Source organism: Eubalaena glacialis, chromosome 3 (genome assembly GCF_028564815.1).
Source record: "Eubalaena glacialis isolate mEubGla1 chromosome 3, mEubGla1.1.hap2.+ XY, whole genome shotgun sequence".
NCBI classification, from domain to species: domain Eukaryota; kingdom Metazoa; phylum Chordata; class Mammalia; order Artiodactyla; family Balaenidae; genus Eubalaena; species Eubalaena glacialis.
The window spans coordinates 182,081,767-182,136,707 of record NC_083718.1 but is presented as its reverse complement, the minus strand read 5'-3'; the positions used below and the strand labels follow the sequence as shown (position 1 = coordinate 182,136,707).

At 53.7% G+C, this 54,941-nt stretch overlaps 2 protein-coding genes across 3 annotated transcripts; one reads left to right on the top strand and one right to left on the bottom strand.

The window, feature by feature from the left end:
* Positions 1-5,329: 5,329 nt before the first annotated feature.
* Positions 5,330-27,296, top strand: PADI6 (peptidyl arginine deiminase 6). The gene is made up of 16 exons (XM_061187060.1): positions 5,330-5,421; positions 6,140-6,323; positions 8,032-8,104; positions 10,769-10,833; positions 11,324-11,435; positions 12,250-12,375; positions 15,857-16,035; positions 16,289-16,392; positions 20,363-20,474; positions 21,920-22,027; positions 22,230-22,384; positions 23,098-23,254; positions 23,359-23,482; positions 24,576-24,646; positions 25,758-25,919; positions 27,063-27,296. The coding sequence occupies exons 1-16, from the start codon at positions 5,330-5,332 to the stop codon at positions 27,294-27,296; spliced, it is 2,058 nt and encodes a 685-aa protein (XP_061043043.1).
* A 3,637-nt stretch (positions 27,297-30,933) lies between these two features.
* RCC2 (regulator of chromosome condensation 2) lies at positions 30,934-54,617 on the bottom strand. Of its 2 annotated transcripts, XM_061184862.1 has the most exons (13): positions 54,422-54,617; positions 53,105-53,390; positions 47,444-47,537; positions 44,279-44,422; positions 41,569-41,700; positions 41,112-41,200; positions 39,657-39,771; positions 37,567-37,733; positions 35,511-35,691; positions 35,110-35,215; positions 34,146-34,218; positions 32,053-32,130; positions 30,934-31,276 (listed from the first exon to the last, which is right to left on the bottom strand). In XM_061184862.1, exons 2-13 carry the CDS (start codon positions 53,381-53,383, stop codon positions 31,172-31,174), a joined length of 1,563 nt encoding a protein of 520 aa, XP_061040845.1. In that variant the 5' UTR covers positions 53,384-53,390; positions 54,422-54,617; the 3' UTR covers positions 30,934-31,171. The 2 variants fall into 2 exon arrangements, with proteins under 2 accessions (XP_061040845.1, XP_061040846.1); XM_061184863.1 differs by lacking the exon at positions 54,422-54,617 and having other exon boundaries at positions 53,105-53,460.
* Between the last annotated feature and the right edge of the window lie 324 nt (positions 54,618-54,941).

Here is a 54,941-nt window from a genome sequence, read left to right as displayed (position 1 = left end):
CTTCTGCTGTGAGAAGCTGCAATGATGTTTTACAGTCACTTTGTATGTGAGGTCAAGCTAATGCTCCTGGCATTCATTCATTTATTCATTCACTCATTCACTCACTGTCATGGTCGAATTGAATATTACAAACTTGAAGTTTCGACCAGGATACACTGAAAGCCAACATTCCTGCGTATGTCTTTCTTTCCCGGGCATACGTTTGGTCTATAAAATTTTCTATGATCTGAGCCTAGTTGATTCTAAGCTTCCCAAGGAGTCTCTGAGGGAGAGTGAAGGGGGAGGGGGAGGGCTGGGCCCCCCAGGGGTGCAGCACATCCCCAAAGCTGCACTGAAGTCAGTTTCCAAACAGCCAGCCAGGTGAACCGCCTGAGGTGTATGGATGCTCATTTGATTATTTGCTTTAATGTGTGTGTATGTTAAATGCACTCCTCTGTATTTCATGATTAAAAAAATAAAGTTATAAAAAGTTGACCGGATCACAGAGACACTCGGCAGGAAAGAGCAGCAGAGATGAAGTCATGTCAGCCTCAGGCTTCTCCGTATACCACAGAGCGATATTTATCAGGTTCAAGGGCAAAGGTGCAGCCTGATTCCTGGTCACACTGTCCTTTGAAAAAAAGGCAACAGACATGGAATGCAAGAACCCAAGGGGGACATGAGAACTGACTGTCGTTTCAAACACGCAAACGTTTCAGACATCAGCAAATTCTCATTGTCTCTCCCATTTGTCATTTCCGTTCCACCAGCTAGAAAGCCCCATAAAGCGGAGTCTTGTCCCTCTTGTTTTCTGCTGTGCCACACGCTGCCTAGCTGGACGTGGCACAGAATAGGAGCCATGGGTTTCGCGGAATGAGGTTGTTAGTCCCCATTGTGTCCTTTTCATATGTTTTCTTTTATGGCCCTGACATTAGGACTTAAGATTCCCCTGAAGAAAATAAAACTTGGTGACTTGAGGTCTTGAAGACTGAGGCCAGATTTTGGTTCCATAGAGCCTGAGATGCTCAGAAGACACCCAGAGATGCTGTTTTCAGGTGAGTTGTGGAGAACATCATGGTGGAAAAAGATGGTCATCCAGAGTGTCTGCCCTCACACAGACTAAGGAGAAAGGGATCCATAAACCCGGTCACCATGTGCTTCTCTGAAGAGAATCAGCTCCCCCACCCCCCGCTTGGAATTTGCTGAGGCAGAAGATGCACAAGTGTTTCTTGTGGACAGAAGGGGGCCATGCACAAGGGGAAGCTGGTGTGAAGTTGTCCCCACAAACCTGACCAATAGGACAGCCTGGAGCAGTGAATGAGCTCAGTAGACAAAAGCTGAAGCCCTTGCCAGATTTCTGGGGCTGCAGAAGGCTGGAGAGATGAGCTGACAGCTAAAGCAGCCCTCGCATCAGCTAAATGCAAGTGATCCTCCTCCAACCGTTCATGGGGGTTGTGGGGCATCAGTAAAGGAGCCAGGGGAGCCCGAGTGCGAGAAAGCACCAGTTTAAGTCCTACCAGCCCCGTAGAGCATCTTGTGATGGCACCCTGGAGCAAGAACTTTCCTGCTGCCTCCCCTCCCTAACACCCATCTCCCCTCCCTTCTCCTGGATTCACATGTTAGTTTTCTGCAGCTGCTCTAACAAATTACCACAAACTTCATGGCTTAAAACAACAGAAATTTATCCTCTCACCGTTCTAGAGGCCAGAAGTCCAGAACCAGTTTCACTGGGCTGAAATCAAGATGTCTGCAAGGCCGGGTCCCTTCCGGAGCCCTAGGGGAGAATCCGCTCTTTGCCTCTTCCAGCTTCTGGTGGCTGTCGGCATGCCTCGGCTGGTGGCTGCATCACTCCAATCTCTGCCTGTGTGGTCACGTTGCCTTCTCCTCTGTGTATGTCACTCCCTCTGCTTCTCTTATAAAGACACTTGTGATGGCATTTAGGGCCCACCCAGATAATCCAGGATAATCTTAGCTCAAAAACTCTTAGTCACATCTGCAAATTTAGTCACAACTGCAAGGACTCTTTCTATATGAGATAACACAGGTTCCAGGGATTAGGGCCTTGATATCTTTTGGGGGCTATTATTCAACCTACTACAGGTTGGGAACCACCATTTGCCAGCTGGACAGATAGAAGGGGAAGAAAGAAGCCAAGCATCCCCTTTCCAGAGTTCTAAGTTTTACAGCTGCATTAAATCCTAACGGGAAAGACAACTTTTTTTAAATTGAGATATAATTGACATATACGTTGTGTAAGTTTAAGGTGTGCAAATGTGTTGATTTGATACATTTATATATTGCAATACGATGACCACTGTAGTGTTAGCTGATACCTCTATCCCATCACATAATTATCACCTTTTTGCGGGGTGGGGGGTAGATTTAATTTCATAAAAGCAAATTAAGGGGTTTTATTTTGTGTGGGGTTCAACTTTCAAACCTCTGAATTGAGATTGTTTGGTGACTGTTTTTGTTTTTGGTTTTTTTTGTTGTTGTTTTTTAAAATTTATTTTATTTATCTTTGGCTTCGTTGGGTCTTTGTTGTTGTGCGCGGGCTTTCTCTAGTTGCGGCGAGCAGGGGCTACTCTTCATTGCAGCGCGCGGGCTTCTCATTGTGGTGGCTTCTCATTGCGGAGCACGGGCTCTAGGTGCACGGGCTTCGGTAGGTGTGCCATGCAGGCTCAGTAGTTGTGGCTCGCAGGCTCTAGAGCGCAGGCTTAGTAATTGTGGTGCCCAGGCTTAGTTGCTCCGCGGCATGTGGGATCTTCCCGGACCAGGGCTCGAACCCGTGTCCCCTTTGGCAGGTGGGTTCTTAACCACTGCACCACCAGGGAAGCCCTTGGTGACTGTTTTATGTCTGGTTCCCGGAAACAGATTCTTCCCACAGGAGGTTTCTGGGCCGGGGGAGCGGGATGGGGGGAACGGTGGGAGGGTGCTCTTAGGAACCATACCTGGGAGGGAGTCTGGGGGGCAGTGGGAGACGATGAACTGGGATGTAGTGACCACAGAGGTTTTGGGTAATCCCCTGGGATGCTCTGGTGCTGGGCCCTCAGAGTTGTCCTGAATTAAGACAAACAGCCTGCCTTTTGTCTCCCCACATTGGATGTAGCTGCCCCCAAGGAGGGACCGTAACCTTGGGAATTGGCAGTAGACGATTTCCGGAAAGGGACTTGCTGTGAGCAGCCGGAAGCCAACACTCATAGCAGCTGGGGAATTAATGCCTCCGTCCTGAAGAGGGCGTCAGGTGCATACCATAATGTCCACCAGCGACCCAAAGTGACCATGGGAGTTGATTATCTCAGGAAACATCACGGAGGAGCTGAGGGAGGACTTCCTACACTGAATCAGCATGTGAGGAAGCATGGGAATCCACGTAAAAGTTGCCGTATGGTTACAAACCCCTCGCTTCATTGGAGAAAACTGGGGAAGCCCACTGGGTTATCTTTTGCGGGGATTGGGGGTCATTTAGTCATTTGGGCCCCAAAAACTTATTGAGTACCTACTATGTCCAGGACTCTTGTGGATGCTGGGGAGTCAGTGGTGAAGAGGAATCCCCCTAGAGGGGGTGCAGGACCTGCTCTAGATCCCTCCAAGCCCCTCTCATGCCCTGAAGGTTCTCCATGCACCAGGCCGAGGGTGCCCCTCCCCAGCACACTCAGAGGCCCGCACAAGGCAGGGCTGCCCGAAGGTGGGAGGGACAGAACTCCCATGCTGTTCTGCTCCAGAACCCCGAGCCCAGCCCTCTCGACCCCTCCCAAGTCAGACCATGCCTTCCCTCCAGCCGGGCTCTGGCTGGCTTGTGTGTGAGCAGATGGGGGGACGGGTGTGGGTGAGCCATTTGGGGTGAGAGCATACACATGATGGGCTCCTCCTACCAGAGGGGTATCTAGAGTCTTCCTGGCCACCCCCTGCCTCCAAGAGCCCCCAAACAAAGCCACTCCTGCAGTTATGCTGCATGCTTAAAGCCTCCAAGGAGGGCTAGTTTTCTTTTTAATCTCGAATTCACCAAGCCTGACTCACCGGGCAGCCTTCACACGGTACCCAACTTATGTCCCCCAGGCGGTTACACACAGGTTACTCATCACAGCATCGTGTGCCAGGGCAAAAGACTGAAAACAAACGCTTCTATATGATTGTACAGCCTTCCTCAGAATACTACACAGCCATAAAAAAGGATCAGGATGCTTTTTTACCTACTGATACGAAGAACTTCTCTCTGAGTTATAAATACGATGAAGTGAACAAAGCGAGGTACGGAATACTATGCAGCATATATATTACCATTTACGTAAATGTAAGAAAGAGGGGAGGATATAGGTTCATGTTGGCTTGGTGACGCGTAACATTTATTTGGAAAGACTTAGAAGAACCTGATGCCTCTGGCTGCCTGCACGTAAGGGAACTGAGTGGGTGAGAGACAGGAGGAGGGAAACTGTTGCTAAGCCCCTTTTGAACTTGGACCCATGAATGTCATAGCTATTCATGAATAACTATAACCCACACTGAAAACATAAAATGAACAGTTTTAAAGTTAGCTGGTGAGCCTCGTGGGCTGGAACAGGTGTTCTCATTTCTTTGCTCAGTGAACTCAGCAGAGATGGGGAGCAGCTGGTGACCGCGCTCAGTGGGGCTCTTTCATCCATTCATTCCACCAATACCTACCGGGCCCCTGCTGGGAGCTGGTGACACAGCTATGGTCAAGGATCCCCCTAATCACCTGGGGAGAGGGGGCAGCTTCCTGGACCACACCCCAGGAATTTGCAACTTTAAGAAACCCCCATCCCCTGATCATTTTTGCAACCACCAGAGTGCTGAGGACCACTGGTCCTGCACTTTGTGCCTTACCTCATCAATTTCCAAGAAACACACACCTTAGAATCCAGGCCCCAGAGCCTAGAGGTGCTGTCACGTGCCCCCCTCCTGACCACTGCCCCATGCACCCCCTACAGATATTTGCTCCTGACAGCTTCCAGCTGAGTTAAGCCTCCAGCACCATGGCCAGGTTGACCAGTCCCAGACACCAGCTTCCCAGAGCCCCTCTTGCTCCCCGCTGGAAGCCAGAGACGTAGGCAGCCAGCCTCAGCCTCCAAAGGTCTGCAGGCACTAGGTGCTTCATAAATTAGTGATGCATGGGCTCTGATCCCAGCTGCTCCTGGGCACCTCCCTTCTTCCCGGCAAACCTCCATGGAGAAAATCAGTTACACTTGGGTAGCTGCTTAACAAGGGGGCGGGCTGGAGAGGCCATGAGCCCATAAGAGGGCAGGGCGATGGGGAGCCCTAGGGTCATCCGAGGTCACTGTGTGAGGGTTGCTGAGCAGGTCTGGGGGCGGTCAGCTTGGAGAGCCGTGCCATGTCCTTCCAGAGCATTGTCCATCTGTCCTTGGACAGCCCTGCCCATGCCATTTGTGTGCAGGACATGGAAATCTACTTAGATGTCAATGGGTGAGGAGCTGGGGGCGGGGCCGGGCTGGTGCCTCGTTCCCCTCCTGAGGCTGCCCTTGGATTACGCGGGAGTTGGGGGTTACCTCCATTCTCCGTATATTACCCTGTTGTCCTGCCTCATCTCAGGGGGCCTAGTTTGGGTCTTTAAGGGCCTCCCTGTCCTGCTTCTGCCCCTCATGGGCTGTGGGGCCTTAGAAGCAAGAGCCTTGCCCCTTCTTGGTCCCCTTACATGTGAAATGGGGGTGAGGTTGGCTCCCAAGGCAGCCGTGAGGATTGAGTGAGGGAGGCTCCTGTGAGCTGGAGCCTCGGTGGGGAGGTGACTCACAAGGCCATGTCTTCCCCAGGTCGCGGCACAGACCTCCCAATGTTTTTGCCCTATAGGGATCCCTTGTGGCTGAGACAAGTAGCTCTCCCCTCCTTGGAAGTCAGGAGTTTATAAATAAGATGTATCAATAGCTTGGTAACTTCTAGAGTGTCGGTGGGAGGATGGGGTCTGGGCTGGAGCTTGTCGGAGGGAGGACATGGGGGTCCTTGGAGCAGGGCATGGTAAGAGTAAGGCTGAAGTTGTGTTAGGACTCCAAAACTTCCCTGACCATAAGTTAGGGTGTCTCAGCACCTGAGAGGCTGGGGGGCCATCCCCGTCCATGCCAGCTGCACTCTAGGCCAAGAAGGTGAGGCTCTTGTGCCCCAGCTTCTATCTCCTTGCCGGGCTACCTAGGTGTGCTCCGCAGCAGTGCAAGTCCTTCACCGTAGATAGCTCTCCAGGAGTCGTGGTCCAAATCTACGGCACAGACCCAGTAAAGATCGGGGAGGAGGCTGCCATGAACAGGTGGCCCCTGTCACATCCCACGAACGTGCTGGTGGGGATGGCATCCCCCAGCTCTGCCAACGACAAGGGCAAGGTAGGTCTTGGGGGGAAGGTGAGGGGGACTCCCCCAGGAGATGGAGCTAACACAACCCCTGGGGTCTCCCTTCTAACAGCTGATGTTTCCTGAGCTCTGAGTCTATGAGAAATTCAGTGCCAAATGTTTTGCACATCTGACCTTACTCAGTGCTTGCAACAAACCTGTGAGGTGGGCACTCCGTGACCCCATTTTACAGACGACGAGACTGAGGCACTGAGTGAGGGAAGTGCTCTGCCCAAGCCAGTAATCAGCTGAACAGGGATTCAAGCTCAAGCATGTCTGTCTCCTCCGTGTGTGCTTCTGACCAGGACACCAGCTTCCAAATTAGCTGCTTTTGAAGTCTGGCTTAAAAGGTTTCAGCAGCAGAACTCAAATGGGCTTTTTGGCTAAGACTGATCTCCCAGATGTGGAGCCTCTTAATGAACCTTAAGAGCTACGCTGAGTTCAACGCTGAGTACTAGGTATCATGAGTTGAATTTCCAGAGGCTGGCATTACCTCCTTTTACATAATGAGGAAACAGAGCTAGAGAGACCCCTGTAAACCTAAATAGCGTAACCACCGTGGGGCAGATCCAGGATCTGAGCCCAAGTCCGTGCCCTTTCCCCTGGGCAGGCTGTCACCCTAACGGAGCCCCTGTGAGGGAGAGGTGCCCTTCCACCTCGTAGAACAGGCTTATCAGAGTCCGAAGGGTTAGTGGTGGTTCTGAGTGATTAGAACCACTTGATGCCCAGGCCACACCCCCTGCCAATCAAATCAACCTCTGGGGCTTCACAGCTCCCAGGTGACTCCAATGTGAAGCTGAGGGTGAGAAGAGCTGAGGAAGCACATTCGGGACCAGGGGACTCGTGTTGGCAGAACTTTCTGGAGGGTAGTTAGCAGAGGACTAAGCGGGGCTGACTGAGGGCAGTACACCCCCCCCTACACTCTGTGCGCAGGGCAGGCAACCCCCTAACAGGCAGGTAGTACACTTAGGCAAGACTGAGCATCTCACAGGTAAGGGTTGAGGCTGTGATGTGGCCCAGCTGAGCCTAGAGGATCTGAGACATGTTCTCTGCCCAGGGCTCAGCCTCCAGCACCATCAGGAGTGAGATGCTTACTCCTGGCCCCAGCTAATGGCTAGTTCCGTGGTTCGTGATGGCCTGCGGTCAAGGCCAGTGGCTGAAAGGCAGGTCTTTGTCTGAAGACTCCTCTGGAAGCAGAGGTTGGTGTGGGACACAGGAAAGACTAACCCGCCCCAGTGTCCTGCTTCCTTTTGGGCAGCTTAACCCATTGGAGGCCCCACATCCTCATGACCCATCTCATGGGGCAACAGGTGGGGTCCCAGGAGGGGCAGGTAGAGTGGGGAGGATGTTAGTGTAACTTAAAGCTTGACCTCTAGAGCTGGACAGCCAAGATTGTAAATTCTATGCCACCCCTTTTTCTGGCTGAATGATTTAGTCCCTCGATCTCTCTGCCCTTGTGGGTAGAGCCCACCTGGATGGGTTGTTGTGAGGCCTCGGTGTGGAAGGGCCTGGAGGGTCACAGCATGTTATACACGGGGGTTATTACAGTTATGATGACTCTGTTCACAGCAAGGCACCGGAAACTCAGAAACTGTAACTCAAGACCAAGGTCAAACGGCCAGACTCAGGTACATGGCTCAGGGTCCTGCTCTGGCCCCCCGCCCTCTAATGCTCCCATGGGTGCTGGGTGCTGTCTCCACAGGTTTCGGTCTCCTACTACGAGCACAGTGAGGATGTCCCTATGGCCACAGCTGTGCTCTACCTCACGAGCATTGGTGAGTGTCCTCCCAGCCCTGGAGAGGAGGGGTGGGCTTTGCAGAGGCGAGAGGAGCTGAAGGGGGCTCTCCCTGTAACGAGATGTCTCCCCTGGGTCACAGATGGATTCACACAGTACCCGTTCCCGTGGTCCCTCAAAGCTCACTGCTGACCTCATTCTCTGACCAGAACAGAGGCCATCGGGACCCCACGTGTTCACGTCATCCACCTACCTGTGTCAGGGTCCTACATTCCGCTTCCTCTGTTGCAATGGATGACGTGTCTGGTCCCAAGTTAATCCTAACCATACCAAACTCTTTCCCCTCTCATTCAATAACATTCCTTCAGCAGTTCTTACTGATGTAGGAAGCCACTACCCCTCCTGCCCTCCTCTTTAGATTGTTCCAGAACAAACTATATCCATTCCTTTAATAGGAACAAGTTATTATGCCTATTCTCTTAAGGAACCAGCTATAATGTCTGTTCTTAGACCTGATTCTATGTTATCTTCAAACTCCACTCCCCCACCTCTCTGCATCCTTAGTTTTTCCCCACTTTCCCTTGAACCTGCTCAGACCAGACCCCTACCACCAATGCTGCCCTCATCGAGCCCCTGAACACCCTCTACTGCACTCAGTTCAGTGGTCTATTCTCTTCCTCTTCCTGGACCTGTCCTCAGTGTTCACGACACTGGTGGTCCTTTCTTGAGCCATTTAGGGACCCTGTACTCGGCTTTGCCCCTCTGCAGCTGGCCTTTCCTTCTCAGATCCCTGTGCTAGATCCTTTGGCCACACCCCCCGACCCCGCCTGTCAGTGCAGTGCTGCAGGGCTCAGGCAGCCGGTCACGTGGCTCTACACACAGCCCACAGGTGACTCGCAAAACTCTCTAGCCCAGCATCACCCATAAACTTGGGGGTCTACTCACCAACAGAGCTTCCTGAGTGTCTGACCAATGTCTCAAACTTTTTTTTATAATAACAGGTAACATTTGTTGAATACTGAGCGTGATAGGCAGTTTTCCTATATGTTAAACCAGATCAAATTACTCACCCTACGAGAGTGTTTCAGAGAAAGCGATATGCAATTTTCAGATCAACATTTCTCCTTTTTATTTTATTTATCTATTTTTTTGGCCCTACCCTGCTGGCATGTGGGATCTCAGTTCCCTGACCAGGGATCAAACCGGCGCCCCTGCATGGGAAGCGTGGAGTCTGAACCAAACTTAATACACACCAAATTGAACTGATTCCCTCTACCCCCAAGTCCCTCTTTCCTAGTAGTCTTCCGCATCGTGCTAGAATCTCCATCCTTCCAGCTGGTCAGGCCCAAGCCCTTGGTGTCGCCCTTACTTTTCTCTTAGCCCGTGTTGATCATGAATCTTGTCGGTGTTGCCTTAAGTCTAGCTCGAATCCAGCCACCAGCCACTACCAAAGCTCTCAGCCTGGTCCGAGGCATGGTCATCTCTGCCTGGGTCACCGACAGGTCCCCAGTGCGGTTCCCTGCTCCATCCTTGATCTTCTACAGGTCCAGTCTCAATTTGGCCCGCAGAGAGGCACCTCTCTAAAAGGCTATCAGATAACATCTCTTCCAATCAAAGCCTCCTACCGCTTGCCCACCCTCAGATTAAAGCTGGCATCACCGTTACCTACACAACCTACCCGAGCTGGCCTCACGCTACCTCTAACCCACGGCCTCTTTCCCTTCCTTTGTTCATCCTGTTCTAGGCACACTGGCCTCTCTGACCCTTGAACTTCCCACCATGCACTTCCTATTCTAATTGCTTTTACCCCAGATACTAATACAGGTCACTTTCTTGCCTCCTGCAGGTCTCTGTTCACACTTAGAAGACTTCTCTGATCTAAAACTGAGACACCCCCTCCATCCCCTTGTTCCCTGCGGCACTTTACCATTGGACATAATATGTATTTTACTTATTTCTTCACCCCTTGCCACTGCCGCATGTGTGCATGAGTACGCACACATACCTCCTAAGATCAAAGAAGATAGGGCCTGTCCTGTGTGCTGCTGTATCCCTAGGACCTAGAACAGTACCTGGTTAGTGACGGGCATCCTTGAGCATCCATGCCAGGTGCTGAGTGGACAGCAGTAAACGAGGTCTGTTCCCTTGGCCCTGACATTCCAGTTGAGAAATAGCACGCTGAATGTCAAGAGTTATGAACAAAAATACAACCAGGGTAAAGCCATGCAGTGGTCAGCAGGGTGGGGAGGGGTGGAAGGTGGGATGTAAAGACCCAGGAGGAGCCTCTGTGGTGATACTTGGGCAGAAGCCTAGATCCTTAAGCTCTAAAGGGGCTTGGAATTGCCGTGTATTGAGCCCTGGCTGTGTCCTAGAGGGCCAAGAGCTTTCCCAAAGGCTGGGGAGGAGGGCCTTCCAAGTAGGAATCACCTGGGAAGAAGCCAAGAGGCACAAATGGCCTCATGACCACAGTGGACTTGTTTTGTGGCCTCCCAGGAGGTTGGGGGAGATACATGAATACCTGGGCCTCTCCAGGCTTGCTTACGAGACACTGTCTGCCTCTGAGGAACTTTCTTCCAAGCCGGCAGCATGCCCCAAATGCTGGAGGACCCTGATACCAGCCTTAGGCAGCCCTGGGGCCTTACCTACAGCTCCAAGGCTGCATCCAGCTGGCCTAGGTGGCTGAGACCTTTCCCTCCTGTTGCAGAGCTCTCCCTGGACGTGGATGTCTACCGCAGTGGGCACTTCGAGACAAATGACAAACAGGCTAAGGTGAGGCTGCCAGGGGCAGGAAGCAGGCCAGGGGCCCAGGAGCCAGATCTGGCCCACAGACTCAATTTGGCCTTCATAGTGTCAAATTGCTACAACACAAATCAGAACTGATGCTCTTTCAAAATATTAGAGTGTCTGGTGGCACTAGTCTCCCATCTTAGCCTGGTGGTGTAACCAACTAGGCCGGAGGGTCAGCTGCCCCCTTCAGATGGGGCATGTCTCCTCCAGTTTGCCCCAGACCCCTCTTCCCCTGACACTGAGCAAAGGTAGGAAACTGGTAACCCACATCTAGATCTCCGCCTTCCTCTCAGCCCGCTTACCTGATGTTACTGTCCTGTCCCTGTAGGTACTTGAGTGGGCAAACTCTGATCTAGAGGTCCCCGTCGCCCTGGAGAAAGGCTTGGCTCTGCCCCTGAGGTGGAATAGCATCTGCAAAGCCAAGGACTTAACCTGGCTTCTGCCTGAACCAACGTTCCTGTCTCCTTTACAGAAAAACTGGGTCTGGGGCCCCAAGGGCTGGGGTGCCATCCTTCTTGTGAACTGCAGCCCTGCTGACGTGCACCAGCTCGTGGGCAGGAAGAGCAAGGTGTTCTCTACAGAGGGTGAGAACTGGCCGCTGACCAAGGACCATCACCCACTTTCCTCCCTGGGCTCTGCCTCCCCTGGGGCTTCACGGCTCCACCCCTCAGCAAACCCAGATTCCAGGCTGATGTCCCTGCTCTGGGCCCATCAAGTCTCTTTTCAATGGCTTAATGGCTTGAAGCGTGTAACTGGGCAGAAAGGGGCCCCTTGGCAAGAACACAGGCTCTGATGTCAGATAACAAACAGTTACTTCCTGGCCATTAACTTGAGTATGTTAACTTCCCTGGTCTTGTTTTGCCATCTGTAAAATGGGGATGATACAATGGACATCCCAGGTGGTTGAGAAGACTAAATGAAGACACACAAGGGGTAGGCGAGACCCTTCCTAAAAACCCTCTTGTAGCCTGGGGCAGGACCCTGGGTGTCCTAGCAAAAGCCCTCTTGGATCTGGTCCTGACTTGTGGTCTGGACGTAGATTCCAGGTCCCAGCAGTAGAATGGGATGTCCTGGTTCACACCAAGGCTGGAGGGGAACGCACGCTGAACTGACCATGCCAGGCCCTGTTCCAGGTGTTTGTGGGGACCATCTACCCCTTACAACTGATGGGGTAGATGCCACCCTCACTCAGAGTGGGCCCCAGCCGTGGCAAGTTGCCTGTAGCCATATGTGCAGCAAGTAGCAGAGACAATGACGCAGGCCTAGGCCAGAGCGGGAGGCACAGGGTCCTCGGTGCTCCAGGATACAAGCCCCTCCACCCCCGACCCTACTGCTCCCTCCACGCCTGGAGCGCTGGCCTCCAGAAGCCGCTGAACCTTTGCCTTGTCTTTTGCTCAGAAACAAAGAGTCTGTCCCAGATGATACTGAGAGTTCAGGGACCCAGCTGCATTTTAAAGAAATGCCGGGTGGTTCTCCATACCTCCAAGGAAGAGTCGGAGAAGGCAAGAGTCTACCGGCCACAAAGTGAGTGTTTCTCAACATGCCAGGGCCGGTGTGGCCACACCTGCTCCCGGCAGGGTCCCCATCAGAAGCCAGCTGGGGACCGAGAGCAGCAGGTCAGGGTCTATTACAGCCGGACTTGTGTCCCTGGGATCCTCTGGCTGCCACCTTCACCATGGAGTAAGTCTGTACACGTGGGTGAGTCATTGTACCTCCAAGCCACTTTCCCCAGTGGGGGCGATGATCGTGCCTCTCCTACAGGACTTTCATAGCTGGATGAAGAGAGGTGGGTATTAGATGAAATAGTGGCTATAGCCTTGTATAGATTAATGTCTTCTCGCGAGTATTCCTGCCAGGCGAATCCATCTATTTCTTAACCGAGACTTGGCTGTATTAGGTTTTGAGAATTCAGAGGCTGGGAAGCCAGAGTGGCAGCTATGCTAGCACATCCAGCCCAGGTACCATACAGCCCAGGTACCGTGTGGCAGGCAGGTGGCATGTCCCTATTCTACAGATGAAAGCGTGGAGGGCTGCTGGCTTAGACAGTGGATGTGCCCAACTCCAGCAAAATACCCTTCAACAAACAAGTCTTTGGATTTCCCTAAACGGGTTTAGTATTCAGTGCCTCTAAATTGAGATTTAACTCTTTGCTACTTTCTTTAAAAGCCAAGTCTAGCTTCAGCTGGGCAACTGGGGAGCGTGCCGCAGCTCCCTCCTTACCCAGCACAGGGGCCTCAGCTCCGAGTCGGCGGCTCCATCTCTTCTGCAGACCTAGGTCACAGCTGGACTTGGACGTGACCTGGGACTAGCAGAGAAGGCAGCCCAGGTTGTATGTGGTCCTTTGACATGTGGGCTAGAAATGAGCCTTAGAAACTGTGGCTCTAGGCCTGGTTCAGGCCATGAGGGCTGTTCTGGTCCTATGAAGCCCACTATGTCCAGGCAACTCTGAGGTGGGCTGGGCTGGATGGGCCTCGGAGCCTGCTCAGGAGGCCAGGGATGTGTGTACCCGCCCAAGATGCCATACTTCAAGCTACCTACCTGCCTTTTAAAGTATTCAAAAATTTAGGGCAGGGCAACACAGCACACTGTGTTAACATACCCTCCAGGTGAAGCTGAGTTGAGCTGAAGTTGGAGAGCCATAGTCTAAAAGATAGAGCAAAGGAATTTAAGAAATTTCCAGAGAAATTGAAAGCCAGAGCATAAGGTTTGAGAAAAGGGAAACACTTGAATGAAAGCAGTGATCAACTATGACCAGTGCTGTTGAGTGACTAAGATGTCCAAGTCAGTGGGAAAGTTGGTTTTCAAAGCTGGTCATTAGTGACCTTGATAAGAACAGTGGGGATAAAAAAGAGTAGGGAGTTCCCTGGAGGTCCAGTGGCTAGGACTCAGCACTTTCATTGCGGTGGCCCAGCTTCAATCCCTGACTGGGGAACTAAGATCCCACAAGTTGCCAGTGCAGCCAAAAAAAAGAGTAAAATGGGCAGGCACAGCAAACATAGATCATGGAAGGAGTCTGCCATAAAGGGAAGTATGTGGCGGTAATAACTGGGTGGGGCCTGGCATGGGGTGGGGGTGGGGAACAGTATCTGAAGATGGTAGAACACAGCATATCCATGTGCAGATGGGACCCATCCAACAGAGGTGGTGAAATAGACTCAGGAGAAAATTATAGGAATGAATACACAGTACTCAGAGTATGGGAAGAGGGAGAGTTAATGGCCACAAAATAGTGTTTCCAAATACTGCTGAGGCCCCCTCTGAGGTTTGATCATATCCTTAAAGATCTTTCAGTGTGGCTTTCTCCGGCTGCTTGAATGCCAGGGTTGAGGTCTTGGTGTGGGAGCTGACGGCGTGTGCAGGGTAGTGGGTCAGGTAATGGGTCTTGGAACGTGAGGAGGATGCAAAGGGGAGTGAGGGTGGAGGGTGGGAATCAGCCGTGTAGAAAGGTTTGGGGCTGGGATGAGACTGTAGATGAGCTGGAAAGACTGAAAGAAGATGCCAGATCTGTTTTGGAGGTGGTATCCGAGCCAAGAGCCTTGACATTGGCGTCTAAGATGATGCAGAACTCAAGTTCATTGAAGTAAGGTCGCAGAAGCAGACTGGATGTTCTGGTCTATGGTGTAAATGGTACCCAGCACCGTAGTGGTGGAGACAAGCCAGTGCTAGAACAATCCACGGAGGATGGTAAGGGTGGTAGTCAGGTACAGCGAGGAAGGGGACAGGTGGCATTATCTGATAGCATGTCCTTCAAAGGGATAGGATTCTTGAGGAATGAAGAGATGGTCTAGAAGTGCCATCAAAGAGCAAAGGGCACCTGCCCTACTTCTAAGCCCAGTGGTACACAGAAGGTAGAAAAAAGGAGCACAGTTCAAGGGAGTGTTTACTCTGTGCCCTGGGGCTCCTGCTCTAGAAGGATAAGGATATTACTTGCCCTCAAAGCCTAGGGCAGATGGACAGACAGCCAAGTACCAAGCAGGGGCTTGGGGAGTGGAGGTGGTGAGAGCTCAGGTTAAGCCAAGCTGAGCGAAGACAGAAAGGGCCTTCTAGGTAAAGGTAACTGTGTTGTGGCTGGTCCTTCTGGCCTCCTTTTCTGTATAATGAGGGTGATCGTTACAGCACCTGCCCCAAAGGATGGTGAGGATGCAAATGAGTCCGAGCCCCGACCCCAGTTGCCGGCATGTAGTAAGTCCACAAGAAACGTTAACTGTGCTTAAGAGCAAGCGACTAGATACGAGAGAAGGCCCCCAGCAGCTGGAGAGAGACCGGATGGTGGGCAGTCACTATCCAGCCCCGCAGCACGCCAAGCATGCCTGTTGCGAACCCTGGGCGGGGGCCCTGCGGGGATGCAAGGGGTGGTCATCTGGTCTTGCCCCCTCAAGGTCTGGCTCAAGGCAAGCGAGGAAGCCTCTGAAGCAGGAAGCCACATAGGTACATCCCCAGCGCTGGGGCTGTCCAGCTGGCCCTGCCACACACTAAGGCTAAGCCTGCAGCCAGCACACCTAGCCCTTGTGACGAGGTTCTTCTGCAGAGCCGCCTGGAGCCCATCTGCGAGGCGAGCCACAGCCCCACTCGGGTGATCACTGTGTTGCAACCCAGAGCAAGAGGCCGGTGAAGCAGGCCATGGCCCCAGCTTGTGTCGGACTTTTTGGGTGAGGCTTCCAAGCCTATCTCTGTATAGTTTCTCATCTTGAAGACTTATGATCTCCCCAAAGTTGGCCAAAGCGTAGACCCACCATGAGCCTTCATCTCTTGAAGGCAGGTGTTTTTATCTGAGTCCCAGCTCCCGACAGGTCTTTGAAGAGTGAGTAACTGGCCCCCGTTTGTGAACAAACACCTGGCTGTCCACTAAGCCCTAAACACCAGGAACCTAGGGGCCGAAAAGCCATCTTGGCCCCTGCTCTCCTGGGACTCCCGGCCTGACTTCCGACCTGAGGAACATGCCATTGGGTGTGGTGATGGGCACCAGGCTCCTTCAGCAGCCGGCCTATCCTTCTCTCCTTCCTAGAAGACAGCTCTAGCACCTTCGAATTGGTGCTGGGGCCTGACCAGCACACCTACAACTTGGCCCCCGTCGAGGATGACTTGGAGGAAACCTTATACGTTGAAGCCTTAGAGTTCCCATCCGCCAGCTTCTCGGGCTTGATTTCCTACTCGGCCTCCCTGGTGGAAGAGTCTCCAGACCCGGTACGTCCCCGGGTAGAAAAGCGGCCCTCAGAGCAGGGACTGTGGGGGAAGGGGGACCTGTCACAGCTGGGCAGAAAATGGGAGCATGGTGGGTGGAGCTAGGGTGTCATGTCACCTTCGGGTAAGAGCCCTGTAGAGGACAGGTAAGGGCCCGGAGGTGGGCTGGGCTCAGCAGCTGGAGGCCCGGTGGGGGGGAGGGGGAGAAGGTGGACGGGGAACCAGGTCACCAGCAGGACCTCGTCTTACATCGCAGTCGATTCCAGAGACCGTGGTGTACAAAGACACCGTGGTGTTCCGGGTAGCTCCTTGCGTCTTTGTCCCCAGCACCCAGATGCCTCTAGAGGTATACCTGTGCAGGTAAGAAGCCCTCAGGCTGCCTGGGCCGGGTCGTTTCTATAACTGGCATGCTCTCCTGTCTGTTGGCGGGGTGGGTAAAGATGATTAGACTTCTCACCAGGAAAGTGAAATCCTTCCACCTGAGGCAGCCATCCAATGCTTGTTTGGATACTTACAAGGCTAGGGCTGGAGCCGTGACCACGGCGGTCCCCTTCTGGTCTTAAGGGGAGACAGACAAACAGCATAGTTTCAGGTAGGATCCAGGGCTATAAAGCCAGGTAAAACGATGGAGGGGTAAGGACGAGATTGTTATAGGGACAGCAGTGAAGCCTGCAGAACCAGGAGGGAGCAGGCAAGAGGAGGGAGAGGGGCGACAGGGCAAGGTGAGCAGGGCCTCAGCGTATTAGGGCATAGCCTCTGGGACTGTAACGGACCCCCAGACAGTGGTTTAAAGTCAACTTTCTCCCACCTAGATGCCCCCAGTGGCAGTCAGGGGCCCTGGTTCCTTTCAGGCTGTGGTAATGCTTTCCCCTGGGGCGGCAGCTTCATCTTTATGATGCAGGCTAAGCACAGGCACTTCTGAGGCCCGGCCCCTAGGAAAGGGGAAGAGCCAAAGTCCGGGCAAAGCCAGCCATTTGTCGCTACTGGAGTCTGGAAAGCTCCTGAATTGCTCTGCTCACGTTGCAATGGCCTGAAGAGGCGCAGGCCACACCTAACGGCAGGAAGGCCAGGAACGATCTCTAGCTATGCGGCTGGAGGAGGGCAGAAAAGACTCTGGCAGGTAAAACCCGTGGGAAACCATCCAGGGTTCTGCACAACCACTCCAGCCACGTGGAAAACCAGAGGTACAAATAAAAGGAACCAGTTCAGCCACTGCAATCACGTGGGCCAGATGCAGCCATGGCTCGGGCCGGGGCGGTGGGAGCGCAGTGGTTAGATTCAGGATTGCTTGGAAGGTAGGCTTCCCGGCCCCCAAGTTAGCTGAGGGATGGGATGCAAAGAAACAGGAGTGTTCCCTGGGTTTGGGGTATGCAACAAGATGAATGGTGGTGCCCCTGCCTGGGGTGGGGTAAATTGGTGCTTTGGCTCTGGAGACATAAAGCTAGAGACACCCATTAAGTTTCTAAGTGTCTGGAGCTCAAGGGAAAGTCTGGCAGCTGGAGATGGGAGGCCCTGGCACGTTGCGGGTATTCAGAGCCACAGGCCTAGCTGAGCTCAGAGGAGGAGGGAAGTATATTGGGAAGATGCCTGAGAAGTGAGCTCTAGAGCCATCGAACCCTTGGCTCCAGACAAGAACCTAGCAAAGGAGCCTGAGAAGGAAGAGGAAGTGCAAATAAAAACCAGGAGAGCAGAGACCCAGAGGTTAGGGGAGGGTGATACCAGGTAAGGGGCCAACCATGGGAAATTCCGAGAGGAGAATAAAGTGCCCATTGGGTTTGGCAAGATGGAGGCCACCATGCAGAGCTTGATCCTGAGTGGTGGGTTTGAAAGTGCGGTGGGGTCACAGTTGCGTCGAAGGAAGAATGGGAGGGGAGTACTCTGCAAAACTCCAGAGAAATGGTCTGAAGGGGATTTGGGAAAGGGAAGGCTGTTTCTTAAGGGAAGCAAAGAATAATGCTAATGGATGTGATCCAGCAGAGAAGGGGAAAACTTGGTGGGGAAAAAGTGAACAGGTCACATTGGCCTTAATAGGTAGGACAGCTCACCCACTTTCTAGGAGCAAACTGACTAGAGCAACTGTTAGTGGTAGGATGCTGTCTGGTGCTAAGGACCTGTTGAAGTTGCCAACTTAGAGAACCGTCACTGTGGTTTTTCTCCAACTATTTTTGGTAACGAGCTCTAGGGAAGAAGAAATGTAGAACTGAATCTAACCAGGGTTGTAGTTTTGTCAGGCAGATAAGCCCAAGGGGAAGGATAAGGGTATAATTTTTATGATGCATCACATACTCAAAGTTGGATAAGGAGAAAAGCAAAGACACGGGGGAATGGGAATAAAAGCAGTTGAGGTCCAGGCATCACAGTGATATCAAGCTGCTGGCCCAGGGACCAAAGTGAGCAGAGAAGATGGAGGTGCTGGAACTGGACAGTTGATCTTGGAGGTGGTGAGACCATTAGGATGGGAGGGTAGAAATAAGACCTTGTCAAGTCAAGGATCTGAAGAGGTCATGGTGGCCTGGCTGTAGCACCTCATGGCAAGGAGTACGTCCATCCCTCCTCCAGACTCAGTGGAGGGAAAGAAGAAAAATAGCTCTTCCACGGGAGGGCTGCTAGGGAGTAGGGTCCACAGAGGAACGCCAGGCTTCAGAATGAGAAGGTAAAAGGGAAGAGCTCGAGAGATTTTGCTGACAACTGATATTCAGGTATAAGATCTTTCTTGTCTTTTGTATCTGAAGACAGAAGTTCACTCACAGGAGGCATCTACTGAGACTCTGATCTTCTAAGACTCTCCCATAAGGGTGGTATTCAGGCATGGCTTGCCCCAGTCTTGCCACAGATGGTGTACAAGACTGGGGCTACACTTCTCCCCCAGCACACATCTCAGACTGTTTCAGACCTTGTCAGGCTGGCCAGTTCCCTGCAGTCTTGTCTGTGTAGAATCAAAAAATTGGTTCTTTGGAACAGTAGCATGGAATAGCAATTCAAGTTTTGGAGCTGGATCAGAATCCAAATTTTTTACACTTCCCAATGGTGACCTTGCTGGCATTCAACTCATGAGGACCTGTTGGTAAAATGGGTGGTCTCAACGTCAGCCCCAAACATCACTGTTTCTCTCCAACAAGGAATGGATGTACACTGTGGACCTGTAAGCCTGGTGCTGTACATGATGGCACTAAGACCACAGGGCTCAAGACCCACCCCTGCCAACCATATGAATATGACAACCTTGTTGGCCATCTCAAGGGGGGTACTAGGCTTCTTGGCTTCTCGGGAGAAAAGTACAGCCCCCTTGCGGTGAGAAGAGTCAGCCCTCTGGGTAGATGAAGGCAGGAGAGCCTGGGGCATTTCCTAGATCACTGGGGCAGGGGGTGCAATGTGACTGCACAGTAGGGACAAGCAGGGTCTTAGGACACGAGAGCGGAGACTGACACTAGCAATTAAAAAAAAAATTTTTATTGGAGTATAGTTGATCTACAATTTTGTGTTAGTTTTAGGTGTACAGCAAAGTGATTCAGTTATACATATATCCATTCTTTCCTAGATTCGTTTCCCATATAGGTTATTACAGAATGTTGAGTAGAGTTCTCTGTGCTATACAGTAGGTCTTCATTAGTTATCTATTTTATTTATAGTAGCATGTATATGTCAATCCCAATTTATCCCTCCTCCCCTTTCCCCCCTGGTAACCATAAGTTTGTTTTCTACAACTGTTGACTCTACTTCTGTTTTGTAAATAAGCTCATTTGTACCCTTTTTTTTAGATTCCACATATAAGCGATATCACATGATATTTGTCTTTCTGTGTCTGACTTACTTCACTCAGTATGACAATCTCTAGGTCCATCCATGTTGCTGCAAATGGCATTATTTCATTCTTTTTATGGCTGAGTTAATATTCCATTGCATATATGTACCACATCTTCTTTATCCATTCCTCTGTTGATGGACACTTAGGTTTCTTCCATGTCCTGGCTATTGTAAATAGTGCTGCAATGAACATTGGGGTGTATGTATCTTTTTGAATTATGATCATAATTATGACCCATAATCATGGGTCATATGGTAGTTCTATTTTTAGTTTTTTAAGGAGACACTAGCAATTCTTGACCTGACTTTGCCATGAGCTAAACCAAGTGATTCCGGGCAAGGCACGCCCTGAGCTTAGCAGCTGGTGCTCCATGAAGTGGGGGTACAGCAGCTCTGCTTACCTCACGGGCAGGGGCATCATCTCTCCTGACCAGAAGGAGGTTCCCCCTCCCCCTGGGACAGAGAGGTCATGACCAGTCGGGGAGCCTTGGAGGCCTTCCTAGAGCCGGCTTATCTCCCGTGGCAGAGAGCTGCAGGTCCAGGGCTTCGTGAACACAGTGATGGAGCTAAGCGAGAGAAGTAACATCCAGGTGGCATCTGTCTACGAGGACCCCAACCGCCTGGGCAGGTGGCTCCAGGTAACCCCCCACCTGTGGGGGAGGGGCGGGGGAGACACCATGTGCGGCACATACAACAAACTTCACCAGCTTCTGTTCAGCCTTCCAGCAGAGCTAAGACTAAGCAGGGGCGTCTTTGTTCTTAGGAGGTCAGTGGTGGCTGAGATGAAATGACTTGCCCAAGTCCTAGCCACTAAGGGGTAACGCTTAGGGTCCAACCTCCTCCCATTCCAGAACGTACGCGTTCGAGACCACAGAACACCTAACCCTGAGGCCCAGGTGTCTGAGGGGCTGATGCCTCCAGCTACAGGCTGGCCGGCCCGGGGCACTGCCCCAGGGTCCAGCTCGACCCTGGCTGAGCAGGAAGTGTCGAGCCCAGTCTTTTGAGGTCTGGTCTGTAGTCACAAATGACGAGGACCTGTCTAAGTAGTAGCGCTGAAGGAGAAAGGGGCCGACTTCTGCCCCTGATCCTGCCGTGATAGAACTCTAAGTACCATGAAAGCAAGAAAATGATATGAGCTAGTGAGTTACTAGATTAACCTCGGCGCTTTGGGTGGTCAGGAACGTCTTCAAACACGGGAAGCAAGGAGCTGGCCATGCAAAGATTGGGGTTGGGGGTGGATTAGAAGTAGGAGCCCTTCAGGCACAGAAACAGGCGACTGAAGATAGATCCACCATGTGAGGAACAGAAAAGCTGGTGTGGGGAGATCAGAGTGAACTACCGTCAGAGGTAGGTAAGAGCTAAATTATATATCGGGGACCTTTTACACAAAGGTAAGGAAGAGAAGAAACCAATCCCAAGCAAGATGAGGGGAATTCCCTGGCAGTCCAGTGGTTAAGACTCTGTGCTCTCACCACCAAGGGCCCAGGTTCGATCCCTGATTGGGGAACTAAAAGCCCACGAGCCGCGCCGGTGCAGCAAAAACAAAACCAAGCAAGATGACATTGAATGGTATGAATCAGGGGAGTTGAACGTTCTGACTTAGGTTTTAAGAAGACCCTCTGGCTGAGAAATAGAGAGCCAGCCTTAGGAAGGGGCAGGAATAGAAGAGATGCTGATTGGAGGGCCTGACAGTCACATGGGGAAGAGGTGGTCTTCCCCAGGTGGCTTCCCCTGAATAGTACCAGAGAGGAGTCCACTTGGAACATATTTTGGAAATAAGGCCAACAAGGCTTGTTCATGGATTTGGTGCAGGAGACGAGAGGAGGAAGAATCTTAGGTGACTCATCAGGTTTTAAACCTGATGAACAGAAGGACAGGCCAGGGAAAATCCCCAAGAAGGGGGGGATGCCTATGCAGGGTTTTGAGGGCTGAGCAGGAGGTGGCAGGAAGAAGGGGGTTCTCCCTGTACCTGCTCTCTGGAGGTGGCCCGTGTACAGGGAGCACTTGGGGCTGGAACACTGGACACGGGAAAGCAGCTGATGGAGCGAGAGAAACTCACAACTTGTTTCCCTGTGTCCTCCAGGATGAGATGGCCTTCTGCTATACCCAGGCTCCCCACAAGACTATTTCCTTGGTCCTCGACACCCCTCGGCTCCCCAAGCTCGACGATTTCCCCATGAAATACTCACTGGTGGGGGCTCGGTTTGACTGATCTGAACTTGGTCCAACCTCTCAGGCCTGGTGCCTGCTGGAAGTGATGGGTGCCAGGGGAGAGGGCCCAGGTGGCCTCTGGGGGAAGGGGGTGTGGGAATCTACTGAGTCTGGAATGGGGTAAGACTGAGGCTTGACGCCTGTCCCTCCTAACACCCTGCCCCTGCTGGCTGTCCTTCCAGAGCCCTGGGGTTGGCTACATGACCCAACGCACCCAGGACCATACGGTGGCCAGCATAGATTCCATTGGGAACCTGATGGTGTCCCCACCTGTCAAGGCCCAAGGGAAAGAATACCCTCTAGGCAGGATCCTCATTGGCAGCAGCTTTTACCCCAGGTGAGGCAAGAGGCCAGGTGGTGGCCAGATGCCTTAAAACCAAAGGGAGGGACTCTTGTAGTTCACCTGGACCCACCTGATTCCCAGAGGACTCAGCAGGTCATCTGCTCTGGACCTTAAACCGTCAAGTCAGGACCTCTGAGCCTTTGATTCATGTAGGAGACTAGAGGTAGAAAAAGCAGACAAACCACTCATTGAGTGGTGATTCCAGGGTTTAAATTGAAGCATGCTGAATTTGGTTGGCCTATTGACCCAACATGATGTTACTGTCACAAGATGTGTGGCTAGATTTCTTGGTGGCCGCTCATATAAATCCAGGAAATACTTGTGTCCCAGGGTTCAGTCTTCATCTAGAATCCATTGGCTCAGTCCTGAGTTGAGCCAGAGTAAAGGATTCTTTTTTAAATTTTTATGGAAGTATAGTTGACTTACAATGTCGTGTTAATTTCTGCTGTACAAAGTGACTCAGTTATACTTGTATACATTTTCTTTTTCATAGTCTTTTCCATTATGATTTCTCACAAGATACTGAATATAGTTGTTCCCTGTGCTATACAGTGGTAAGGGATTCTTAATAACCACCCCACCCCCCTATGGACCAGCCAATGGGTAGAGCAGCCAGTTACCTGAAGGTAGCCTGGCACTCACCGAGTAGTTGGCAGCCAACCTGGGCCATGCCGGCTCACAGGCTGTTCTTTCCATCTTCCCTTTAGCAAGGACTGCCGGAACCTGAGTAAGACCCTCCGGGACTTCCTCTACGCCCAGCAAGTCCAGGCCCCAGTGGAACTCTTCTCCGACTGGCTGATGATCGGCCATGCCTATGAGTTCATGTGCTTTATCCCTGCACAGTACAAGGTGGAGGACAAAAAGGTCTGTGTTGGGGGCTGGAGAGGATGTCTCCCACCCTCTTTCAGAGACTTCTGGAAGCTTCTGGAAGGGAAGCTAGAATCTGACCCTAGTTCTTTGATTCCCAGGACTTCCGGCTGCTCCTGGCCAGCCCCAGCTCCTGCTACAAACTGTTCAAGGAGAAACAGAAGGAGGGCTATGGAGACGCACGTCTGTTTGAAGGGATTAGAAAAGATCAGCTCCTTTCTAATGGTAAGGGGACCCCCCCCCCCCGCAATAGAGGGCAGCTCCTCGGTCCCAGATGTCCTTTCTAGAGAACAATTTCTACTTGGTGCCTCCTGATAGAAAAGGATCCTAGGGAAGCATAAAAGCATGAAATGTACCATATTAGAACATCTTGTTCTCTTTCAGGGTAATTCTGGTGGTACTAGGACAGGACAGGCAGATCAGCCAGAAATTCTGGGATGGCTGAGAGGCTGCTAGAATATATGCAAAGGGGGAACTTAACACATGGATGGCTCCATGTGGTGGCGGACAAGCCAGATGCTACCAGCACTGGTGTCTGGATCTCTTCGGGGAAGGTTGGGTTAAGTACGTGGGTGTTGGGACTTCAGGGTCTCCTGGTCACCCTGCAGGAAGACACAAGTGGATAAGCAGAGACTGTGGGGCCTGATGCCACAGCAGTTCTGTTCTAAACCTTCTGGAAACCTAGAAAGGGAGTGGGGGTGGTGGTGAAGTTCTCGAAGTGTGGCCTGAGGACCAGCAGCTTCAGGATCACCTGGGAGCTTGTGAGAAATGCAGAATTTCAGATCAAATTTTGAGGTGGGGCCCAGGATCTCATGGTTCTCGGAGGGCTTATGGAAGGCGACCTTGAGTATGAGCCACCTGTCACACACCAAAGACCTTGTGTTATCTCAGCTGATGGCCAAGTGGAGCAACTGAAGACAAAGTTAAATAACCCGGGCAAGATCATAAGTGGTAGGTAGCCAGGCTGTACACAGAAGGCATGGAGGTGCCCAGGTGAGCGGGGGCCGATGGCACTTGCTCACCTGGTCCAGGCTGCCTGCCTCAGACCCGATCCCAGGCTCCTCCCCTCCGACCCGGGACCGAGTGGCCGGTTGTGGCGGTGTAAGTCCTCCCTGGGCTTTCACGGACCCTGCTGAGTCCCCACATGTGACGTTTGACCTAGAATGGGTCCCTGGAGGCCAGTCAGGCCACCCACCATCGTCACTGGCCAGAGAATATACCCAGTCAGCTGTGCCCAGGACTGGAGTCTGCCCAGCCCTGGACCACGTGGCCCGCCCCCTGGCCCACAGGCCTGCCCGCCCTCTCCTCCTTCCTACAGGGAGGGAGGCCAATACCATCAATCAACTTCTGGCTGATGAAGACATGAGGAAGCAGAACGACTATGCGGAGGTAGGGGCCAAGGACTGGGGACCTTCTCCAAAAGGCAGTGGGAGGCAGTGACCACCTTGGCAACGGGTCCCTAACTGAGCGATAACTGTGACCAAACATCACACACGATACCTTACTCTAATCCTCAAAATAACCCTATGAAGTAAACCCACCTTGTCTATGAGGATAGCAAGGCTCAGAAGAAAGCCTCCAGCCTGAGCCGATGAACTGGGGAACCAGGTTTGAACCCCAAGTCATCTAGTGTTGGACCCGAAGACAGTGCTGTAGCTCAACCTCCCGACAGAGGACCGCCCCGACCCTGACTTCTCTAGGAAGCTCTGAGCACCAGAGAACACACCAGGGCCTTCTCAACACTTCTGGATGAAGCGGCCCTTCAGCTCAGGGTCAGAATCACCCAGCACCTCAGGTCCCTTAAAATGTGAATCACAGGCTGTGAGAAGCAGATTTTCCAGAAATTAAACAACTTCTAGAGGGGAAGCCACGGCCTGGAGAAAGGACAATGACAGGCCCAAGGTCACCCGTCAGCACAAAATCGCTTGGTCCGCTGAGTCCTTACGGCTCCCGGCCAAGGCATGCTCTGTGCCCTGACCTTTGCTGAAACAGGGGAGGCCTCCGGGCACGGCAGGGTGGGCAGCAGCCAGGTGGGGGTCCAAACAGCATCTCTGAGCCCTGGTGACACGTACCCTGGGTGTGAGGTCATGAGCCCTATGTCAAGACCTAGGAGATGCTCAGGTGTCGGGTATTAGCTGGTCTGGGCAGGGAAGTGCCCCGGGGGTCCACTGATGGTGTCCCTTCCTAAGGATGGGAGCAAGTGCCTGGGTTTGAGGACCTATTCTTGCCCTTGCCCAGGTCCCCCACTCTGGCCAGGACTGAGGGCCAGGGGCCCCATGCTACTGTACAATTAGGACTAGGAGCTGCCCTGGCGCTGATGAGCTGAGGGATCCCAGCCTCTCGAGACCAGGCCTTTGCTCTGAGCCCGACTTCAGAGGGCCGGCCCCCCGCCCTGCATGGCTCCTCGCCTGCAGTCAGTGCCGAGGAGATGCAGCTGCTTCGGGCTGGTACCCCGTACCAGACAAACTCGCTGCCCTCCCGGCCCTTTCCCACCCCGCAGAAGTGCATCGACCTGAACCGCAGCATCCTGAAAAGGGAGCTGGGCCTGGAGGAGCAGGACATCATCGACATCCCACAGCTCTTCTGCCTGGAGCGTATCGCCAACATCCCCTCCAGCGAGCAGACCGAGAAACTCTACGCGAGGCCCTACTTCCCTGACCTGGTGAGGGGCGCAGGGTGCGGGCTTGGTGTCCCGGGGCTGGGGCTGGGGGTAGTCTCTGGCCGACTCTGGCCGGTCTCTTGACGGACACGGTGCTAGACTACGGAGGCGGGGCCCAGCAGACAGTGGCGCCTGAGAGGAAGGGAGGTGAAAGCCCTTCTCTCCCCCAGTTAGGGAAGACCCCTCCAGGGAGCAGGTGAGCAGGGGCCCAGGCTGGACGACTTGCCGAACAGGGACCGACTTCAAGGGCCCACCTCACAGACGGGGATGCTGGGCTCCACCAGAGTTGAGGGGGTAGAGCCGTCTGCTGGCCATGAGACCATGGGCAAGCTCCCTGATGAGGTCTTCCTGTCCGTGTATCCGGGCAGCATCCTCCTATTTAGAACGGGAATTGGGAATTTAGGGTATACGAGAGACCCCTGCTAGGCCAAGCCTTCCAACCGTGGCCTACATCTGACCTTTCTCTCACCACTGTGACCCATCACGTAGGTGCTTAGAATGAATTGAGACGCTTGGGCTCATCAATTCCTTAAACACTTGCAGGCCTCTTCTCTGAGCCCCAGGGACACAGGCCCTGCATTCAATCGCACATGGTTCTTTTTACAAGACCAGTGAGGCACTCTGGGCATGCAGTAGGAGGCTTCATAGGCCCTGGGAGTAGGGAGGTATGGGTAATGGTGGGAGAAGCTGCTTTTGAGGAAGAGATGCTAGAATGAAGACGTGAAAAATGGACAGAAGTCCAATGGCAAAGCCGGGGGTAGAGAGCATTCCAGTAGAGGTAGGCAAGATTATGGCACAAACAAGACTAAAAGGCCAGGACAAGAGAAATGCAGTAGAGGACGGAACCAGGGAAGTTGGCAGACCTCAGCTGGGCAAGATTTTGGTTTTGCTATTGAGAGATATATCAGGGGTCATTGCAGGGTTAAGCAGAGCGGGGTGGAGTTTGCTCGGATGGATTAGCGATGTCTGTCTGAGCACAGGCTTGGAGAAGGGGTACCCTGTGCTTGTCTTTCCTGGTCTAGCCCAACCACAGAGGCAGCTGGGTTTTCCCTTGCAATGAACCCAGTGGTCTTCCTTCCTTAGAGGAGGGACAGGGGCCTTTCTTCCACGGCTCTGACCCGTTCATCCTAACTGCCTCTCTGACAGCTGCAGATGATCGTGATGGGCCAGAACCTGGGCATACCCAAGCCTTTTGGGCCCCAGATCAATGGTACCTGCTGCCTGGAGGAAAAGATCCGCCAGTTGCTAGAGCCCCTGGGATGCCAGTGCGCCTTCATTAACGACTTTGACTGCTACCTGACTGAAATCGGAGACTTCTGCTCCTGTGCCAACATCCGCCGGGTGCCCTTTGCCTTCAAATGGTGGAGGATGGTGCCCTAGACCCAACTTAGCGCTGCCAGCCCTGCCCCAGCATGAATGGCCCACTATCACTACTCGACAGTGTCTGACCCTTGCCCTGCTCAGGGGCCTGGAGTCAGGGTACTACACCCCTTACTCACCCTGTTCACCCCCGTCCCTCAGCATTCAGTGGGGTGGCAATACTGGCGGCTCGAGCCCCTTGGAAAAAGATGGAAAATGCTCACTGAGAAGTTACTGAATGTCCATTAAAGCTCTAATCGTTCTCACTGCATTTTGGCCGTGGCCGCCTCATTTCGGGGCAGGGGGTAATGGCTAAGGATGGAAAGCGGAGCAGCTGGGACACCTGTGGTCAGGCTGTCCCACTGGGAGGGGCAGGGGACCAGGCTACCATGGAGTTGCTGTCCCTCGTCTTTAAGGTCTTTGCGTGTAGTGGGAAGTGAAGTGGTTGGGCTTGGATCACGCAAATTCTTCTCCAGTTCAAGCATCTGATGAGCTGGATGTAGATGCCTGAGCTGAATGTGACAGACTCTAGGCTTGGGGAAGGGAGAGGACTCCCCCTTGGCCTGGTAGGAGCTGCAGGAGGCCAGGCCCGAAGAAGAGTGACCCCCGTGCCTTGGGGACAGCGGGCGTCAGCAGGTATTAAGACTCTGAAGGGCAAGCTGCGACCGGCAGGCCTGCATGGACCCTTGTTAAGCCCAAAGTGTCCAGGCGAGAGGAAACAAACACCCACTCTAGGACCCAAAGCTGCCTATTGCCATATCTCTGCCCACCCCCATGTTGATGGCACAAAAATGCTATTAAGTAAGTCAAATGATCCTGAGGTTTAACCACAGCTGCTCCCACCCTGCCCCTCCTCCTGCCGATGGGAAGCTCCAAGCAGTCCAGGTCCATAGGCACTGCCCCGTTCCAACCTGGAATGGGGCAGTGCCTATGGGAGGGGCTGATCTGATGACATAAAGCAGCCGGCATCCCAGAGGCTCCACAAACAGGACCGGTGTTGGCATGCTGGTGGCTGGTGGCCTGGAGCAAAGGCTGTCAACTTGGGTAGAACAGAGAAGGCCTGGGGCCTCTGAACCCATGACTGGCTGCTTGGCGCCCCCCGGTGGACAGCTCGCCACACTGCCAGTGAGGGGTCAGCACGGCCTGAAAGGGGCACATTTGTGACCAGTGCTGAAGTGACAACAGGGCTCCCTTATGAGGAGTGGGTGGAGGAGGGTGGGGAAGAGCGCACGTTTTATAGCCCTCTTCAGGCGCTTGCCGCGCCTCATCCTCTCAAAGCCCCAGTGCGATGAATATGAAAAACTCCATGTTTTGAGTTGGGCCAATGGGGTGCTGAAGCCTCCCTGAGGGTCACACATTTCCAGGAACAGAGCTGGGAGCTCCACTCACCTGCCAACCCCAGCAGGGGTCAAGCCTAGAAGCTAAAACGACCCGCTCCCCTGGGGCCCAGAGTGGGAGCCCGGGCCGGGCTCATGTAAGAAGCCGTTGCGTGTTCTTACGTTTGTTCCGCTGAAAAAGAAGTGCAGAAGCCAAAACAGAGTAAACAATGATGTCGTTTATTTAAAATGTTTACTCCAAGAAATATATATATAAAAAAAGACAATTACAGCACTAAACCAGGCACCTTCGACCAAATCACAACCTCTCCTTGGACTCTCCCCTTCACGTTAAGCCTCCTCGTCCAGTCTCCTTCCTGAGCTGGAAGACACGTCTGGAGCCCGAAGGATCCGCGCACCCCAGCCCCGTGGCTGTGTCCCTTCCTCTGGGAGCGCAGGACCGTCTCCCCCCACTCCTTGTTCTAAAGGATTTTCCCCCTTAGGAAGTTCATTTTAAAATTCTAAGCCCAAAGGAGCGATTGTGGGAGAGAACAGGGCGGTCTCCACGTGGAAGGGACATCCCTTTCCTGCTCCAGTCCCTGGCAGGGGGCCCCAGAGCGGGCTGGCGGTGGGTTTCAGATGAGTCCACTTGAAGACTGAAGCCCCACTTGGCCAAGGGCAGCTCCTGCAAAGGCCAGGACCCAGGCTACTGCTCCCTTGACCCTCTCGGTGACTGCACAACCCAAGGGAGGCTGCACGGGTACGAGGAGCACGTGCGCCTAAGCCCACTCCAGGAAAGAGGTCTGTCAGGAAACCGAGGGGTTCTACGCAGGGAAGCTTGAGTCAGCAATGGTAGTTGGGGGGTGATTTGGACAGATCAGGTTAGTTTAGCAGAAGCTCTGAAGTTGCAGAAGCTTCTCCCCTGGACTATAAACACAGGACAGTTGAGACGAGCATGAAGTCAGACTAAATCTTAGAAAGAGGCAGGCCGGCCTCCTCCCGTGAGGCCTTGGGACTGGCCAGGACAGATACCGGTTACGCGCCCTGCGAAGGCAGAAGCCCCTGTCAGGAGCGACAGGGCAGGGGGGGGGACGAGTAGGGAAAAAAGCAACAACGACTAGATCATTTTTGGCATTTTAACATGGAGACAAAAGTGGTAACAATAGCAAAGCAAAAAATCATTAATAAAAAAGACCAATATTTAACTTTCCCATCACCCAAGTCTCACACTGAAGTTCTATTCCCGTTTCCCCCATGAGCACCACTGAACTAAAAAATCTATTTTAAAGCACCCAAACCAGTCCAGACCCTCTCAAAACCAAGAGCCCCAGCCAGAGCTGTCGCCTCTCTTGGGTCCAAGCGAGAGGAGGGTTCCGGGAAAGGCACCTCATAACTCACGCAGCACGACGCCGGGGACGGGTTCGGGCACAGGGCACTTGGCGGGGAGCCGGGGTGGCAGTCACAGCCTCTGTGCTGACACGCAGGGAAGGGGACTTCTTCCGTGATCCCAACTATTTGGTTACACAGCCAAGCAAACGTGACTAGAGAGTTGGGTTAGCGGAACAGGAACCCGGGCCTCAGAAACAGACCGGGCCCCTTCCAGCAGGATCCAGCAGGGGGAAGGGGGTCAGAATAAAGACAGAAGCACAAAGGCGATAAAGGCTGGCACACAAAGGGCTGATCCTTCTTTGCAAGGACTCCAGAATGCACTTTTTACTGCTGGCTGGTCAATCTCTAATGGCGAGTGCTGGCGAGGCGGCCCCGGCTCAGAGGAGCCTTCGAGCCGGATCTGGAACCAGATACACTGTCCCCACACCTGCCCACCCCCCCAGGTCCCCACTGGTTCCACAATCACCTGATTTTCATTTGGACTTCTTTTACAGCTAAAGCAGATATAAATGGCTAAACACAGATCCCCCACCAGGGGGGAAAACGGCAGATTCTATTAATGTCGCGGCCAAAAGGCGGCAGGGGGCTTAGAAGCAGCCAAGGGGAGAAGCAGAACACACGCGGCCTGAGCCGGGCTAGAAGGAAAAGCAGGAGAGAAGTGACCCAGATGCTTCTGCGCACACGGGCGCCATTGTGGATGGAGACTGACCACCAGGGACGGTCTTTGCCTAGATGCTGCCGGCTCCCACAAGGGACATTTTTTTCTGAGCGTGTGGTGACTCCTCTCCCACGTAGCACCCACTGGGCTCACAATGCTAATCACAACCGGGAAGCGGGGTTTTTGACAAGTGTATGTAGGAGAGGGGGGTAAAAAAGGAAAACTTAAAAAAAAACAAAAAACAAACCTAGATTGCTCAAAGTTTCTGCCTCTTTTGTAGGAATGGTAAGTCAACTATGAGCAAATATTTTAATTAATCATTAAGAGGGGGGAAAAAAAACCACTTTGGAAAGCACACAGAAAAGGTAGTTGACGTTGAATCACTTATAAAACGGAACCTCAGGGAGTCTTAACAAAAATGCACCTTCGGTCAACTTTTGCTTTTGACAATTCCTCGTTTGACTTCCCGTCCCAGTGCACGTGGAAATGACAGCTGCCGCGAGAGGTGTGGAGCTGGAGAGGCTCCGGGAGCATCAGAGGGTCCGGGGGTTGTACTCTGGCAGTTTCTTGATCTTCTCCTTCTCCGTCTCACTTTCGTCTCTCGCTATCACCAAGGAGTGTGAGTAACCCATGGCAACCTGGGGGACAAACCAGCGCTGGGTGGGCAAGGGTGCTTCGGCTAGGCAGAGTTTGGGGCCGCCAAGCCCAAAGCAGACGGCGGGACACCGGGAAGCTGGGCTCGCCAATGGGGGTCAGTATAGAGGTCAAAACAGAGGCATCCTGAAAAGCTCAAAAAAGCCCTTTGCTGAGGACCACCAGTGTCCACGTGACCTGCCACCAGTGCCCTGCTAGCCTGCCTTCTGGGCTGCCCCGGGGAGACAAGGTGGAAGGAGGCCCCCCCAAGCAGTGTTTGGACGCCGACTGCCTGCAGAGGCTGCGGGGACTCGGGACCGTGCTCCCTGTTCCCTCCGCCTCTCTGGACCACAGCCCTGCCTTGTGCAAGGGCACAAGCCCCACGTGCGTATCGGCGACAAGGGCTGGCAGCCTGGTGAGGCAACAGCAGAGGCCTCGCCCCACCAGCTGCCCACAGCCTAATGGTGTATAGAGGCTTGGGTGAAGGTACCAAGCCGATGTGAGTGATGCACTCGGCCTGGAGCAAATCTGCTGTGGCTGGACTCTGGCCGGTGTCCCTCAGGGTGACAGCAGCCACGGGGCCTAGCCAGCACACCTCTGTGCCTTCCCCGTCACCCAGCAGAAAACTCTAGCACAGGGCACAGGAAAGCTACCCAAGGAGATGTCAGACGACGCTCAAGCGGGCTGCAAAGAGCAGAAGCAGGAAGAGGCACGATTCGGCTCTGCTTTCCTCTCTGCTCCCGCGCCCCTGCTCCGCCCGGGCCCAGGGCTCCTCACTCACCTGCTCCGTGAAGATGCCATCGAGCGTCTTCACCTCCTGAGCTGCAGTGGAAGACTTGGGCTTGTGATCCCCATAGCCCTGGTGAGGCAAACAGAGGGATGCTCACAGAACCCGGATGCTCACCAATGCCAGTCAGAAAGAGGGAACCTCACCATGTGGCTGGACCGCCCACGGACCCGGAAGCCTCTGTGGCCGAGCCCCGCTATCTCAGACCCAAAGCCAGGCCCGGGCAGCAATAAGAATCCACAAGTGCCAGCAGGTGACCGGTTCCTAACCCCAGGCCTGAGACGCTAAGACGTAAGCTATAGGGGTTTATGCGATAAGGACACCTTTTAGGGAAAGTCACTGGTCAGATGACACCATGGCCAGGGCAGGAAGAAATGGCAACTGCAGCCCTTCAGGGCCAGCAGGTCATAAGGAGTGCTGGCTGTCCCCGTCCCCACCTGTGTCCATGATCAGCAATGACTCCAGGACACCGGAGATGGAAGGGACGGTCAAGGACTGCCTGGGGCGGCGGGGGGGGGGGGCCGGGGGGGGGTTCTGTCCCGTGCTGTGGTGTGAAGATGAGTGATTTCAAGGTGGACAGGTCCCTCAGCTCAAAGAGGGGCCCACATGGCAGGTGAGCTTCATCTGCCACCGGCCAAGTGCCACGCCAACTCCTCACCCAAGAGGCTCCCTCGTTCCCCTCTAGTCTCCAAATCGATACTCAGAGTCTATTTCTGATAGGCCCTAGGAGCATCTGTCCTTCTCTAAGAACAACCCATAAAAACTGGGCAAGGGGGCTTCCCTGGTGGCGCAGTGGTTAAGAATCCGCCTGCCAAGGCAGGGGACACGGGTTCGAGCCCTGGTCCGGGAAGATCCCACATGCCGCGGAGCAACTAAGCCCGTGTGCCACAACTACTGAGCCTGTGCTCTAGAGCCTGCGAGCCACAACTACTGAGCTCGTGCGCCACAACGACTGAAGACCTCGCGCCTAGAGCCCGTGCTCCGCCAACAAGAGAAGCCACCGCAATGAGAAGCCCACGCACCGCAACGAAGAGTAGCCCCCGCTCGCCGCAACTAAAGAAAGCCCACGTGCAGCAACAAAAGACCCAACGCAGCCAAAAATAAAATAAACAAATAAATTAAAAAAAAAAAACTGGGCCAGGTTCTCAGTCTCTTTCAAGCTTCCACATATGGGGCCACCTCTGAAGGGCCCCCCAGTGTCTGTGGCACGTGGGGCCCCCTCTGAAGCCACCAGACTGAAAGCGGGCGCACAGCTCCGAGGAAAAGGCATGTTCAGGCCACCAGCCCTGGAGATGGCACAGGGGGTCAAGAAGCACCCGTCTCCTTCCATCACCCTGTCAGCTCCTACCCATGAGAGCAGAGGGAAGGGAAAATAGGCCGAGTTCCCAGCAGGAAATAAAAGAGCCAGGCTGACGATCAAATTGCAGGTAGAACAGGCAGACCGTCAGGATGAGCTCCATAGCCCCGCTGTTCTTGATGAAGACTCACCACGCCCCAGAAGCTAAGAATCAGACGTTTGGTTGAGGAGGCCAAAGCTGTGGGGGAATCCGAGGGCCATGGGTTCTAGTCACTCAAGTAACTGAGATTAAAAGCTAGAACACAGACAAACTTATTTGGGAAAAATAAGAGAAGAATGTCCCCAAAAGACCTAAGAGGCTGGAAACCAGAAAGATTCAATGAATGCATGGTCACAACTGACCCCACCGTTTAAAAGGACAAGCTGTTCCTGTCGATTGAAACTCTCCTGGGGAGAGGGAAGAGAAACCATCCTCCTTCCTACTGACATCATTCCACAATTACGGTTTACAAAACATGAGGAGAAATGGGATCTGAAACTTCCCAATTTCAACTTAACAATGTGGACAGAAAGAACTTTCACAATTATTTGATAAGCAAAGGAACACTCAGGAAACCTCAAGTGACCTAAACATCAGGGAATACCGCAGACCTTCGTGCAAAAAGGAAACACACACACACGCAAGCGAGCGCACGCACGCACACACGCACGCACTTTCCTCCCGCGAGTTTTCAGGGGTGGTTCAGGGAACCCAGAGCGGGCTCTGCCTCCGCCATGCGGACCAGCTTACCAGTTCCCCAAAGGTCGGCGACGGGCCCCAGCTGATCGTGCTCTCGTCCGCAGCCACGATGATGCTGCTCTTCCTGCAAACGGGCAGAGGCTGTCACCGCCGAGGGCGGCAGCCCAGCGCTGCACCCCAGCCACCCAGCAGCCCCGGGCACTTCCCGTGGGCTCCCTGCAGGGTGTGACCTACTAGCATTAAAATCAAGCTGGTCCCACTAAAAACTCCATTCCAAACAACACAGCACAGGGCCAATGGGCTGCTTCTGAAGCCCAAATGCTGTCCCGCGCAGGCCCAAACTGCAGAAGCCCTTAGAGCCAGGAGCCTCGGGGCCCCAGATCTCCCCGCCCCACCCCACTCGGGCTCTAGGGCTCTTGGGGTGGGGAGGGGTCACTTTTAGATGAACAAACACACTGGGAAGAGGAGAAGAGAACAAATCAGGATGAAGTGAGAGTTTATTCCAAAGGGAGCGGAACATGCCAGATGACTTGGGCGGGGCTAGAGGTTTCAGATTAAAACCACACCGAACCCCCAACAACTACACTGTCATCTCCCCAAAACCTGGCAGGTGATGAACATTATCAAACTCCTCATCAAGAAGTGCGACAGAGCTCAACGGGTGTCCTCAAAATAAACGGAAAATCACTGACTTGAGGATACTTTCTTGTTCCCACTGTATCACAGTAACTAAAATTTCCTAACTAAATATGATTTGAACCTGCAATACGAACAGAGCACACCAAGCCTTCGAAGAACGAAACCCTCAGAAGCAGCAAAGTGAGTCACCTGTTCTAAGACCTCCCGACCCCTCTTGCCCCCAGCACAGTCCCTCCCCCTCCTGACTCTAGAATTTGGTGCGCCTTATGCCCCATGGGAAGAGTGGAGCCCTCCAGGGACAGGGCACCTCCCGGGTGTGTCCAACATGCCCGGCACGGGGAGACGTCCCCGCTCACCGGGAGACACAGCCACATACCCACAAGCCAGGCTCCGGATTCTCCAGCCGCAGAGGTCCTGCACGGCCTTTGGGTACATGGTGGACTCCCGGGACGTGTTTGTGGCCCCCCAGAAAAACAGACCACCTGGGAAAGACAAACGCGTCTCCATGGTCACCATCATCTCAAGAGCTGGATGCTCATCTCAGCAACATCAAAGGAGAAAGGGAAGAGGATCGGGACCCGCCAGGCACGGCGCTTGGCACCGGTGACCACAAGGAGCTCTGTCCGAAGAATCCGGGAGGTCGATGAAGTCAAGGTCCCTGGTCTTGAACAGGGCAAAGGTCACGGGACTCCCCACCAGAGCACACAGCCAGGGAGGGAAACCCGTGACTTGGCCCTGGATGCCTTCCTCCCGAGGCCCAGACGGGGAAGCACTGACCCACTTCGCTGACGGCAAAGGAGCAGGTGTAGCCAGCGTAGATGTGGGACGCCCCGCGTCCAGGGAAGTCGAACAGCTTCACCAGGCGGGGGACCATCTCGTCCCTCTGCTCGGCATGGCCCAGCCGGCCGTAGCCTCCGAAGCCCCAGGAGAAGACGCGCTTCTGGGAGTCCAGGACCAGCTGCAGGAGAGAGAAAAGGCAGCGCTGGGACGGGGGACAAGCGGGGTGGCTGCCGTTCTGAGAGCCTGTGGCCAGGGCTGAGGGCAGAGGGCAGAAACACACAAGATGACCCACGCCGGCCTCGGACAGGGGAGGCGCCAGCAGCGGGTCCACATGGTGAGGATGTTTGCTGTCTTCCCAGCCAGGGACACCATTTTCCATTCCTAACAAATTATTATGATTAAAGCCGCAAGTCTTCCCCTTTCCCTCATCAGAAGCACAAGGGTGATGTCTCCAGAGCAGGCCACTGCACTCCACTTCCTATTTCAATCCTGACTAAACTGCAGACAGAGCCCAGAGGAACCGCCCCGCCCACCTTGGATTCTCCTTCAGGCGGGTTCACACAGGTGACCTCCACCTGGTCACAGGTGCAGTGTGCAGTGACATGTCAACAATTTAAAGTCCATCTTCTTACAGGCACCCCTATGTTCACTGCAGCACTATTTACAATAGGCAAGACATGGAAACAACCTAAATGTCCATGGAAAGATGAATGGATAAAGAAAATGTGGCACATATACACAATGGAATACTACTCAGCCATGAAAAAAACCCGAAATAATGCCATTTGCAGCAACATAGATGGACCCAGAGTGTATCATACTAAGTGAAGTAAGTCAGAAAGAGAAAGACAAATACCATATGATATCACTTATATGTGGAATGTAAAATGTGACACAAATGAACTTATTTACAGAACAGAAACAGACTCACAGACATAGAGAACAAACTTATGGTTACCAAAGGGGAAGCAGGGAGGGGATAAATTAGGAGTTTGAGATTAGCAGATACACACTACTATACAGAAAATAGATAACCAACAAGGACCTAGCGTATAGCACAGGGAACTATATTCAATATCCTGTAACAAATCATAACGGAAAAGAATATGAAAGAGAATATGTATAACTGAATCACTTTTGCTGTACGCCAGAAACTAACACAACATTGTAAATCAACTATACTTCAATTAAAAAAATAAAAAATTTAAAAAATCCGTCTTCTTTTCTTCACAGCATCCTTGATGTCTCATGTTTGAATCATGTGAATGTACAACTTATTAACATGATTTGACACCAGAGGCCTAAGTAAGATCTATTTCTCCTGACTACGCTGTACAAGGGAGAATCAGTTGTTGGACCTGAAGGGACTGAAAGCTCCCAGTCCTGAAGTCACTCAGCCAGTTGCCTGCACACAGGAGACCGACCTGTCTCTGAACTCTCAGCCCCGGCCCTGGTCCTTCAAGCGAGACGAGAACCAAGTCTGACTCTCAGGCATTTTCAGGCAAAATAACCACAGGAAGGCAACTAAGATAAAAAGATGAACATATAGGGACTTCGCTGGCAGTCCAGTGGTTAAGACTTCCAATGCAGCGGGCACGGGTTCAATTCCTGGTCGGGGAACTAAGATCCCACAATGCCGAGTGGCCAAGAAAAAAAAAAAAAGATGCACATACACAATTTTATTGCCGTTTATCTAGAGTGACCTTTAAGGAAACACCCTTAATGACTGAATCTATTCAACACCCCGTCTGAGATGTTGTCTATTGACCTGGAAAAACATCCGTGATGTTCTATTAGACAAAAGACAAAAGCAGAAAAACTCTTACTGTATGATCCCAACCCAAAGCGTCTGCACGTTCAGCTACATCTGTGGACGCCACAGAGAAGCAGTCAGGTGAGAATGACGCCCCGGGACAACTGAGGGTGTGAAGCCCTTGAGGAGGGCAGGACGTCGAGGGGGCCAGGGTCAGTTCCTGGCTTTGCAAAGCCAAGGGTCTCCACTGAGGTGACACCCTGGTAGCCAGAAGAAAGGCCAGAAACGCTCAAGCCTTACCGTGTGGTTAGCGCCGCAGGCTACATCCCGTACCACCACGTTCGGGACTGGCAGGATCTGGCCGTCTTTCGTCTTCTCGATGAAGATTGCCACTCGCCGGGGCACCAGCTCACAGTCGTACTCTATCCGCTGCGCCCGGGCAATGAACTTGCCGTCCGAGTTGTGTCCTGCAGCGACCACAGGGCCGGCCGTCAGCAGCGGCCAGAGCACAGAGCACCTGCCCAGCCTGGCTAGGCAGGTCCTCATGGGGACTCCTGTCAACCAAGGTACTGTCCTCCAACCTGAGGCACGACCCAACTTGTGGGGCATAGAATCGGTGTTGTGGGTTGAAACCAGTTTTTTCTTTATTTGAAAAATGAATAGAACAGAGTAAGAAACACCCAAGGACACCATCTGTAAAGAGGACTTTTGTGAAAATTCTTTGCGAGTCTACGTTTGGGCTGACCTGTGGCCAAAAAAGTGGGAAGCTCCAGATCCAAAGGAATGGTCTTATCTGTGCCCCACCTGGGGGCCTCAAGGAGCCCTGCATGGGCCGAGAATGGACAAAAAAGTTCAACCCACTTTCCCAGGCTTGCTTTTTTATGAATTACCAGTAACCTAATACATCATCGTGGTCGTTAAAGCAGAGTTAAACGTACGTTCTCACCTCTGCCTTGCCTGACCCAGTAAACACGTCGTGGGAGCGAGCGCGGGGGCTAGTGCACGCTGGGGATGCACCTTCCGAGGTCAAGTTCTAATTCTGAAAAGGGATCTCTCTGGGTTTGGACAATCACACTGAAAACCGGTTTTAAAATAAGCTGGGAAGATTAACTGACTCTGTAGATATAAATCAAGCCAACTTCTCAAAATACCTTTAAACAAGTGTAAACCAAGCAAACGAGATTCGGTATAAAGTGCTGCAATGGGGACTAGTTCATGGTAACTGCTCACGAAATGTTAGCTGTCATCATCATTGCCAAGGGCATTTCATTTCCCTGAAGGAAAATCCACCTGCTGCGACAAGCTGCCTGTCTGCAGATCTGGGGCAGCCACAGACAGCAGGGGGGCTGCGCACGTTTCCGGAAGTAGACCAGAAACTTGCTTCCAGTGTTTTGACCGGGGCTGGGGACGGCACCAGGGCCTGTGGCCATGGAAACGGTCTCTCTAACAGTCTCTGGCAACTCCCTGGCAACCAAAGCTGAATGCGCATGGGGCTGTTCTCTCTTATTCACTTCTGACTTAGGTATATTTAGTTTCACAAAGTCACTGTTCCCTAAAGTCTAAAGGCCAGCGAGATGCTCCTCGTTCTATTTATACTATCTTCCATCTGCCTGCTTTTAATGACGTGGAGACCCAAGCAACCCAGATCCAGGGGCTGCAGAGGATCCGGAGCAGCGTGAAACTCAGGAGCCAGCAGAGGGCGCCCACTCCTCACCTCCCACTTGGAAGGAGCTGGAAGGTGGGAAGACGCCAGAAAGGGAAAAAAAAAACACTTCGGTGTCAGATGGGAAAAGAAAATGGAGACCTTGTAAAGTCAGGATGGAGAGTCATTTTCCACTCACTGAGAACTGATGAGAACTACCTTCTGAGTTTTACTTTTCTACTCAATGAATAATAAGTAAATTTCATCCCTTCTGTTTAGGGATGAAAATCCGGAAGACAATCCCACTTTTTCATGATATTGGGCTCTTCATGTGTACACCTGAAATAATGGCCCAGGCCGAGGTTTTCAAAACAACCTTATTCTTGTATAATTTCCTCACTTTCAATGAAGGCAAATCTTTAAATATGAAAATGAATGAAGGTGGTTTGATTAAAAAAAAAAAAAAAGCTTTGAAATCCTTTTATACAAAAATGAATTCCCAAATCAGAAGAAAAACCTTTGTCAGACTCAAGCCCTGACTTTCATTACGGCAAGTCACTGTCAGACGCCACAACCCCATGAATTACGACATGCTGGCCCACTAAACAGGACATCCACTTAATGGATCAAGGCTATTATCTGCGATCAATTACCCCCATTTCTACCATGTGTGCGCAGCCCCACACTGACTTCTGGTTCTAAACATACAGTTAGATTACAGAGCTTTTAAAAAATGTACTTTGCATACCCAGCTGACCATATTCAGGGCACCCAAAGGAATAGAGGTTTCCTTTGCAGTCCATTATCATACTGAATTCAGCCCCACAGGCCATTTTGGTAATTGGCTGCCCGTTGTACATTATCTGAAAAGAAAAGACAGCAGACTTTTAGGCGTTTTTTTTTTTTTTAAAGACTGATAAAGTCTCTACCTCCCCACAGGTTGGTGTGAAACAATTACTAGGCTACAAAGGACTTCTAATGGACCCAACAACACTGAAGGCAAAGGCTTAGAATGTATGTAAAGAAACACCTCCCAGCACAGAGTCAGTTCAGACAAGCAAATCATGTCCCCGGGTCTTTGTAACCCTCAAAATGCACAACGCTGTGCCTCACACATCCTGGTGCCCAGTGAATGCTGAATTCAACTGACTGGCGTGGGCACGAAGGTGTCAGAAAACAGAACTAATCACATGTAGTTCCCAAATCCCACTCTAGTCACTAGTTTTGATGTCACGCAACTTTAAAAAGAAAAGCTTTTATAAGCGTTATTGCCAACCAGTAAAATGAACTGTTTTACACTCTCTTTTACTACTGTAAGAGCCGCTTGCTAATTAGCCTTAATTGAAGGTGTGAAGAAGAAATATAATGGTTCGAAATTAGGAACTTGGAAGACAGCAAAGGCCCTGAGTAATTTAACATGGGATTTGGAAACTAATCTGAGAAAGTGCTTAGAAGACTCGCTATTGCAAACTAATCAGTCTGGGAAAGCCAGACTGGAGGAACTGGAGGGCGTGAAGTACCGACATCCCGGGAAATTGCAGGGAAAGGCGATGAGGCTGGGGAGAGGATGCTGAGTCCCGGGCTCTGTCCGGCCCCGGCTCACTCTGGAAACCATCACGTTCCACTGCAGAGCAAGTGGCTAACAAAACAGCAACACCTCGAAAATCCTCCAGACTACAGGTACGTTTGGCCAAGGTCAAGGTCTCTTTTTAAGACCAAGAAACCCAAGTCCCTTCCCTCGTCAGACACTCACTGTAGCATCCTGCTGCCTTACGTCAGGAGTTCACTTTTTAGGTATAAATCCCACTCCTCCAACTGACTCCAAAGTTTCTCAGGAATAAGAGACGACCGACCTCCTATTTGTGTTCTAAGTACTTGGCCCGTGACTTGTTACAAAGTCAAAACTCAGAGTATTCTCAGATAAAGACCAATCACATCCATGTAACAATTCTCACTTTGGAATAGAACAGGCTTCAAACAGGCCTCTGGAACAAATTATTTCAGTCGGAATGAAAAACTGTTTCCAGGATGTTCTTCAACTGTGACCATCTACTAAACCTGACCCACTCAAAGCATCGAGATCCTGCTTTTACAAGGGACCCAGTAACTCAAACAATGGAGAGGAATGTCTGATCTCACCCCAGAAAATCCAACCCCAAAGCAACGAGAAACAAAGGCCCTGAAGGCGGAGGAGGGCGGGCACCTGTGCGGGGCTGGGCACAGCGTCCGTCTGGTTGCCGAGGCCCAGCTGCCCCATCTTGTTCTCCCCAAACGCAAACACGGAGCCCGTTTCTGGAAGGAAAGAACAACATTCATCACCAAAGGGAAAATAATGCTGCGTATTGGGAACTAGACTTGGAATCAAAGGCTCTAAAATAATAAAAACAGCTCCTTTGCCAGGAAGAATGCAAGTGAGACAATTCTCCAAAACGGGGTGGGGCGGATACCTCAGAGCAGACCCACTCCCCAGCAGAGACCCTCCCGCTGTCCCGGCCACTGGTGCCCGTGGGCGAGGCTCCCGATGCCTCAAGCAGCTGCCCACCGGGCTCCCTGGGCATCTTTCTGATCATGACCATGGGTCACGGGGGCAGCCCCACCCCCTGCCCCAGGTGGACCATTTGGCCTCTGACCCCATTTTGAGGGAAGCGGCCCTTCCTTACCCGTCAAGGCCAAGGTGTGGTTCCGCCCACACGCCGCAGACACGATCACCTCGTGGCTGAGCCCCTCGATGAGTCTGGGGGCTTCAACTCTCTTGGTGTCGCCATGGCCCAGCTGGCCCTTCTCATTTCGCCCTGCGGGTCAGGAGCAGGATAGATAAAGCGGGGAGGAGGAGAGAGGGCGGCCGGAGCAGCTGCCGGGCGAGGCTGGGTCTCCCAGAAGGCGCCCTCCAAACCCACAAGCCCAGCGCCGGGGGACAGCAAGCCCGGCTCCGCAGGCAATGCCAGCCTTTCAAGGCTGCCGGTGGGGTCGGGTGACTAGATGAGATACGCAGGGCTGTCCGCAGAGTCGCCTCGGCGTGCAGCTGCTGGCCACCACCTCACCTGCTCTGACCCTCGTTTCTGGGGCAGTGGCTGGGACAGATCGGAGCACTTTCGCCAGCTCTCTGCCCCCGAGGGAAATGGAAGAAAACCAGGTTCAACCTGGGTGGCACACACGAGCGGATGAGCTCAGGGAAGCTCACAGCTCTCAGTTCTCACCGCACCTGCCAGACGCCAATTCCTTCATTCGCTTCACTCTGAGGTATTTTAAGACGGTAACACCTGCCTCACAGGAGTCTGATTCCCTCAGTGCCCCAGGCGTCTACCGTGGACCCTGTATGTCTCTCCTTCTCTCTAAACCCACCTCCCACGGACCAGCCTTCGCAGGACCCTTAGCCACGTGAACCCCAGCGACGGCCAGAGGCCAGGCCTGCTCTGAACACAGGCCCTCCCTGGCCACGGGCCGACCTCCACCTCTGGGGCTGCGCTGGTGTGGCATCGGGGGGGGTGGGGGGGAGTGCGGGTGCCGGAGGCCGAGACCTGCCAGGCCCTCTGCACCACACAGCCCTGCGGCTCAAAGCAGGTGTGGAGAGCTGGGGGGCCGAAGGCTGGGCCCCCTAAACCGTACCTAGTTTTCAACACAGGCTACAAGGGTTCCAAACTCAGCACCTCAGTGGGCCTCTCCCAGGTCCCTCTAAGAGAAGAACCACACTTGTAACCGAACATTTCGGGAGATATTATGGGGCCAGAAAGCCAGGCAATTTGGAAAGCGGGGGTGGTTTCCACATCCTTCCCCAACAACGAACTTTGACCTTGCAGTCATGAAAGAGGGGGAGCAGAGCCACAAAGATGAGCCTCAACTGTCCTGGATGGGGCTCGAGAAGGGGTGACCAGCGCCGTTACTACAGGAAAACCGTCCTCAGGCTTTGATTATGGCGCTCCAGCAGGACAGGCGGACACCAGCTTCTAGTGGAAACTGCCCAGGTTCACTGTGAAAGGCACGAACGGGCACCGGATGCGGTTTTTCGGCTCGAGAGGCCCAGGTGGTCAGCGGGTGCAGACCCCGTGAATTCCGGGCTGCAGCACTGATGCTCTCGGGCGCTGGACTGGGCCCTGAGCCTACCGGGGACTCACTGTGGACTCGTAACACTGCCACTGGCTCATTCCCCCTACAGCGGCGAGTCTGCTCATGGGACACGTCTTTGTTCTGGGGCAGGGCAGACGCACAGCTTTTAGAATCATTCCCTGCCCAGGGGGTCAGCAAAGGGGACGTTTTTAGAAGCAACACGGAAGTGACATTCAGTAGAGAGATCAGAAAGAGGACACCCGAAGTTGGGAACCCCGACGTGGGAGGCTGCGTTCAGTGCTGGCGTAGTGAGCCGGAGGGGGTTTTGGGGGAGGGACACAACTCCGTGCCAACTGGGAGCAAACGAAAATCGTGGCAATGTCAGCGTGTCACCAAGAAACTATGAAGTTTAAATTTGGGCCAGACACACTTGTTAGCTTTTTTTCACCAGAATTACAAAATTAGCAGAGTACAGGGAAGACAACAGATGTTAATGTATTTGGACTTTGGTACAGCCGCTCATGAAATTGCAAAAAAAAAGGTTCAAACAGCCCGAAATAAAAATGCAGTCTTATGGACCCAAAGCTAGCCAAAGGGCCAGAAACAAAGGGTGAGGACAAACGCCAACACCCGCTGCGGGAAGAAGAGTCCAGGAGCCAGCAGAGGGCGTGGGGGGAAACTGAGCCCCAGCCAGGACCTGTGTGAAGGATCTGGAAGAGGAAACAGGGCAGACGGTGTGGAAGCACTCTGCAGGGGACCCTGAAAGGGAAGGGAGGCTAAAAGACAAGGACAGCATCCCCCAGCACCCAGGCGAGGGAGTCCAGCGGCAGGGCAAGCAGATCACCTTGGAAATAGCAAGCTCAACTCTCTGGGGCAATGGAACAGGAAACAGAGGAACAAGACTGCATAGACTTGGGCTGGTGTCACCACGTGGCAGATGTAAAAGCTGGTGGCATTTAAAGTGGCAAGAACAGAGGTCTACGTCACACTGTGCTGTGTGCTGGGGGGACAGCACACCTAAAATAGGAATTCAATACTAGGCACACCTCGATATCAGATCCAGAGTCAGTCAGAACGTTCGGGAAAAGGCTGCCTAAAGAGGATTCAGAGAAATCGGGGGTTACGTACAGACCAAAACCTGGCAGAAGAGGGGAGGAAGTGATGTTTTCACAGGGCACAGACTAGCTGGGCATCAGGAAGCGAGGAAATGCACAGCAAGCAGCACAGCCCCGGAGGGCGGACAAGGGTCTCCCCTCCAGGGGATGGAGGAAGGGAGCCCACCCGCGGGCCGTGCCACGGGACTCGCCGCGTCCCCGTGGTACTTACCCCAGCTCCACAGCTTCCCTTCCGTGGTGATGAGGAGGCTGTGGGCGGCGCATGACCCCGACACCACCGTCCGTACCCGGACCCCTGAAAGGCACCCGTACCTGTGGGGCCCCCATAAGTTCTGACCGAGGTTGCGGTAGGCGGCTGCGAAGGCAAAGGGAACACATGTCAAACAGTCGCAGAGCCCCGGTGGGTGCTGAGAGCTGCCCAAGTGTCACCAGCCAGAGGGCCGACCCCCCCACTCCCCACGTAAAGCACACCCTCGGGGGCCCCCAGGGCAGCGCACCAGCGGTGTGGACCCGTCAGTGGCCATCTGCACAGACACTGCTCCACCTCCGTCTCTGGCCCGAACCCACCTGCCGAATGTGCCAAAAAGCCAGTGGCCGAAAAGCAGGTGCCACCGCCTCCGCCCTGCAGCCCCGCCGGGCTGCGGGCTGACCCAGAAGAGCAGGTAGCAGACCCCCAGTCTCCCTCACCCTCCCGACAGCTCCCTCCCGGCCCTCTACCTGGGGCTGGGGAGAGGCTGGGGGCCTGCAGCCACGAGGCTCTCTTGGGGGCTAACCCCGAGCCTGCACCCCTTCGTGCCATCTTTCTCAGGGGTCCCATCATGCTGGCCGAGTCATGGCCCCTAGCTCCGCCCGTGTATTTGCTCCCACGGAAGGCCCTTCCCTGCCCCCTGCCTCTGTTCTTCGCACCTCAGGTCAAACACCCCCTGCTCTGGGAAGCCTTCCTTGCCCGCATGCCCCTTTCAACTCGTTGCTTTCTGGACCCCAGCGCCCTGTGAATCCTGTCACAGCACTTATCCTACTGAGTTCACGTGCCTCCCGCCCCGAGGGCCAGGGCCTCCCCGTGCCTGGGGCAGGGCACTGGGAACCATTCAAGGGCATGGGGGGCGAGGAGAGACAGCGGCCTCCATCACACCCGCCACTTCACCTTGTTAGTGGACAGGGCGTGGCCGATTTGGGGCTTAATTTCCTCAACTTGGGGCTCTCAAGGACAGAAAAACGAGCCCATTTTTAGGTCCGTGGTGACTGTTATGAAATGCTAGCTGCTGCCGAAATCAACTGTGTCAGACTGACCTGGATGCAGGAACGGATTGAGAGGTCAACTTCTCCATCAAGTACCTGGCTCCACGCGAAAGTCTGTAGAACTGTTCCCGTCCGTCCCCACCCTGCCCGCACCCCACCAGCAGAGGGTGCCGGGCGCGGCCTCTCGTTTAACTACCTGGGGCGGGTGAGGCAAGAGAGGGAAGTTCCCCACCATGATTCAGGGCACCCCTGAGCTTCTCCACCTGAAGACGCTCCTCTACCACTGAAAGGTGAAAGAAGACCCAGCAATTTCCTGGGAAAGAGCAAACCAGAAACGACAGCCTTCACACCTATGCTAACGTCTGCTCATCACGGTGGCATGACTGCCGTGTGCCGTGCTTGTGGACAACATGCGGTGCCAGGAGACGCCAGGGGACACCACGGCTGACCCAGAGTGGCTAAGTGGACCCCCTCACAGGTGAGTAGATGGTCTGATCTGCCCAAGCATCTTCCCTGCATGAGCTCCATGAATGTCAGTGCCCAAGATGTCATCAGCTCATGAGAGGCAGGGATTCTCGGAGCCTCCCAAGGAACCTTCTTCAGGGGGATCCTCGTCATACGAAATGCAGAGCAGCAGTCCCGGGCCACGCGGCCTGCCTGGAGGTCGTTAATGCCCAGGGCCTGGTCCCAGTCAGAGGTGGAGCACAAAATCACTGTGTTATCTTGAAAACGAAGGAGGCTGCTGACTTTATGAGATCCAGTGACTCGTACCCAAGAGCCAATGGGCTCTCGGAAGGAAGGCAGCTTCGAGAATGGGAGGGACTGGGAAAGGTGAGGGCAGGAGGGGAAATCCTTCTTCCCTTCATGTTTGGCACCCGTGGGAAAACAAATTCTCCCTCCCTTCCCATTATGTCTACTGGCAAGTTCACGGAGAGCCGAAAGACACTGAAAGACTTTAAAATGTTTGTTTAATGACATAAAACTTCATTCAGAGGGAGAAACATCTGGGAAGCAAAGGTGGGCCTCGGAGAAGACAAAAAGGCACTCTTAAAATGAGCCCAAGTGGGGCAAAATTCCTTCAACTAGAGGCAGCCCTGCTCTGCCATGGGTTCCCTTCTGGAATCTACTTCCCGCTTGGGGCCTGAGTGTCTCTAATTGCAAGTGGGCCACTCATTTACAGAACAGCTTGGAGAAACAATGCGACACCTGCGCCAGGGCTGGCAGGGAGACTGATGTTATCACGTCCCAGGAGAGGTTCCAGGTGACACCAGCCATCAGGCAGCTCAGGCTGAGAGCTTGGTCCTGAAGGCTGGGCACTTTCCCCAACAGGAAGAAAATGGCTCAAGCCCATTTCTAACTCATCTGGACCCTGAGTGCCGCTGAAACCCCGCCCGCTGTTTTCATGGAATAAGATGATCTCCACTGCCCATCCTGAGGCCCCAGGGAGTGTCAATGTGCAAATATTTGTTCACCGGGCAATGCTGGAAAGTACTTTGGGAATCTTTCCAAATGAAATCAAGAAGCCATAAAATATGGCAAAGTACCAGCCTTACTTCTCTTGGATGGGCCAGTATTCTCCTGAGAAAAGACACCAATTTTCTAAAAACATTTGGGAACTAAGATACTTCTTAGGATTTCCCTGCTTCCCCCACTCCAGACTGCTACTTGCTCTGTCAAACCAGTTCCCGCAACAATTTGGCAGTTTGCAAGGAAACGTGGACTCTCCTGAAATGTCTAACAAGTTCGCCATCTGACACGTGACAAATATCGAGGACATTTTGACATTCCACAGCACCAGCCTCTTCATTTTAATGAAAATAAGTGACATGAGAAGATGGGAAAAAAGTGTCGAGGTTTATTTGAGGCTACTACTTAGATTTTTCTGTTTAATCTCAATGGAATTTTCAAAAGCAGAGTTGTACCCAAGTGAGAGACTTGCCCAAGACCCGGGTTCAAATCCAGCCCCATCACTAGAGTGGCTGTGTGGCCCTGGGCAAATCACTTGGCCTCTCTGAGCACTTCCGTAAAGAGAATACCTACCTGGCAGACATCACCAGAATCACACTGGACACCTAGCACACAGGAAGCACTCAATCAATAGTAGCATCTTCTATTCTTTAGAAATTGTTTCTCATACCTTGTTGCTTAGGCACTTCTTTTCGACCAATCAAGTCCCAGTTGGTTGCCCCAAAAATCAAAAGCTGCCCTTTGCACTTAGACCCTTCAAGTTTCTACAGAGACAAAGAGAGAGGGAGAAAGAATTAGCTTGTAACGCTGCTTCTAGCTTCCCAAATCTGTCCAACGACAGCAGGAAACAAAATAATTCATTGTTAACGCTCTCCCTCAGCGGTTCACACAGCGGACAGAGCGAGCTGAAATAAGCACCACCTCGCCAGCCCCTTCCATACGTGGAATCCCGAACCTGCCCTGGCAGCTCATCGGTTAAGCCCAGGGTCGTTTTTATCCTTTGATTTCTCTTTAAAAACATCTTTGGCAAAACCCTACAAAAGAAGCCAAATGCTATTCCTCCCCTCCGCTCTGCAGACTGCCTTGTACAGGTATTTGCAATAGGCCTGCTGCGTCACACAGGGAGTGAGTGTTAAAACTGCTGTCCTCGGGGCCAAGGCTGCATCTTCCCACTGCAAGCCCAGCATACCACACAAGGATCTGAAGGCTTTGGGGCCCCGGGGCATCTCTGCACAGAGATCACATCGGTCAACTTTCCTATTCTCCCCGTGCACTGCCCTCGCTGCCAGGAGCCTTCCGCGGGGAAAACAGCAGAGCCCCGTGTTCATTCTTCCACTGGAGGAAGACCCACGTGGGGCTGGCGGATCTGACGGGGCAGCCTCCGATGGGCTCGTCCTCACTGCTGGCCGAGAGCCAGGGGACCGATGGCCAGTGGCCCCGCCAGTATACCTCAGTCCCCATCCTCCATCACTAGGGCCACACGCTCTCACTGTCACAGGGGGAGCATGTGTTACTTAAAAAGGCCACTGTCCGATTCCGGGTGGCACTCGTTCTGTGCTCAGCCCTTCCCTTCGATTCTGAGATGCCCAGTACACTCTTTAAAGTCGACTGTTAGTCAAAGATCCACTTCTGAAGGCTCCACTTAGTTCCACACAGGCAAGGGAAGCAGTAACTTCCCGTTCTGCTTTCATCCTTTACATCATCAGCATCCCAGGACGTTAAAAGCAAAGAAGTTTTCCTTCGGTTTACAGAAGCGTTCTTGGAAGGCTTTGAGGAAAAAAAGGCCACACAGCTGCAAATCCAGTCATTCTAACCCCTACACAGTGACTGCCCTGGCGGTACGTTCTGGCAGCCCAGTACATGCATGTGTAAGAGGAACACGTCCTCATGGGGGGGATTCCGTTTCTTAGGGAACTCTGGGCAACCCAAACCCCATGTCACAGGCACGCACACACACACACACCCCACCCCCGGTCCCGTCACGCTCGCCCGCTCGGCCACGAGTACAGGGCTGGAGGCAGACGGTCCATCTACAGGGCGCGCCCACGGTCAGCATGCAAAGGGGCGACAAAGCAGCCAGGGCTGGAGGATGACTTCGCCACATTTCAATTATTCAGAGAATGACCTTAATCGGGGTAGTCCAACCCCACAGAACCCAGACTCCAATTACTTGAATGGGAGCCGAGTTTCCCCTGGTTATCTCCCCTTCTTTGTTTAACTGGCGGGCCTGGCTGGAACATTCTACAGGTCTACTGCAGGAGACAAATAGCATCAGGGGATTGTCAAGTTCCCAGTGGAAGGAGCAGCCCTGGGTCTCTGCCCACAATACTGACTTGCTCTCCACTATTTCTCAGGTCTGCGTGGAGGGGCAGCAGAGACTCAGAATGGACCAAAGCACCGCGGGATGAGCTACCAGGCCAGATGGTGGGGAGAGGACACCGGAATAGCCGTGACCTCAGGCCAGGCCGCCACCCCCCCGGCCCCTAGGTGGGCAGAGACGGTTAAACCACTCCACACCAAGGTGCGCTCAGCACAGCAGCAGGTCAGCAGTGCTGCTGGCTGCTGCGGGACCTGCAGCTCTGCCAGAACTAGCTGCCATCACCCTGGGCACGAGCAGGGTCTCCTTTGTGACCTGGAGATGCCAGCACCTGCACAAGTGGACAAGGGTTTATGTGTACTGGCCCATCGAGCCAGCGGAGCATTTATACAAAACCCCAAGCCTTCTGACACAAGGTGTTTGTGGGAAACCTTGACCAACTGGTCAATTGTGTTTCCTCCAGTGACAGTGGTCCAAGGAGGGTGGTAAGCCGTACCTTAACTGTGTTTTTATGTCACGGGCCTAATTTCCTCACACGTTAGATGTCATCATCTATATAACTCTTTGCTGTAGGCTGCTTATAATTCAATTCTTCCCTCCACCTTATATGAAATAAAAAATTCAAGTAAGGACCAGAACTCCTAACACCCACTTAAAAATCACAGCCATGGGCTTCCCTGGTAGTGCAGTGGTTAAGAATCCACCTGCCAATGCAGGGGATACGGGCTCGAGCCCTGGTCCGGGAAGATCCCACGTGCCGCGGAGCAACTAAGCCCGTGCACCACAACTACTGAGCCTGCGCTCTAGAGCCCGCATGCCACAACTACTGAGCCCACGTGCCACAACTACTGAAGCCCGCGCACCTAGAGCCCGTGCTCCGCAACAAGAGAAGCTGCCGCAATGAGAAGCCCGCGCACCGCAACAAAGAGTAGCCCCGGCTCGACGCAACCAGAGAAAGCCCACGCGCAGCAATGAAGACCCAACGCGGCCAAAAAGGAATAAATAAATAAAATTTTTTAAAAATCACAGCCCATGTCCCTCTTTGTCACAGAGCTGAACCCGCCCACAGATGGGAGAGACCCCGGATGCGGGGGGCTCCATCCAGAGGAACTCCAGGGACAGCTGCCAGGGCTGTGAGCACCAGAGGTTACGGGACCCTCCCAGGTGTAACCTGGGCTTCACCGATGGACCAAGAGGTTGTTTTCTGGATGAAATCAGCAGACATACGGCCCATGTCTAAATATCATGTGGCAGAAAAGCTGGGAGAACAGTCTCCCAACAGGATGGGTGAATTTCGCTGGCCGGGACACACGCACCGACCTTCTTCAATCAACAAAATGGGGTTTCTGGTCCAAAGCGATTTTTGAATTACTGCCCAAGTGCAAGGAGCATGTTTATGAGGCTGAGTGTCAATCGTTAACATACATCCATTTAGAAGGCTGCGGCTCTCAGTGGAGGGAACACCGCTCAGAGAAAGGGCCGCAACGACTACTCCCTAGTGGGCTATCAACTAAGACAGGCTTCAAGCTCAGTTTTCAATTGTATTTATTTGGTCCTTTCAGACGGGACAGAGTTGTCTCAGGGTCCACAAAACCTGAGCAACCCAACACTAGAAGAACTACAAAGACCTGGACAGCTTGTGACACTCACCTGTCTTCTATGAGTCAGCCAAGGCTGCTCGCTTTACCTACAGGGTTATGAAGTTCACAGGGAATTCAGGCTGCATCAACCCTAGAGGGTCGTAAAATGCTCATCTGATACAACTACACGGAAACCTGAGGTCCTTGGAGAGAGCATTTTCCGAGACTGAAATCCTAAGAATGTTTTATAAAAATACACAGCTTTTCCTCAAGGCAACTGTCCCTCAACCATACAAGTACTTGGGGTTCATCTTTCACAAGCCCAACATCTGCCGCTTTGAGGTAACTGAAGGTAACACGGCTTCAGACAACTCATGGCAGCTGCTCTCATACAAACCTCCTTCCAACAGCCCTGAACGGCAGCGAGGCTTGCGAAATTCTCAGTAAAAAGTCTCTTTCTGGAAAGAGCTGGGGACGGCCGCTGGCCTGTGGCAGCAGACAGGATTCTCAGGACTGCTTCCCAGGCGCTTCCCCTGGAGTCTAGGAACCTGGGACCAGGGATACACCCAGGACTGGGGACAATGCCCACCTAGGGCAAGGCATTGGGAACGCAGTGGGACAGCCTGGGCCAGGCCTTGACCCTGGACCAACGGATGCTAAAAGTGAAAGTTGACTTAAAGCTTGAGGTGTGCACTTTCCATGAAGCACAGAACAGCATCCTTCGTTGGACCCTCAGTCTCCTGATGGTGTGCTGGCCAATCCACTGCACATGCTCTCTCTCCCTGACTACCTCCTTGGGTGAATCTCAGCATCACGGTAAGAATCTTTTACTTCCTGATAACAAAACTCATTACTCTAAAAGGTTGACTGGAAACACTCGAGAGACAATGTAGCAGAGGCAGAGCCCAGCTGACCTTTCTTTTCAGTTCCCTCCTAACACCAGGATTGGAGGGAAAATGTCTGGAGTCCCGCACAGAAGATCACATTTGTTAAAGGAAAACAGTCCCTGCGCTCCCTTTTCTCAATACTGTGGCCATGGCCCTGGCCCTGGCCTGGTCCCCAACCCCAGGTGACACGTTTCAGTGATACAGGCTCTCCTTAACATCACCCTCCTCCACCATCTAACACGCTGGCCCTTTCCACTGAGACGGCAGTTACAAAGCCATCTCCACATGAACAATTTGCAGAGGCGTTAAGGATGACATCAGAAAAAAACCCTGAGCCCAGTGGAAATCTAGCTCCATGTGATCTTGGGCTAGTCCCTTAGACTCTGTGCCCCAGTTTTCTCACCTATAAAGTGGACCTAGAAGTGCAATTATTTTTAACCATTTAAATACTGCCTGAACTCCCCTGGGGGAAATCACGCTGGTACGGACTGAGAAAAGGATCCCTCCAGACCGTGAGACTCTAGACCCTAAGTGCAAGTTCTTACTCTTTTGGAGCTATCTGAGCAACTGGTGAAAGCTTTGACCCTCTCCCTAAACACACGTCCCACACTAAACCCGTGGGGTTTGAGCATCACTGACCCCACGTAAGATCTCTGGCTCCGCAGGGTTTTGCAGGCATATAAATTGGTCACTATCTTAATTAAGATTTGAAGGCCCAACTCTAATGAGCAAATTGAAGCCCACTCAGACTACGGGGGTTTGTGGGGGGCGCTGCACAGAGACCACACCAAGCGCCCGTTCCTTCAGACCACAAGCGACGAACAAAGCCCAAACACCTCTGGGGGTGTGGGGGCCCTTCCCGACCTCCAGCGGGAGGGCTCTCCGGAGCATGCGCCCTCGCACCCTGCCCCGGCGCCCGCCACCCCCGCCTCCCCGGCGGCGCGAGACGGCGCAGGGCCGCACGGGGCATGCGCGGCTGCCGCCAAGCCCCGCCCCCCCGGAGCGCCGGAGCCGAGGCGGCGGGAACCTCAAAGCCCAGGCGTGAACCGCCGCTCCCGCAGCGCGCCGGCAGCCCCCTCCCCCGCGGTGCCGGGGCCGACCGGCGGCCGCAGGGGGCCAGGGGCAACCGAGGACACGCTGCGCCGCGCCCCGGGCCCGGTGCGCGCCTCCCCTCCTCCGGCCGGAGACAACTTGCAAAAGTCTCCCTTCCCGGGGCGGGAGGGGGAGGGGAGGCGGAGGGAGTCGGCTCGAGCGGCGCCGGGGGCGGGGCCATGACCCCCTCGCGCGGGCGGGCGCGGGCTCCGGCTGCCCCTCCCCCGGCGGGGGGCCCGGGGCGCGCGCCCCAACGGCCAACGGCCGCGCGGGTGGGCGGCGGCGGGGTCGGGTAGGCCCCGGCCCGCGCCCGCCCCGCGCCCTTTTGTTATGCGGCGGCAGCGGCGATGATTCAGCCTGCGGCCTGCGCCGGCCCCGCCGCCCCCGGTCAGGACGCGCGCGGTGACGTGCCGCGGCCCTTGCCCCCCGGCCCCCAGCCCCGGCCCCGCACTCACGACGCGCTCCTTGGTATGCTCAGGCTCGGTGATGACCACGGCCGCGCCGCCCGCCTTGGCTGCCGCCGGCCGCGCCGCGCGCTTGCCCCCTCCGGGGGCCCCGTCGAGCTCCAGGCCGTCCTCGTCGCCGCTGCTACCGCCGCCGCTGCTGCTGCTGCAGCGCTCGGGCCGCTCGCGCTTCCTACCGGCCGGGCCACCGCGCTTCCTGGGCCCGGCACGGGCCGTGCCGTTGCCCGAGCTCGGCTCCTCCCAGGCCGCCGCCGCCTTCTTCCTGGGCATGGTCGCGCTGGAGGAGACACGGGGCAGCGGCGCACAATGGACGGGTTATAAACTGCGCGGGGGGAGGGGAGCCAGCCGAGCCACCGGCCTCCACTTCCTCCCCTGCCCTCCCCAAAGTGGCGGCCGCGGGGTGGGCGGAGAGGGGGCGAGCCGGGAGGAAATCGCGCCTCTCCCGGGCCCCGGCGCGCCTCCTCCGGGGAATCCCGCACGGGAGTCCAGGTCCCCGACTGCAATCCGCTCAGGGAAAGAAAAAAATGGAGACCCCCCCCCGGGCCCATCCTCAAGTTAGGTTTGCCTACATCGCATCATAATTGCAGCCAGGTCCCCAAAAAAGTAAAGGGAAAGAAAAAGGAAGTCTCTGATCCCCGAGGCTTTAATTAGAGAAGGCTTTGGGACACTTCAAAGACCCTCTTTTGGCACCTCGGTGAAGGAGCTCCCCCCTCCGCGGCGGCCCCACCTGCTGCTTTTGTCTCCGCACCCCCCTCCCCAAGCCCACTCAAATGCAGTTGTCTCCATCCCCCGCCTGAGTCCCCAATTCGGCTCCAGCCTGGGGGTTCCGACCTCGGGCTCTAATTAGCCGAATCCCTTAGGGTTGGCTGCCCCCCACGGAAGGGTGCGCGGGGTGGTGGCGCAAATAAAGCCGGCCCCCGGCCCCAAACACCTGCTCGCACAGACACGAAAAAATAAAAACTTTAATGGTGCCCGACACTCTCCCGGCCCCTCCCCGAGCGTGCGGCTCAGCCGATCCTTCCGATCCCGGCTGCAAAGTGCCCGGCTCCGCCGCTACTTTCCCCCAGCGTCCCTGCGCCTTCGCCCTGTCTGCTTTTTTTTTTTGATTGATTTTGAACAATGGGATCTCTGTCTCCGATTAAACCACGTGGATCCGCCTTCCTTCCCCTTTTTATTCATTCAATTCCCCCAACCTCCTCCAGGTTTTTTTTCTTTCTTTTTTTTTTTTTTTACCTTTTCTCCTCTTTTAAAAAAAACTTTCCCAGACCCCGCAAACTGATCATTGTCGATTTCATTTTCAGCCCCTACCTGCGTGGAGTGATGAGAAACCGGAGAGAAAAAGGAAGAGGAGAGACTAAAAGACGAACCGAAGGGCTTTTTTTCCCCCAGCCCAGACGAGGGCTCCAGCCCACTCCCCAGATACACTTAAAATGTAAATACAAGCTTCCAGAACAAATGCTACAACACAAAACAGAAACACATGTGCTGCCGGGCGGCAAGCGAGCGCGCGGCGGGGCCGGCGGCGCGGGTCCCGGGGCGCCCGCGCCCCCTGCCGGCCGGCGGACCCGGCGGCGGCACGGCCCCCGCCCTCGCCCGCGGGGCAGCCCGGCCCACCGAAGCCTGCGCTGGGCGCCACGCCGCCAGCCTTCACTCCCCGGTCCTGCGCGTTTCGCGGGCGGCGCAGCACGTCCAGCGCGTCAGAGATTACTTTGGGGGTTAGGAGAGTGTTAGATTGTTTTTCCTGGGCATGTCTAGACAGGTCACCTGAGGACACTCGCTGGAAAATAGTTACTTCGCTCACGAATCCGCCAACAAGGGACGTGTCCTA

Coding starts and splice junctions, on each gene's coding strand:
- PADI6 (XM_061187060.1), top strand. CDS start 5,330: ATGTCCTTCCAGAGCATTGTCCATCTGTCCTTGGACAGCCCTGCCCAT. Junction 22,028..22,229: donor TCCCCATGAAATACTCACTG/GTGGGGGCTCGG, acceptor CTGTCCTTCCAG/AGCCCTGGGGTTGGCTACAT. Junction 23,255..23,358: donor ACAAGGTGGAGGACAAAAAG/GTCTGTGTTGGG, acceptor TTTGATTCCCAG/GACTTCCGGCTGCTCCTGGC.
- RCC2 (XM_061184862.1), bottom strand. CDS start 53,383: ATGCCCAGGAAGAAGGCGGCGGCGGCCTGGGAGGAGCCGAGCTCGGGC. Junction 41,201..41,568: donor CCACACCTTGGCCTTGACGG/GTAAGGAAGGGC, acceptor CTTTCCTTCCAG/AAACGGGCTCCGTGTTTGCG. Junction 37,734..39,656: donor CCCTGAATATGGTCAGCTGG/GTATGCAAAGTA, acceptor TGGTCGCTGCAG/GACACAACTCGGACGGCAAG.